The sequence below is a fragment of the Argiope bruennichi genome, chromosome 10 (assembly GCF_947563725.1).
Source record: "Argiope bruennichi chromosome 10, qqArgBrue1.1, whole genome shotgun sequence".
Lineage (NCBI taxonomy): Eukaryota > Metazoa > Arthropoda > Arachnida > Araneae > Araneidae > Argiope > Argiope bruennichi.
The window spans coordinates 17,527,927-17,600,015 of NC_079160.1; the positions used below are offsets into that span (position 1 = coordinate 17,527,927).

At 28.4% G+C, this 72,089-nt stretch overlaps 1 protein-coding gene and 1 long non-coding RNA gene across 2 annotated transcripts in view; one reads left to right on the forward strand and one right to left on the reverse strand.

Moving 5' to 3' along the window:
- The first annotated feature begins 3,425 nt into the window (after positions 1-3,425).
- Positions 3,426-46,654, forward strand: LOC129989111 (speckle-type POZ protein B-like). Its single transcript, XM_056097436.1, has 2 exons — positions 3,426-5,067; positions 46,524-46,654. Exon 1 carries the CDS (start codon positions 3,530-3,532, stop codon positions 5,057-5,059), a length of 1,530 nt encoding a protein of 509 aa, XP_055953411.1. The 5' UTR covers positions 3,426-3,529; the 3' UTR covers positions 5,060-5,067; positions 46,524-46,654.
- Positions 46,655-62,789: 16,135 nt separating this feature from the next.
- Positions 62,790-72,089, reverse strand: part of LOC129989113 (uncharacterized) — a 24,142-nt gene continuing 14,842 nt past the window's right edge. The window contains exons 3-4 of the long non-coding RNA XR_008785730.1: positions 65,511-65,623; positions 62,790-63,119 (exon numbers count right to left, since the gene is read on the reverse strand). This is a non-coding gene — a long non-coding RNA (uncharacterized LOC129989113). The remainder of the gene's footprint in view (positions 63,120-65,510; positions 65,624-72,089) is intronic.

Genomic DNA, 72,089 nt, shown 5'->3' on the forward strand with positions numbered 1-72,089 from the left:
AGACGTACCTCGCTCTGGACATCCAGTTAAGTCCTAAAAAGTACGATTAAATCAACTTTTTCCACGAAAATTCAAGTCGAACAACAAGGCAATTGGCAAAGAAAAAGGAATGCTCCCATGCTACTACAGAGATGCCTCTTCACTCAATGGGAGGAGGTTTAGAAGTATGGAGCATGAGTTCCGCATGCTTTAAATTACAACAATAAAAATGAACTAGTCACATTGTTAGTTGAACTTTGAACAGACAACCAGGGAGAATACATTATTGATTAATTAGCTGTTATTAACCAGTTAACTGTTTTTGACGAGTATACTCGTCATGGGAACCCCCCGGGAGCACCTCGAAATGAGAATGAGATGCTTCCGGCATGGTGGTTGGATCTCGCCACCCTGGAGGGCACAATAATAGGTGGCGGATCTGACTCCTCCCATCGATGACGGGACGTTCTTCCTTCGGGGAGGGTTGTACCGTAGCCGGTGACGGCCCTTAGGACTCAACCACAGTTTCCGCTAATGTTGCTGTTGCGGCGGTCCGGTCATTCAGTTTTTATGGTTTAAATCCGTGTGGCTTTGTGGCGGGTCGGAGAGTTAGATGGCTGACTTACTTGTCATGGGAAAGGTACAACATTTTGCTTTATGACGAGTTTATTCGTCATGAGTAATATAATAGCTAAATATAGTTAACAGTAAATATAGCTAAATTTTTTCGACACAATTTATATACGCATTTTCTGAAGATGTCGAAACAGTTAACACGTTAAAAAATAAACTTTAAAAACATTTTAAAAAAACGACGGGAACTTTGTTACCAACTGAATAGTTTATCACAGCTAGAAGACAGTGAATAAATACAATTATTGCAATATTAGTGCATATAAAGCGACTGATATTTGACTAATTTTTGTAAAATCTGGCGGCAAAAAATGTATTGAAATTCGAATTCGAATTTGACCTTTCAACTAATATCAATGAATAAAATGACTAAGCATATATTGATTCTCTTAGAAAGTCTAAGGGTTGTGCAAGGATTGGCTGCGAATTTTGAATGAAAGAAATGTTTAAACAAATAAAGATCAAATGTCCGAGAAAATATCGGATTTAAATTTTTATTCAAAAAAGTCTATATCAGTTTTTAAAAAAAATGACTTCCGACAGAAGTATGATCTAGAAATATAGATATGCAAGTCCAATCCTAAAAAAAGAAATGTTCTTTAAAGCAATTTTTCGAAAGTCAGAGCAACTGAAAGCTGATGTTAAAAATATTATTTTTTCGACGTTGTTTGAATGATGTCAGAGACTATGGGCTTAATATATTTTATTTTGGATTATTGGATTTGGATTATTTATTTTGGATTATTCGATATATTTATATACTCATATTCATCAATTATGATTAAATGAAAGAGATATATCTTTTATATCAATATATGTTTGAAATTTTAGATTAATGTTGCTTGTTTTATTTAAATTTAAATTTATATTTAATTAATTAAATATAATATATTATTGAAATATTTATATATTAATTTAAATATTTTTATATTAATATATTAATTTTAAATTTAATATATTATTGAAAATTTTGATCTAGTTCTGTGACTCAAATCTAATGTAGTTTCCCAAGTACTGACATGCAGAAAAGTTGTAATAAATATTGAATGCATAAGTCACAAACTATTTATAAGAATCTGCGCCTAAAATTGATATAAAAAGTTGGAAATGCGTAGAAATTGAGAACTAACGTATGAAATATAGGTTTCTGGCAACGGCTTTATTTTGAATTACGACGAACCTGTAAGTATCAAATGTTCCAGGTATATCAATACTCTAGAGTAAACTAACATTTCATCGGTCTTGTACGAAGCTATAAAACTCTTTAAGTTCCCAAGAAAGAAAGTAAATGTCACAAGATTAAGCGTTTCTGGTGTTATAAAGGCAATGACGACAAGCATTCTTGCGTGGGACTTTCTGAAACCTATGGACTTTGGGATTTTTGTGTTATTTGTAATTTTAGGAAAGATATAAAAGAGATTGTAACTTTGAGTGGTAAAATTTCTACAAGATGTGTTTTATATAATTTCCTAAAAACGATTTTTTAGTTGTTTTGTTAATTGAAAAAATTTACTTTGAAATAGCAAGCCTTTTAACGTTTTAACTTTAGATACTTATTCATCATATAATATAATTTTTTTTTTTTTAAAAAATGTGAAAATTTTTTTGTATAGTAGAGATTGAATTATTAATTAAGTATTAGAGGGTCGTCGCATTGTTCAATCCATTCATCTACTAAAAGATAAGCATTGTAGATTGTAACAAAGTTATTATAAAAACACTGAAAATTTTTGACTCAAACAAATGCCTGATCAATAGAAATGTTCGGAGGTTGAGATCTATTGAGTATAAGCACTCCGTGTACCATACCGAAAAACTCGCACTTAAATTATAGGAAAGACCACTTTCACTGATTTCTATTTTTTCTTTTTGATCAGGTTCTATTTTTTCTTTTTGATCAGGGATATTTATACAGCAAAAAATTCATCAAAATCCGCAACTAGAATTTTTTGATGAGCACAATACTTTCCCACTTTTACTTTTGAGTATATGGAGTTATACAGAACTTATAATTAGTAAAAATTTATATTTACTGCTTGTCATATTTAAATGAACTTTAAGGGGGGATAATTTTATTCTGCTAATTTCTACTAATAATATATCAATAAGTGTTTTTTTTTTAGTATTATGACTGTAAAAAATTATCTTCAAAAAATCAGACTTTGTATAAAAATGTTATGTAGAAACTATTCTTCACATCCCTTACCGGATGTGATTTGACTTATAGAATTACTTTTCCTTATATAAAAATTTTTCATGTATAAAAATTCCAACCAAATTCATAAAATGGTGTTATATAAAAATCATAATTATGTACTAAACCGTTTCATATGGGAACCATGCTATTTGTATTCCTTATTTTTGAAAGGCTAATTTTGATATAATAATTAAATGTAACTTTCTTATTTATCTAGATTGTATTATTTTTTATATTTATCATATTAATAAAAAAACAGAGAATAACAAAAATGTTTTTTTTAATTGGAAAGATACAAAACTTGGATATGAAGCAAAATCAAGGGCTAAATATTTTGATAATATATTATCTGTGTATACTTCACACAAGAAAAGAAAAACAATGTTAAGTCGGTGCAGTGATTAGCGTGTTTATGCGTTACTACGAGACTATTTTTTTTATATATCAGTTATGTAGATAAGTGATTTTTATCTATTTTACGAGGATAAATTAATGGTAAACAAACTCTAATCGAGAAATCATATCATTGGCTACTTTCCAAACCTTCATCTGATAACCTTAACTGTTTCCAGCATTGAAAGTGAGAAGTTTTGTCATTCATTTCTGTAGATATCAAGAAAGCAAGCCTATTTTTCATTTTCCTGAATTATTACTTAGACCGTTTAATCGTAGAAATTTTAGTTACTTTTTTCTCATAATTTCATCTATAGGCCAACTAAAATGGCGTGTGGAGATGAAAATAGCAAAAAGTGTTTCACTTTCATTTGGAAATTAGAAAATGCCAGTTACTGCTGGCAGAAAACGGGCGAAAGAATAGAAAGTCCCTCATTTGTCTTGGATTCGATAGAGGAAACGAAATGGAAGTTAAGGTTGTATCCTAGAGGTCAAGAAAGGTCAAATGAAATTGGATTTTATTTAGTGAGGGAAGCAGACAGCAAAGGCGCGGACAATATAGAAATACAATACGATCTCAGCTTCTTGGCGCAGGATGGCACAGTTCTGGAGACGCGAATTCCAATGACGAGAACCTTTTTCAAGAAATATGGTTTTGGATTTTATTCGTTTGCTATGCGAGAAGACGTGTTTGTTGCAAGAAGATCTGCATTTTTGCCACAGGACACACTCACGGCTCGCTGCAGAATTTGGAAAAGTGTTGGCGAAATTTCGAAGGATGTGCAATGTTTCGCACGCACGCGCATAGGAATAGAAAAAACTTCTTTTTTATGGAGCATTAAGAATTTCAGTTCTATTCAGTCAGTGGACAAATATGTTTATCGAGTCAAATCGTTGAAGAACAACGCCCAGTTAATGGGCTTGGCGCTGAATTTACCAGGTGGATTAAATGCCGAAGAGATAATCTCGTTTGATATTACTCCCAGGGATCTAAATATAAAATATTCCACATTCCAACTGTCTGTTCTTGATGCACACAGAAATGCAACGGAGTGTTTCAGAGATGAATTTTGGTTTGATGAAAGTGTTGGAACCAAGCGATTTGCTCTGCTTCGTACAAAGAGAATGTTGATGGAAGCGAAAAATGTGTATTTACCTGATGATGTCCTTACCTTACAATGTGAATGCACGATTTCATTTGATATTTCTTTACAAGAAATAGAAAGAATCAGTTATGATAACAGTCCTGCTCAAGACAGTGAAACAGATAGTTATAGCTTGGATAAGGCAAATCTTTTATTTGTGTCTAAAAGTATATTAAATAACAATTTAAAGTCAATGCTAGATGACTGTTCACTTTTCGACATAAATCTGAGGACAAGTAGTAGGACATATCCTGCTCATAAATGCATCCTCAGTGCTCGATCCCCAGTTTTCAAGGCTATGTTTTCCAACAATATGAAAGAAAAAATGAGCGAATGGGTCGATATCGAAGAATTTGATGACGATACTATATCGCTAATGCTTCAGTATATTTATACTGCCGAAGTTGGAGAACTTCAGTGGGAGAGTGCTCTTCGGTTGTACCAAGCTTCAGATATGTACGAAATCCTCAGTTTGAGGAATATATGTTCATTCTACCTCAAAACCAGCTTGTGTCCAAGTAATGCCTGTGAAACTTTGGTTCTTGCTGACCTGCATGAAGACGATGATCTGAAAAGCTATGTACAGGACTTCATTTTGAAAGACGCTGAACACATCATAAACTCTGATGAATGGGGACATTTGATGAAATTTAATCCAAAATTAGCTGACGATACATTACATTTCAACTTTACAGAAGAAGTGAGACTTTAGAAATAAAAGTATGTAAAATATTTTTATTGGTGCAAGTTTTATTAATTTTTCATATCCTCCCCAACATTTTAATGTATCACGAGCAGAATATTGTAATGAATTGATAAACAGTAAGGTTAATTCAACGAATGTCTTAACAAAACTCATTAAATTTTCGGAATGATTTTAAATAGGTGTATTCATTTGAGACATGCTATCTTTCCGTAAAATATGCAGATTCCTTTTTAATGTTATACAAAATCCGTTTGGATCAAGTCTGTCTGTTAGTTAATCCATGTTCATTTGACCATGATAACTCAGAAATTCAATGAATGAATGAAGTGTAAGGAATTTTAGATAAGGATAGAATTTTTACCTAATTCTTCAAAGGGTCGATCTTCATTCACCCTTGATATTTGCATATTTGTGAATGACATAACTCAAAAACGTAATTAAATAAATAAATTTTATATGTTGTTGTCAGCAACATCAGCAATATTGGCTTTCAGTGCCAATTGGTAACAAACACCTGAAAATTGATTCAGTTTTATTTACTATATTGTGAAACACTACAAAGCACACCATATTATGTTAGCATACGAAAAAATCGAAGATAAGAGTACTCTCGTTTACTTTCTACGAGCTTCTTTGGTGACTAGTCGGTTCTCCGGAATTATTAGTTGTGTTGAATAACAATTTAATCTACTTACGCATAACTTGATTCTTAAAAATAGTAACTTTAAGCATTATATTATCTATAGTGTTACATTGATATGCTTATTATACCCATAATACCATTCTAATGGAATCGAGTTCCATAGTATAACATTACTGATAAAAACGTATCTGTTTTAGCAAAATATACTCAAATTGAATATTGTCTTTTGTGGTACTGTAATTTAATTTTTTAATTCCTAGTGTAAATTACACTAAAATTGGGAGAAAATTATGTAATTAAATAGCTGATGAAACAATGAAAATCCCTTGAAAATCATAGTACTTATGGAAAATATTGTAGAATTATGCAAAACAAGTATTGTTAAAAATATTGCCAAAATTCAAAAAAGAAAATGCACGGAAATTAAACAAATATCGCCAAAGGCAATTCGAACGTAAAATTAATTTTTGTGTGATATTATTTTCAAAAGTTATCGCAGAAAAAATCCGAATCTAAGCCTTTTTCCTTTTATTTCTTCAAATTCATTTTTTTTTTGTTATTCTTTTACGCTGCACGCGCCTACGCTTCAAACGATAAGGTTTCTCCGATAAGGTTTCATGACAACATTCAATCCATTTTTCATTATCGTCATGCAGCTTTCTAAAACCGTGAAACTTTAAAAGCGATATCAAAAATCATGTGATTCGCGATACTGTATAAAATATCAAGCTAATGAATCGTAAAACTACGTACGTTAAAAAACTAATTTAGAATCTGTTGCTTTTATATAACGTATAAGTTTCAAAAATAGAATTTATCACTAATCATTCGTTGAACAAATACAAATATTTTTAATAAAAACGCCTGTTTTGGATGACCCCAGCAGAGCCCACCTCTTGGCGTCTTTTTGAATTCTCGTCAAACGAGTGGCGATAACGTCGCCAATGTAGCAACCTAGACGTGTTTTTTTTTATTTATTTTTAATTTATTTATTTTATATTATATTAATTTTATTTTATTTATTTTTTTTATTCTTATTTATATTTTTTATTCTTATTTATTTATTTATTTTTAATTTATTTATTTTATATTATATTAATTTTATTTTATTTATTTTTTTTATTCTTATTTTTATTTTTTATTCTTATTTATTTATTTATTTTATTATTTATTTATTATATTTATTTTTTATTATATTTATTAGTATTTCTAGCCTTCAAGTATCGTTTTTTAATTGAAAAATAATATTTATAACAAATATTCAATTAGTAATCAACTTGGCGAGATTTCAAATAAGTCGCCAAGAGGTGGGCCCATCTAGGATTTTACCCCTGTTTTTAATAATATCTCAGTAAGAAGGCACATTAATTACAAATTTCCACCATTAAAGAACCAATCTTTATTTTTACATTCCCTAATTCCCTACAATTGCAATAAATTGAGTTTCCTTTCTTTCTAAAATTTCAAGAAACTTCAGGTTTTAGAAATGCCATGTATTTGTATAAAGTTATATGAATTCGTAACAAGGTAATTTTGTTTCTTTGTTAAAAAAAAAAAAAAAAAAAAAAAAAAAAAAAACTTTTTTAATAGATAAAATGGTTATGGCAAAATTATTACAGCAGTCATTTCCACTAAATCGCTAATAATATTATGAAACCAAATTTCATTTGGTGCAAAGGTCTTGTAATATAGCCACCTATTATAATAATTCTGTCACAACCCCAAATGAATATCTTCAGTAATTAGTTTATTCCACATTAAAGGAGTCCAAACGGGCACATAATCCGAGAAATCATGGATGCGCGCAACGATATGCAGCAGAATGACCACATAAGATTATTGCTAATTCAAACTGCATGCTGCTGTTTCATTTGACAGTAAATGTAATGTATAATCATAGCGCATAAGCATCAAGGTAGACTCCGTGTAATATACTTTCTCATATCATATTCACTCACACAGTTAATCTTTATTATAACCGTTTAATCAATTACGAAATAAGTCTTAACCTTTTTACTTCCTCTTAATATAAAATTTAATCCAAATCGTCATTTGTGTGCTGTCGACATACATACATGTCATATAAAGTATTACTATTCGATATTAAAATTCAAAATTTCAGTAAGATGTTACAATTTTCATTTAGTAATATGTTTCCCTTATAATAGTAGTAAGCCTGCTATAAATTAAAAAAAGCAATTAGGTTAAATTTTTTGTTAAAGAACCTATTCTCCGTACTATGCATTGCTTTTTACAAGAGTTTCACTTTATTTTATCCAATACATCGAGTATTCCCTGTATTTTACTTGCATATAGGGATTTCCGTATACTTTATTTGGGTATCGAATATTTCCCGGTAAGATTGCAATAAGATAAATAAAAGAAACTAAAAAGGCCCTTAGTAATTTCTGACGTCCCCCTGCTGGTATGGTGTGGAAGTTTGGAGAGAGGGTGCCAGATCAGGTCCTCGTCATCTGACCACGGTTCAAAATGACGAGGTCTGTCCCAAAATAGCCCTAGTGTTGCTTTAAAAACGGGAAGTTAATTTAACTAAACAAATTAATAATATCTGGTTCGTGAGAACAATGTGATGCTTATAAACTGAAAAACTTTTCCTCTTGGGTTTTTTAACTATTGTCGACGTTGGTAGACCGAGTGCAGTTGCAAAACCTACACGTATCTTCGAAAAATATTTCAACCGCTTTATATCACCTATATTATAAATATTAAAATTTGTATCTTTGGCCATTTTTTGGCATTATTTTTCAGGCAATTTCTAAATTTACAGTTGCACTTTTTCAACAGTGTATCATTAATTTTTTATGTAATAAAGATGAAATTCTGTTCGCTTTGTTAAGATTTTTTTTCGCAATATTTATTATGCAACCATTTGTATTGTGTTCGACGTGTATACATGTCGTTGTTTGTTTTTGATAACGCACCGCGTGAGGGGCTTTTAAAAATAATTTTGGCGGTTGATTATTTAAAGCTTATTGATGACTACTATACATAGATCATTTTATAATCTTTGGGAGCATTTTATGGCTTAACCCCCCTTATCGTGGCAAGATTGCTTATTTGAAGAAAAGCAAAAAAACAAAAAAAAATGTATATAGGTATGTATATATTAAAATGTGTAAGAACAAACATTTAGGCATGTGTATTTTATAATAAACATACATATTTACGGGTACAAACATAAAAATAAAATAAAACTTACCTTAGATAAACCTGAAATGCGCATCTTGACGGTTATTTTTCACAACTGATTTAAAATTATGACAGATAAACAACTATTTTTATTTTTGAAGTATAAATAAACGCCTAGAAATGTCATGTGTTTAATAAAACTAAGTTAAAAATTATTTTATAGTGGTAGTATATTTTTATAAAGTTGTATGTATGGTATACTATAAAAAATGAACATAAGGGTTAATATTACTTCAAAAGATTGTTCATTTATAGTAAAAATATAGAATAAAAATGAAAACTAGAATAGAATAGAAAATAATAAAAAAACAGAAAAAGTAATCGGAACCCAATTTAGAAAGCATACTTTATTTTAACATACATCTTCGGTATTAAAGTCAATGATTTTTTCTTTGTATTTTCTGCAAAATTGAGATGCAGGTATTCTAAATTAAACCTAAAACATTTAAAATTTCTAATATTTTGAGCATTTTTTACGCAATATTTTAATGACTCTATAAAATTGTATATCCGATTTAAATATTATCTCTATTATATCAAAAAGCAAATATTGGAAACTATTGATTGAGAATTGGAACCACTAGAGGCAACAGGCATTTTTTACAACATACAACATTCACATACCATATACAACCGTTTGATCATAAAAGATGTAATATGTAATGTCATAATAATGTCTAATGTAAGTTCTTTGCTTTAAGGAATAATACGTGATGTAATGGTTTTTTTTAATTTCATCACTTATTACAATGTTTAATTTTAATTATAAAAGGTAATTTATGTTTGGATTAATTAAATGTAAACTATATTTTACATGCATAATATAGTTACAAAGGTAAGCGTTTATATTTCTCAACTGCAATTTTTTTTGATAATATAAAGTGGGGTCTGTTTTGGCAATAAGTTTTTGCATATCAGCGCTTTATGTTATAAATTTTTCGTGAATTTATCAATGATTAAAATCGCAAAGGAATTCTGATTAAAATTTTGACCAGACAGTTTCTGTTTCATTTTCTCACAGTGGTTTTTTTTTCTTTTTAATTTCTTCTTGCATTTTCATCTCAGTCTATTTTTTTACACTCTCATTTGAAAAAAGAAGTGGAATTAATCCTGGGAAAAAAAAAAAAGGTTTTTTTTTTTTTTTTTACTGTATCTGTGCTTCTTTTTATATGGTGATAAAAACTTCGCTCTAAGTTGCTGTTTCCCTGTCAAAGTTGTTGCATTTTTTTTTTTTTTTGAAAAGGGGAAAAAATATTAATCGGATATTAACATTGCTAAATATAGAATACGATGGCATTCATTAAATGCTTCATGAACTAATTTTAATACAGGTTTTTGATAAATGATGTACTGGGAAATTCAGAGTTAAATAGTTAACCTTAGTTATTAAACAGATTAATACATTTTGAACTATGATATGTCATTTTTGTTTAATTTGAAATTAAATTCTCAGATTATCCGCTTTTAACAGTCCTAATTGCAGATTTGTTGCATTTTGTAAACCGAGTAAAATCTACTATAACAATTTGGAGCATTATTTATAAAAATGAACTGTCATGATTTTAATTTATTTGGATTAAGCGGAAAAAGTATCAAGAAATAGCCAAAATATCGATTTTTATTTTATTTGTACATTTCTTCGCTTTTGCCTATCTACTCATTGTATCAAAATTTTGGATTTAATATTTCAAAATTATTTAAATTTTATTCACTCTGACAAATGAAATATATTGGTAAATGATTAGTATAGATGGACTTTTCTGCAATTAAATATTTTTTCACTTCAACCCTTTCCTATTTTTAACTCTTTGCAGTCAGATGCTCCCGTCAAGTATCATTCAAAACGGTGCGTCGTTTTGACGCTTTATTTATTTATTTTATTAATTTCTATTGTTAAAAATACCTACTGAGTGTTAAGAAGATGCCGATTAATTTTTCAGGGAAATTCAACTTAAAATATAATACTTATTATTAATATACTTAATTTTCAGAGCAATATACATTTTTTTGTATTAGGTGAATAATTATGCATCGAATTACTTTTCCGAGTATAAAAGATTAAAATTCCTGACATTACTTTCCTATTTCAGATTGAACTTTCGAATCTTTTGCTCATTTTTATTATTTTGTATATAATAAAATCAAGTATCCAATAATCATTCATTAAATTTTTTTTTGTTAAGGCATAAAACAAGGTACTGCTAAATTTCCTCGCTTTCCACTTTCCTCATTTTTTACAAAATATACATTATTTTAATATACAATAAAAATTGTATATTAAATTCAAAATTTTGTATGTTTTAGCATTCATATGCAATTTTTTTTCTGACATTTCTGTGAATCTATGAATAAAATGTTAAACAATTTCAAATTTGAAAAAATGATATGACATTTTAAATAAAATCTTTTTATTAAATTCAAAGAAGGAGGTAGTTCTAAAAAATTATTGTTTTTTGTAAAGAATTTTTTTTAAAAAATTGATTTTAGTTGAAACATGCTAAAAAGAAGCCAGGTGAAATCTTCCATGTGATTTACAATATGTTTCAATTGCAATACAATGCTTCAGTAGCAAGAGAAGAATACAGTGAGAAGTTATTTATTGATGAAAGCAAAAAGGAATTCTTGAAATTGATGTTATTATCAAAAAATAATTATAATTCATCAATTAATTAATCGCCATACGTAGAGTATAACAAATATGTTGTTATACATATTATCTATGAATGACATAGTGGGTTTTGCTACACGTTTTCAATCTATCGAAGGAAGTCTAAGAAATTAAGTAATATTCTTTTCAATCGCAGAGGTTTGTTATCCAGATCATCTATCATTAATGTTTGAAATCAAATTCATAGATATATTCATAGATAAATTCATAGATATATCGTATATTTTATACCCTAGAAATATATTCAGGGTAAACTGTATTCTATGATACTTTCCTACACATGTCTTGATGTCAACGATTATAATCAAGTCTTAAACGTCATAGAACAACAGTTCCGATAACAACAGTTACTATTATTCAAAGCTTCAAATGAGTCCTAATAATATGTGTGCTGCAGAATACTCATTCCAAAACATAAGCTTCTCGTTAAAAATTTATACTTAGTATTTCCATCTTAATTTGATATCAAAGGCTAAAGAAAAATAGACTTTTAAAATTATTTTTTCTTTAGTTTCTTGCTGTTCTCGGGTAATTTTTCTTCCGACGAACCCAAGATCTATAGCTCTGGAGACTGAAAGAATGGTGATATTTATTAAGTGACAAAAATAACTGCAGCATATGTTGCAGCTTGCTCCACTGTACAAGGATGTCACTTTTTTTCCAACACCATTTTCTATTCTCTTTTCATAAAAGTTTTAGAATAGAGATATCAGGCTTCTGCCTCTTACTTAAAGGTTCTTTCATTTAGATTTATGGAACGCGGAATAATTCTATAGGGAGGAGATGACGTGCAACAAGAATTAAGGAAGAAAAAACTTGAAAGAAGAAAGAAAGTTGCTCGAGAATATATTCACATCAGTTTTGTTTAACGTTACTATAAAAAAAGGAAAAAACTCCTTTTAAAAAAAAGGAAGGGCAACATAGTTTTTCTATTGTTTAAATCATATGAATGATAATGAAATGCAGTTTTATAAAGTGTATTATTTCAAGGAATTTCTTTTTATTCGAATGACGAGTAGGCTTTGTATATAAGTGGGAGTGTTGCGTTGATGAAAATACTTGTAACTGTTCTTAATAATTGTGTTGAAAAAGATGACAAGATAAATGGATCTCCATGAGAAATATTTAACTTAATTTCTATTTCGAAGAAAAAGTAAATTCATTTCCATTTCTTTGGAATATGTCTTGACGAGTTATACGAAAACATGTCCAAAGAATAAAGTTCGTAACATTCTTTGTTAAACGGAAACAAAGTCTAAAATTTAGTTTATTATGATGCAGGGATTCTTAAACTAGTGCAAAGGAAAATAATAATTTTCGTAGGGTCTGCTTTTACCAGTATGATCAATAATTATAAAAAAATGTTTAAAAAATCTTTTTTGAAATGAAAATTTGAATACTGTTTATTTAATAACTATTCGAAAATGAATTTTTAAGTGAGAATATGATGTTCTTTTGGCAATGGGGTTGGTGATGCTTGAACAAAATCGTCCATATATAAATATAATGAAGATGTATCATCGAAAATGATCAACAATGAGAATTGTTTATCAATCGGGCTCTTAAAATGTGTAAAATTAAAAAAAATATTTCAAATTCAAAACGTTTGAATTGCCGCATTCAACATATATTTCAAATCACATTATTGAAAATACTTCTGCAGAAAGATTACAGTAGAAAGCTCAATCTGCGTTTTTCAAAATATATAGTATAGTTCAATTCATCCTCTCTTTCGTGTGATCAACTATGGTTTGAAAATCCAACTCTTATTAATAAAAATTTATATTGTAAAATAAAATGCTGTCAAATGATAACTTGAAATTTGTGATAGCAGATTTATTTTTTTATTCGCTTCATTACTTTATTTACTTTAGATCATCTTTCTTGGCTTGTTCTAAAAAATCATTTCTTTAAAGAGAGAATTTGGATTATTTTAATTTATGAAATAGTTCTTCGATGGATATTCGAAAAATATTATAAATTTATTTATATGACTCATCTTAGAATTATCTAAGCATTGAGTTGTAACCTCTTAAAGTAAACACTTTTTAGAAATTTATTTTGATAAGAGTAGAATATGAACTAATTGTTTTTAATGAAAGTTTAATATTAATTAATTTAAAAGCTAAAAAAAAATCACAATTTCTACAGAAATTTTCAATTCCGCACTTGTTAATGTATTTATAACATTTAGATTGCTTCGCGAGGTGGAAAAAAAGTTGAGAATAAATAAGTATTGAAATTTCAAATAAAAACTGAACCAGGATATTCAAAAATTCTGTCTCAAGTAAACATTTGAAATTATTCTAATATAAGCATTTAAAACGGTATTTCGATAATTGTTATACCAAGTAGCAAATATGTAATAATAGCATATTTTATATAAGTACTAGTATATATTTCTCTTTAAAAGAGATGAAAATAAATATCATAAATTTGAAAAAATATATGAATAAATAAGTCTAAAATCTTCCTTATTAATGATTTGATTTTTATTTAATCAATATAATTTTCAGTATAAGACAAGAGCGTTTCGAGTGATTTCAGCAGATGTATGTAATTTTCTTAATTCTTATTGTAAGTCATCTTCTGTAATAAGCTTAGTAATTCTGTTTTAAAACTTTCATAAAAAGAGAATACAAAATGAAGCTAGAAAAAAAAAAGGATTTTACACCCTCATTTGAAAGAAGAGATCCAATACCTGATGTAATAAATTATTGAGACAAAAATAGCGGTAGCTCTTCCACATAGAGAGTTCCGAATAGCAGTAGGTGTAAGAATTATTCCCGGGATTGCAAATTCATGCGAAAACTGACGCAAATTTTAAGTCATAACTTTTTGTAAAGAGTATCAACTAAAAAGAAAATATGACAACTGCTAGGAACCATACATTTTGAATGAAATGATATCTTGATAAATATTATTAGAGTCATTTTAAACATATAAATAATAGAAAGCCTTATTTATCAAATATATCAAATATATTATCAAATAATTGGTTTTGACGAAAATTTCAATGATTTGTGTCAATAATTTTTATTATTTCCAGATTTTTTTCCTAATAATTTTTTATTGTAACCTTCTATATGGATGAAATCATTTCTTACATTGATTTAATATTTTGCTGAATTTCAATTGGCGTTAAAAGGCAAAAAATACATAATATTAGCATCTAAAAGAAAAAACGAATTTATAATCTTCCCAAAATTGCATTACTAATAGTATGCCATTACAGAGGATTTTCAGAAGTTTGGTATTTCAATCTTTTTTGAGCAAGAACCAAATATTAAGATTTTAAAATATGTATTTATACTTACATGATATAAAATATATATTTTAAAAAATTTTAAAAACATTTGCTAAAGTTTTACAATGTTAGGGAGAATGACTGCAAATAAAATTTAATTTCCTATAATTAATTCCTAGTTTTCTCGCAGCGGTTTAATTTATGATTTCATCAGCTAAATTTATTATTTTAATTCGTTAATTAGCAATTTTGGTGCACATACGATTACTTTAATATTTGATTAAATTTAATGAATTCTACTAAAAGTTAGTAAAAATATATTTACTTATAATTTTATTGTTGATAATTCAATAAAAAACACAACTCTTGAATGAATTCTTAACCATAAAATATTTGGTGGAAGTCATTAAAAATATTTTATTAATAATTAGTTTTAAAAAATATCAGTATTATAGCTCTTTTAGCAAACGTTCATAGTAAATATGTATTTTCATTGGATAGAATTTTATAATTCAAAAGTGTATTATTATATAAAGTTGATATTCATTCATCATTAATTCAAATAGCACGTCTCAATTTTACGAATCTCAGATGTTATTAGATTTTAGATTAATTGTCCAAGACATACCAATATAAATATCAAAATATACAAAATTTAAAATTTTCTTGATTAGGGGTGACAACAAAATCTTATTAAAGACATAAAGGGTAAAACATAAGGGCATTCCTCATAACATCATATGAGAAAATACACAATAGAGCAATGAAACAATTACCTTAAAGTCATATAGTATGATAATATGAAAAAAAATTATTCTTATAAAACAAAATAATAAAACAACACGAAAAATTAATGAAAAGTAAAATTAAATGTGGTCGATGACAAAAGCAAAGAAATAAATGTACATAGGTAGGCAATTCACTGTGATTGTTCCTATTTTCTATCCACTAACTCGTCGCATGTTTTCGCCCATAATTTTTTTACTCTTTCTCAATATTCCATCATCTTCACAAGTTAAGAAGTTATTCATGTAAATCAATAATTATGGATCAGTATATGGAGTTTCTGTCTCTATAAGAGTCCCATATGTCTCTGTCTTGCCTGTCAGTAGACTTTATTAATAACATTCACGAAATCGTTAGATTTTCCCAAATTGGTGATGACAGGTTGCTCTTCTTTACTTTGATGAAATTTTATGATGGCATCAAACAACAGTGAATGCATCCAAACAATCAAGACCCATTTTGGTCGACATTTATTCCTGCATAAATTATCACAGTGCCATAGAATAAAAGATAAAGAGATAAAAATGATGAATAGATAAATATATATCTATATTAAAAGAACAGAATTTACTTCCGATTCTAACACTACGCTATACCATTATCTTCCATTTAATTTTAACTTGTTTTAAAAATTGAAGTATATTAAAAAATAATACCCAAAAACTATTATTATAATAGATATAAATAATAATAATACAGGCAGGATGATTGGTAAAATCCTTTAAATTCAAAACGTTATCTCGTACAGCCAGGGAAGTAACATGTACCTATAGTAAAATGATTATGCTAAATTTATTAAGACAGGTTACAGCGTCCCTAGCGGCGAAATAAAGAAATTACAAAAGTCCACTTAGAAAAATGTACGCTATACCATAATAATTTTTTTAATTAAAATTAAATTAATACTAATTAAAAATTATATGGAGTTATTCAACAGACCATGGAGTTATTCGATTTTCTGATTAAAACTATGAATTTTCTGTGTTTAGTATGATTATACTGGTGTTTACTGATTAAAATCGCTAAGTTGCATATTATACATTGATATCCGTAGAGTGATCGAGGTTTCGCATCTACAGAGAAAACAGTTTTAATATTAAAATTTTTTCTATTTACTTCAATTTAAAAAATTCATAGATGGAATTAATTTCATTACAAAAGTTGAAAAAAAGAGTAAAGAGTCTCAGTTCGCAAAAAACTGGTAAAAAATCTTGGAATACTAATTTTGATTTTAAATAAGTGGTTTCATTTTTCTATCATTGGTTTTTACATTTACCACCTTTCATTTCATATTAATAAAGTTTTTAAAAATAAATTAAGAAGAAAAATAGAACGATAATAATACTAATTTAATTCAAGAATGAATAAAATTTTTGTTCTTAGGGTTTTGTCTTGACAAAACTACAAAATTATAAGTTCATTACAGGAATCTAGTAAATTGTTTGTGTCTGGGATTTTAATACATTTTTTTAAGACGCTTGTAAGAAGGAATGATCTATTTATAAAATGTAAAATTTTTTAAAATCGGTTAAATATTGGAGATGATTTGATATTTAAAAGCTAATAGCTTACAAAAGATTTTAACCAGACATTGTAAAGTTTGGGATTAAAATATTGTTCTTTATATTGATGAAAGCGAAAATCTTCTATGGATCATGTACTTTTTTGGAAACCTTACTGTTAGATTCAAAATATCGATTTTTATAATACAAAACAAAGTCATAAAAAAAATCATCTATGATCTTTTTTTCCTATTTTAAAAAAATTAGCTTGTGCAAATTTGAAATTCATCATTTTTGCATCTTTTATATGTTTTTTGAAGCATCAAAATCATAAGGATTTTATTCAACATGAAAGTGAGTAAATTTTATGAATTGAGCAAAAGGCATAAAATATAATACTCATAAATGCTAAATAAAGAAGTACTCTTAAGAAATTTAAAAATACAATTAAAAGAACTTGTCTATGTCAATCAAAGCTTGTATAATTTTTTTTCATACTTATAAAAATTTATCAAGATTCAGCACATTTTATGCAATTAAAGCTGTAGAAGATCTTCTTACAACATGAATAATTGGTTACTTCCTTTTATCAAAAGCTGTATATTATTCTTAAAAGATCAAAAGAGCGAGTGTATCTGCTTGTCTTAGAAGATTGGAACCGCCAAAGACTGACAAAGAGTGGCCCCAAGTAGACCAATAGTTTGAGAAGTCTTCAAATCTGAATATCATATTATGCAAGCCCTGTGGAAGTTCACAAAGGATCACAAAGTTCATAAAATGAAGAACAGAAATTATATTTTGAGCTCTTTTTCTCTTTGCTTATTTCTTAATCTTATTATTTATTTATTTTTTGTTACGAAATCTAAGGACAAAGGCAAACGATAAAACTTTTTAACATATGAAAAAAAAATTATTGAAACTGAGAATTCATCCACTTTAGTTATTTAACAACGAATGAATGATGACTTTGTGCGCAGAACTCCAAGGAAACGATTACAGCTGCAGTTAAGACATAATCTATTTGATCTTAATTTTAATTACTTATGCCGATGTGAATTCTAAAGCTGGAGCAACTGCAGCTTGGTTTCCGAATATTAGCTTCAAGGATGGGTAGATGATAGGTTCAAGATTCGATACCAGTGAAAATATGCATGTACGAGCTACTATATTTTACGCGTATTATTGTGTGTGAAAATTTAGAGTTAAATATTTGATGAAATAAATTTGTCATCCCATTAAAAAAAATCTTTCCATTGTTTTGAAGATGAAACTAGATTAGTTCTAAAATATGTGATTGTGTACGTATATGTGTGTACGCGCGCACGCGTGTGCGTGTGTATGTGTATAATGCTATCTCTTAAAAATTTTCCTATTTTTTATTTAAAATTAGTCCATGTTACTTTATTCTAACATTTTCTCTTATTTCCTAATCTAAACATCATTTTTTATTTAGTTATTTGTATCACACGCTTTAAAATATTGATGACAATTGCAATTTCTCAGACCCTGAGGGAAGGAATAAAAATCCTTAACACCTACGCATTCTTTTCAAAAATACCTAAGATTCCCTATCCTAAATTTAGGCGTGTCAAAGAAATCCCTATGAGATCTGTTAGTAAAATTATTAAATAAAATTATTATAGGGAACAGACTATCCCTATGAGATCTGTTAAATTAATTGTTAAAGAAAAAGAAAATTTCGATCCGTTTGCTCTTATCTGATAGTGCGAAGGTAAGCGTTCCAACATCATCCCCATTCACACCCTTTACCTAATTCTAAAAGTAAAAAATTATTCCAGTAAAAAGTTTATTCAAAAAATGTCATTTTCCAGCCCCGCCTCTACCAAAATTAAGCTATATTTAAATTTTTATCCATAATAATAAAATTAATATTTAAGATAGTTGCATTTAAAGACTGGAAATGATTTAACTCTTTGTTTCTGAATTTTAATAATTATGCTATGGGAAATAGTGATAAAGTATAAATAGTGACAACTAGGGATTTTTAATTTAGATAAAATAAAATTGAAATTCCAGTCAAATCCCACTAAATTTAACTTTTTGCAATTCTATTTAAAACTCTATTCTACTTTATTTGAAACTGACCGGTTTACAACGGTTCTTTCTGACGTCATCTTAAGTCAATCTACACAATTCATTTATCGAATAAAATAATTTTATTGAACATCTAGATCGGAACAAACAATTATTACATGGTGAAATTTTATAAAGAATTGTGACAGCTTCGAACTTCTGTTGAAAATAAGATGATTATTGAAGATTGATTTAGTTTTTTTTAGATTAAAAATAGTAAATTTATTAAAAAACTATTCGAATTCCGCACTCACAGAGCTTTATTTGTGACGTAAATAATATCAGACAAATCAAAATCAAATTAACATAAAGTAATATAAAGTTTTGAAAGCCAAGTAAAAAGACATCAATGTTTCTGCATATCCATTTTTAATAATCACTATAATATCGCCCAATTAATAGAAGATAATAAATATTGCAGCAAACAGTTGAAAGTGAAATGATGATCGCTGAAAACGATATTATTAAAATTCACACTGGATGCAAACGATTTTCATGATTTCTGGAATATTAATTCTCATTTGATTTCTTGACAAGTCAATATTGCAAAGATATGTGACATATTAAACCAATAAGAATGGAGCGAAAAAAGGAAAAATTTTTACCCGTTTTGCACAGCGGATCTCTGAAGAAAATCGATGTACCCATCAGGAAAACGATTTATTGAAATTAAACAGTGGCATTTATATCATTTCTGATTTCAGTCAAGGTGATATTTTTTCACTTCAAAAACAATTTGTAAAAGATAAAGAAATTGGAATGTCTGTACAGAAATTTCAGTTTTAACTCCAACAATTTTGGGAAAACTGATTATTTAAAAAATATTCTAAAAATTAAGTAAATTATATTAAAAGTTAAAAATAAATGCCATGAATATTCGTTCTAACCGAAGTCAATTGAGTTACTTTTACGATTACCTATATGAAATATACCATGATCTAGAATGCGTTTAGTTTAGTTATATTAACATCCCGTTTCAAAGCAACATTAGGTCTATTTTGCGATGTATTTCGTATTTCTGAATCGTGGCCGGATGACGAGGGCGATACATGAGCTGCCACTCCCTTCTCCAAAGTTCTGCACTGCACCAGCGGGATGATATTTAGTTTTGATAAATTTAACATTCACCAGAACCGCTCACATGGCAAATTTTCGATGGAATCGTGTCTCGAACTTCGAACCCTTCGGCTCCTAAGTCGAGAAGTTACCACCGAGTCACCTTGGCCTTCACTTTAAGTGTGGTATATTCATCTTACATTATAGATGCGGAAACACATATTCGCACAATTTTTTTTCACAAGAATAGATCTGATATAGGTGAAATAAATTATAATGTCTCTGAAAGATGAAATTAAATAAAGAATTATAAGGAATTCGATCAAAAAGATGAACCTTATTGAAGACAGATTTATTACATCAAATATATGATATAAACGTGTTCTTAACAGTTTTACTGGAAGCTATATCATTCTATTTTAATAAGATACGAGACTCTCTTGACAACTTGTGAACGATGCAATGCATATGTAAAAAGCCAATATGTAAAATAATTTAAAGGAGCAAATAGATGTGTGTGATGTAAATCCATTATGTTTTTGCATAAACTGATTATAAACAGATGCGAATTTTGATCTTAGATCGAGTAAAAAAAGTCAAAAGAAGAATTATTATTTTAATTCTTGGCATGATTTCACTTCGAGAAGTGTTAAAATTACTATTTCAGACAAGGATGATTTTTTTTCCTTTGCACTAGAGAGAATAAAATTTCTCACAATTACGAATATAGGACACCTATGCAAAAACATTTTAATGAAAAGTAAAAGAAGTTGCCACTTTAGTTAGAGAAAAGTGTTTAATGAAAGTCTTCCGGAGCATGATAAGATAATTGCAATTTGAATACGATGGAATATTCAGAAAAAAGTCGAAGGAAAAATATGGATGCAAGCGAAAAAAAAGAAACGATACCACTTGATATTTCAGTTTTTTTTCTGCTCTTTGAATAAATGGCATATTTTGCTTTGGGAATGTCTTATCTGTGTTGATTTATCTACGGGACGGTTAAAAGTTTAGTTTGTTTGGTTTAGTAACATTATCGTCCAGGTTTAAAGCAACACAAGGGCTATTTTAGGACGGACTTCGTAATTCTGAGCCACTATCAGATGACGAGGGCGATACCTGAACTGGCATCCCCTCTCCAAACTCTCAAACCACAGCAGCAGGAGGACGTTTGGCCCAGACGCATTTAACGTGCACCAGACCCCTTACATGACGATTATTCGGTGAAATCGGGTATCGAACCTGAGACCCTCCAGTTCCAAAGCCAAGATCTTACCACGAATAAATGACTGATTCAGGCATCATGGAGCCCCAGGGTGCGAGACTTCTCTTTTAATAATTGGTCAATTTAGCTTCATATTCCACCCCATTTTTGACTTAATCAAATATATTGATAATTTAGTTTTGTTTATTTTTTATTTTAGACAGTATGCGAAATTCTATATGAACTGAAGTTCAAACCGTCTTCATTATCTTTAAATAATATGAACTGAAGTTCAAACCGTCTTCATTGTCTCTCTAAATAATGTGAACTAAAGTTAAAACCGTTTTCATTTTCCTCTAAATATTTGATCAGTGATTTACTTCCATTGTTGTAAATTAGGAAAGTAAGATACTGCTTAATATTTGTGTAATTTACATGAGGGATATGAAAGTGAAATTATAATACTACGAAAGTTTGAAGATAGACTGTTTCGAAAATTAAGCCGTTAATAGCACTATGATGGCATGGGACAACGCTCGGATCAGATAAGAGAGAGAGAGAAATGATCATGTCTACGAACAAAACAGATATTAGACTATTAAAAGAATACGATGGTGATGCCCGTAAGAATCTGATACTTAAAATATTTTCTTGGGAAAAACATGGACATAAAGTTATGTACGAAATTTTATTGGAAATAACACAAGCAATATTCCAGATGAACCAGAAAGTTTCCAAAAGCGGATGATCAAAAATTAATACAACAAATATTATCAAGTTCCTTTAAATCACTTGATTTTTAAGTTAAAGTCCTTAATATTATTAATAGAAACTTCTTTCCTCGGAGCGAAACGATAGCAGAGAGTACTCAACTTATTAAGTCTTCTTAAGGATTGAGAGTGAAAAAAAAGTTGCTAATAGCTGCTTTAGATGTTCACTAACTTAAAGATATTCATAGCTGCTACAGAATTTTTGTGTTCAATTACAGTGCTTATCATTGGTTTTATTCTTATGTTTCAACATTTTCATTCACGAGCGATATCCGAGAAAATAAAGTTTATAAGCAGAGTTAGTGTAACTGAAATGAAAAAGAAGTAAATAATATAAATATCGTTTTCAGGTAAGAGAATATATAATTTCAAAAGGAAAAATACTATTTAAAAGTAAAAACCAAACAGATATTAATTAAAATAGAGACTAATGGAAATAATTAGTAACATGCTTCATCTTCTAAAAAAAAGGTGCTTAAAATCAAAAGAAGACAGCTGTTTATCTATTTCAAGGCAGCCAAATGAGTTCAAATTTACAGGAAGACACGTTAAATATTTAACAACGTTTCAAGTTGATTCGTTTCTTTCTTGCTAAACAATCACTCTTAAAAATTAATGTGACTATGTTTGTAGAAGTAAAAGCTTAAAATGTGTTATTCCTTAATAATAAAATAGAAAAAAAACTGAAATAGAACACTGATTTTTTTTTATTTTGATTAAATATATATTTTTAAAAATTTTTAGAACGGCATTTACAATTTATTATGTCATCCAAGATAAATAAAATACTTTTATTTTCTTCTACTTTAAGAATGAATACTTCAATTAAATTTAAACTTTCTCATTACTTTTTAAAACCAAAAAAATTTCGTAAATATATCTTTAATTGTCTTAATATATGTTAGCCCATATGCAAATTAACTATCGATCAAGAGTTTGATAATTTATCTAACAAATTCTAATTATTAACGTTTTTAAAGAAAATTATCTTTTTAACTCTAAAATACGAGTTTAAGAAATAGCTTAAGTTCTGAATTGTGCAAATTTCCTGCGTCTCTCGGAATAAATGTAATATTACTCATATCGCTTCCCATTTGCTTTGAAATTCTTAACGGCGATACCTCGTCGCTTTTTTCTCCGTCGGTTATGGATCGAACTCGTTGAAAATAATATCAAAAATATTGAAATTCGTATTATTTCATCGTATAAAAGCGCTAAAATTTCACTTAATTTTTATTTAATTCAATTTGAAAAAATCTCACTTAGGTCACATTCTTATCGTTTTTGGACTAAAGTTGGAGGCTCCAGATTAAACTAGAGCTCTAACACACACACACACACACACACACACACACACACACACACACACACACACACACAGTAGTAGAGATATGTTTAATTTCAGACAACTCACCTAAACATGAAAGGTGTACAGAAAGACCTATCAACATAGATTTCATTTAAAATGTGATAGTAATATGAAAATTTAGGAAAGCCGGCGTCCTGGCATAGGGATAGCGCGTCTTCCCCGTGATCTGGGAGTCCCGGATTCGAATCCCTGTTCGGGTATGGTTGTTGTATTCTGCGTTCTATCTGTGAGGTGTGTGAATGTGCCCCCCTGTAAAAAGGGGTTGTGCAAGCGAATGTGACGCATGAAGTAGCTAAGTCGTACTCTTGACCCTAGTTGGCGCTACTGAGAAAGCAAGAGACGCCCACTCGACTTAAATCGCTATCAGCGGGCTTATAAAAGTGCCATAAGTAATAAGAACAACATATTTAGGAATAGGTCGCATACCTTATTTCATATCTGTATCTTGTTACATTTTTGAGTTATCGAATTAACACACTAGTAAACAAACAAAAATGAAAATGTGTTTCTCGGACTGCTGGACAAATGCCAACAGCTTGAATCAAAATCTCGAGATCAAAATGTTTTTTACGACGCAGTACTTTTCAATATTTCGTGCGCATTGTAAAATAATATTAAAATAAATATTAACTATTCGTGGAGATGGTATTTATGACATTGAAAAGTAGCATAGAGACGCCTTTTTTACAACTGTGCACCAAAATATCACAAAGAATGTATTCGTTATTTTATCGAAAAGGAACTGTAGTATGCTTGTAATGTTGAGATCATTTCTTTACAAAGTAATGCTTTTTAAACGATATGGATAAAAGTAAAATGTTATAAGTTTAAAAGAAGAATTGACGGCAGTTAAATGACGAAGTATTTTTTGCATTTGTAAATAAATATTATACATAATCTTTCATAAATATGTTCCGCATCTGTTTTAGTTTCCATTAAATTTCACATTTTTTTAGTTTTATTAAACAAAAAAGATGACATTTTTTGGTAAGTGCATTCCATATTAATACTCTAATAGTCAGATTATCCTGGCTCCTTGAGAACAAGCTGGGATCCAAGAGAAACTGGTTAAAAATATTAAAATTTTGACATTTTAAACTTTTCTTAGTGATCAAAATGATCTCATTCCTAAACTATTTCCCAAAAATAAATTATGAGCTAAATTTGCTAGTTCTATATTCAACGTCTTGAACGAGTTACAAATCAAGCATGTCGTATGATGCAATTTACACATAATATGTCAGCTTGTGAGTAGTAACACGCTAAAAAAAGAATAAATTAGTTCGCGCATGTAACATTTTTCTTAAATTTTGGTGTCTACAAAAATCACATAATGAAATACAATGTCGCAGATTAATAGTGTAAATTAAAGTAAATTAGCATCATTTTTTAAAAAATTTACAATGCTTTAAAATAAATTTTCATATACTCGTATAAAACACGATATGCACAATTATCTTTCTAAGTATCAATGCTAAAACTTTTTTCAACGTAAAGTGATTATGGAAATTAAATATGTTCATTTTTTTCTTGGATTTAAAACTATCTAGATTAACTACTGATAAATATGTTGAGTCTCCTAACTAAGCAAATAATTAAAAATATTTTTTTAACCTTTTCTATATTTTTTATAAGTTATTACAAAGTAATAACTACTTTATCAGTAAATTTAATTAACATTTGATTGCAAACAAGTATAATACACCTTATCATAAACGATATGCGATTCAAAATGCACGTTTTCTGTTTATTTAACGATTACTCCAACTTATGTTATGACTTCTTTTTGCGCATTGGTCATATAAACAGTTTATGGCTCTTTATCATAAAAAGTGCTCATGCTCGACGTGTTTGCTGTGAATTTACCGGACTGCTGCATAAACATTTATATATTTAGAATTTTAGGGCATTCTTATCGCTGCTTGGAATGTCAAAAGAAGTTGCGTCTACATTTGATTATTTAATTGATAAGGCTTAAAAAGAGTTTCTTTTCTGTAGTTTCCATATTGAAAATATAAACATGTACACAAATACACTAATAAATTGCATTCCGTTATATTTGTATAAATATACCATATTATTTTTATTCTTTCTTTTAATCATACTATGGTTTTGACATATGCATTAAAAGTGGAACGCAATTTTAAATTAAACGTAATTGTAAAGCAGCTATGATTTTAAATAAATGAAAACAGGAACAGATAATTTTTTATGTTCTGAAAGCAAGAAAAGAGTAATTGATTCAGAATGCAAGAAAAAAAAATGGAAAATATATAAATATTGTTACGTACCTGTGATGCTGCTTCCCAGCATAGTTGGTTCCATGGGAGGTTCCAGAGCTTGGCGACCATTTGGCGACTTGGCAGCGAATTTGGCGAATTTAGCGCCAAAATAGATTATACCCGAAACATTGAGAATTTTCCCGAACCGTCCAGTAGGAACCGAGATACGCCTCGAACGTTCCTGATTGCTTGAGAGGCTTCTAGCCCCGTCTCCTGAGAAGGAGGCTGGGCTAGAAGTCCACAACTACTCGGCAGTCCTGCCGCTGCCGAGTAGTCGTGGACCGATGGAGTCGAAGAGTAGTAAGGATCGACGGTAAAGAACTGGCCTTCCAAAGGTAAGCGGAGCAGCGTCGGAGTGAAGCTAGTGCTGAACTAAGCCGCGCGTTACTGTCTGCAGTAGAGAGTCTTGTAGCTGCACGTCTCGGCTGAAGATAATCGTCTTCCGTGCTGTATATAGTTGTCGTCCTTGTGCTGTCCTGTGTGTCTTCGTGTAAATAAACGTCGTTGTTTTAGTTTCTATAGCTGATTGAGCGTTCTCCACACCATATAACTCCCACTATCCAAATGAACCCCGGGAGATTTCGTAACAATATTAAAAATGTTTGGTTAAATGTTCTCGCCGAAGTTCATTTCCTTTTACAATTCACCGCTATATGCTGTCTGAAATTTGTTAAGATTTAACTTTACAAATAAACAATGATGATTTTTTTAAAATGCATCTAATTCTAACATCTGTATCTTTAATTTAACATGTTTGGATGAACAAAAACATTATTCTTTTTAGCACTTGCAATTTGTTTTCTTATTTTAGTGTACTGAATTTTTGTTGAACTCGGGTCTCAAATAAAACATCATTGCTGAACGATTCTGGCTTCTGTCATAATTTAAATGAAAATGTTTAATTTTAGGAATAAAGTTTTTGTATTATTTGAAATTTAATAATTTTCTTCGTGCAAATTAAAATTCCTGTCTTAGCTGAAATGGCAGAAAATTAGGAAGTTGCATTACATTATGAATTGAAAGGTGTAAGGCTTATAAAATAGCGTACCATACATCTATCGAATTTTAAATTTAAAAGTATTTTTCTGAGGATGTCATAAAGAAAAAGCTAAATAGAACATTTAATTGAAAATTTTAACAGTCATTATCCTTAGTGAACCAGTAAATCACTTAAAGGGGCTAGTTTAAATCAAAAATACTTTTAGCAGTTATACCTTCTTTTTATACATATTGCCTATTGCAACAAAGGTCAAGAGAGAATGTGAAAAATACGAATCTTGGCCCTCCTGAGTTTAATCCTTGCGATTCTTGAGTGAAGGATCATTTAAAATTGTTTACTTGCTTTCTAAATTAGCATTATCTAGTCAGTTAAACAATCATACAACGCTGCATATCTGACACATCTTTAGAGTCATGGGATATTCTGCAATCAATTTTGTTATTTTTAGAATAAATAGGATGTAAATGTTCATGTTATTATCTCCAAAATGATTCATTTAGAAACTGTTAAAGTAACATCTTATATAACGGCTGGGGATTCCACCATTTGATATTAGAGTACTGCAGTGGAAATGATAATAAAAAGTCTCGAAAGATTGGTCCGACAAAAAGGAAAGGTTTAAATTTAAACACAATTTATTAAGAGGAAATAAAATTAAATACATGATGAACTATTTACAGATATGATAGAAAAATAAATGCATAGACTGCCATTGCAGGACCCGAGACCAGCACCGAACCACATTACAAACATAATGACACGTATTTATATCATGTCTTAATTCTTATATTTGCATATTAACTATAGTTATCGGGTTAAATAAATGTCAGATACGATACCGATTAAATAGTTATATGCTTAATGTCAAGTGAAGTGATTTACTCAAACTAAGGACGCACAATAGCAGGTTCAAAATGCATTGCATCATTTTTCAATAAAGTACGGGAGACAAAAGAATTTGGAATTGAGAACCTAATGCCGAAATTTCCTAACAGAAATACATTCACAAATTTTAAAATGCCAACAGCTTTTTATTTGGCATAAAAATGCTACTAATAATTTATAACTTGTTGTAATGTAATTGTTGTAATATTTGAAAATTGTTGAAATATAAGCATATATATAAAAAATTTCGGCTGAGACAATAAAAGATATGAAATAAAAAATGGTTTTCATTACAGTAATATTTTATTAATATCCTATTTCAGTAATATTAATTACTTCTAAATCTCAGTTTTTGGGGAAAGCTAGAATTTTTACTCGTTGGATCATAGAATGTCACTTACAGAATATAGGAAATGACTGAAAAATTGAATTTTATTTTGTAATAAATACTTTGTTGAATTGTAACTATTCAATTTTACAAACATTCTGTCCAAACTATTTCTATCTATAATTAATGCTTAACGAACTCCATATTTTTTGTAAACTGGGAAGAACCATTTCTATTTATTTAAATTTATTGGTATTTGTTTCATATACCCAATATTTCTTTAAAAAATTTCAAATTTTATAAAATTAATCTGTTAGAACTGTAGTTATTATAGCATTGTATATGATTATAAACTGAATAAAATGCGCATTTCCAACTTTCAAAAAATACACGTAGCTCTTTGGCAGCTCTAAGTCAAAATCAATGCCAAAGTCGTCAACACACTCTTCCACACACAATCATCTTTATTATCAGTAAAAATCGGCATGCAATGTGAAAGACTACCACAAACAATAATTTTCAAAATTCACAAGCAGAAAAAAAGAAGGTAATTGAAGAAATTTCTAATTAACCCTTAAATGGGGACGTTCGGTCTGTGAGACCGCTAGCGATGGATTTTCTATCACCCCTATTCTGTTTTTAGCTCAATTGAATGGATTTACCTGTAGCTTCCTGTTTTGTGACCTTCATGTGCACTTTTTCAAACGATTTCAGCAGATGCTTTTTAAAATAATTCAGTTATTTCTTCGATCGCGGTCTCTAAGACCGCATCTCCCTGTTAGTGTCCCAGTGATAAACAAGTCTTAGCAGATGGCGCTAAAACTTGGGGCCCGAAATATCATCCTGTTTACTGATTCTATTATGAAGCAGTGCTCCAGACACTTTTAACTGAAGCAGAAAGTGATTATAGTGATAGGGATACTTCTACAGAAGAGTTTTTCGATAAAAGTTCGCATTGAACTGGTTTTGATATGTACGTTCAAACATAATCAATATTTCTAGTGATAATGTATTTTGAAAAATTTATAAAATATATTAATATACCAAGAGATATATATACAGAATTTATAGGTTGATTTTTATACTAGTTCTTAACCCGTATGTTTAAAATGCCCTAGAAAACCGTGATATGAAAGTCACACAAGCCGATAAAAAAAGGGCCAATTTTACCCATTGTCAATTTTTTTTATTTTTCATATAATTGATGAATTTTACATTATATTATCTTCTATATACCTTCATATACTGCAAAAATAAATATGATTTAAAAAGTAAAAAGTAATAAACTTTTTCAAGAATATTATTTATTGTAACGTGTCATTTGAGAGGAAAATGTATGTTCCAACGCATTTACTTTTTTCAATGACAATATATTTTGAAAAATTTCTAAGACTTATCAATATATCAAGAAAAATATATTGGCAGTTTTTCATACTAGTACATTCATTAGAAGATTTAATTCGAGTGTAAATGAAATGCCGTCTCGTAGACGGCACATCCCCAGTTAAGTCCTAAAATTTCACCTCCCCAGTTAAGGGTTAAGTTTCTTTACATAAAAATTTCATGAAATTAATGTTTAAATGAAAATTATTTCAACTGAATATTAGTTTTATAGTAGATAGATTTTAGAGATCCAATGAAAAGCGTAGGTTTTTACCTTAAATTAAGTATTTACGAGAAATAAGCAAAAACTTTTGAAATCTACGGTTGTTAATAATAACTAATTAACAAACAAATAGTACAAAGACTTTTCATAATTCAGATTTTGCAGATTTCTATATTTTGCAGTTTTCGTCTAAAATTATTGTATTTTTTTCATCCTTCATTTCTAAGTAAAGTAAAAAACATCATAAATGCCGCTGCGATTTGAACTTTCAAAGTTTGGCCATCAATCATCGTTACTAATACCGGAAAAGACACATTCGCTCGTTATTTCAGAGAATCTTGGAAATTCTTCTTATTCGACGCTTATCGATCTCTCTCAGGTGAGAAACCCATGAATGTAATTCAAAGTATCGCAACTCAGTCTCGGAAAATAAACTCAAAGACATAAAAACAGAATTTCGCATAGAGAAAATAAAACTATATGAAATTCGCAATTTAAATTTATTTTTGCTTCATTTGTAAATCTTCACATCAGTAAAAAAATATTTATGGAAATTTATAATGTATTTTGCACAGAAGATGAATTTTGAAATTCGCTGACATGGATACTTTATCAATTGCATATTTCCTATATATTTCCTATTGCATACTTTGTTTCTTAAAGGAATTGATCATTTTTTTATATAAAGAAAGACAATTATGTGGAAAATCAAACACAAAGATGAAAACATTCGTCTAAATATTATAAGGGAAATTTTGCTTGGTCTTGTAACTCAAAAACAATCGTATGTGCACTTGTGCATGTGTCTGTCTGTGTGTATTTCAAAGTTTTATGAGACATTTCTCATTTTCTATTGTTTTAAAATTTTAATTTCTAATAAAATATTTTACTAATTTAATAATACAATAATGTGTTACTAAACATGAATGGCATTAAAAATCAAGAGAGTTGATATTTCCGTAGTTCGAATTGGGACAAAACTGCACCGAAATATGTGCTGATGTTAGTCTAGGAGGATATGAAAAAAAATTTCTCTATTTAGATATACTTATTTATTGTTTAAATAAGTATTCATTAATATATTTATTTATTAGCCTGTCCATTGAAGCTGAGTATGCTGTAGCTAAAATTTCGCCTCGTCTAATTAATTTTGTTTAATTTTATTTTTAATGAATAAAAAGTAGAAATAAATTTTTTGATTTGATTCGGTAGATAATAAGTAACTAATAATGACTAAATAACTTCGGTATAAATAAGTAACTAATTTCTAATTAATTTTAATTATAGACTTAGCTTTAAAATAATTGTTTTTAATTATTTTTCTTATAGTCCGTACATTTATCTATAATATAATTGCCCTGCGAATCTAAAACTCTAGGTGGAGCTAAAAATATCACAGCCCCCTTTCATCTGCGTCATTATCGCATGAGCAAAGCCCAATTTCAATTTTGGCGTCAAGTAACTGAAATAGTCTTTTTTTAATGCTTAAATGGATTCTGCGAATAAACCTAAGTAAGAATAAAAATTAGTTTTGGGATAAAAAAACTTCACATTTTATTTACATTCTTTAATACTGGAATGTAGCAAAGGTCAAAGAGTAGAAGCCTGCAATTTGTATCACTTTACATTTGTACTGATTCTTTGAAAGTTACTGTAAATATTTCTTTTTGACATTCTTTTTTTAAATTTTGTATTTTGCATTGCTTTTTTTCTGTTAGTCAGTCACTATTTATTTCAGCCCGACGTTAATGACGTTAAGATTCGAGTATTCATGAACATGAGGAATGAAGAAGGTCCCATTGCAAGGAAACGAAACTTCTAATGTTGTTACTTATTTACGTTTAAAGTGTACGGCAAATAATATTTTTTTTTTATTCCTTAAGCACTCTACCTTTATGTATGAGATTTTCTACTACAACTTTCGTTAGCTAATCTGTGACAATCATATCTGAGATTTTATTAACAGAATAACAGCCCGTCTAGACATTCATAACCTTCAACTATAAAGAATATTATAAAAGTTATATCATTTTTATTATTATCATGATGTGCCATTTATGTAATAAAAAAAGAACCACTCTTTAATCTAATTGTAAGTTTAAATGAGGAAATAAAGACAAACATCTTAACTAACTTGATCCGACATTGAACATTTTTTTCAGTCATGGTATGAAATTCATAAGATAAACCGAGCAATGAAAAGCTCTCTAGTTAATTAATTCTAGCCGTAAATATAAGAAAAGCTGTTGCATTCAATATGGAATTTTTCCTCCTTGGGAAATGAGTAAAAAACTTAATTGAGATTATTTCCCATGGTGCATCAACTGCGAGGAAAGCAAATAAAAGGTGCACGAAACGCTGTTCGCTGCAGGCCGAATCCTGCAACGCCTACATGTCAAAACAGAATGCAATCTTAGATGAAGTAAGGAAGGGCATGTCAAGATAGAATGGGAGTACGTGTTCATCAAACAAACCATATCATTCTTCTATTACAAGTACAAAGAACGGATGCCAAAAAAAATGTATAGATGTAATGAAAATAGGCAATAATTAATTTATTTTCTTGACGTTCGTAGAGCGTAGTATCAGCTATCTATTTGGTAGTTTAATATCTTAAAATCCTTCAGTGGTATTGAAAATTACTGAGTATGAGGTCATAGATTCTAATCTGTAATAAAAAATATCTTAGTAATAATATTATCAATTTTAAAAAAAGCATTATTTATTTTATCGCCTGCGTTTTTGTAATACTTTCCGTCCTTATTTCAGAATAAAGGTTAACAATTCATAAAATTTATCAAATAATATAAAATGTGAGATATTTTCATTACATAAGAAGCGAAAAAAATCTCCAAAAATTCTGGAACATTCATTCATTTTGATACACAATTTTGCTAGTTTTTTTATTTTTCATCAAAGATAATGCTGTGAAAGACAGCTTCATAGTTAAATGTCGGTAGTACATTTCAAGAGAAATGAAATGAAAAATGTCTGTTGTTTCAGCCGTTATGTAATAAATTTTAAAAATGTAACAAAATTAAAGAAAACCACGTATCGCTAAAACGATTTTTTTTTCAATTTTTAGCAGTCCAAAAATGATTTTTGTATTGTAATATACAATGAAATTACAGAGATAAGAAAAAGCATTCACATTTTAATTTATTTTTCACTAATAAAGAATCTAACAGAAAAATTTTGAAAAGCACTTTTTAGTAAATGCGTACTAACAAAAAAATAACTACATGCTGAATCTGGTAATTCTAGAACCAACTGCAGTATTTTAAAGATTTTTGAATCATGTAAATCATGTAATTTACAGGTGTCAAGGCAGTCTGAAAATATTGTCAAACTTGTTAAACAAACACAAGCATACATTTATTTGTTATTTGCTAATTACTGATGATCTTTTATATCAAGTATTTGTTACTTTATCACATCTAATACATTTTGATCAAAATTATTGAATATATCAAAACCGAAATAACCGTGTGTTGAAGATCAAAAGAATATGGGCATTTTGACTTTATAATCATCAGCCTATTTCATTAAATTCGATGTGTATGCGCGGCTCAGAAAGATTAAAATAATTATGGTACATGGACATCAGTCAAAGTACGCGCTCATCATCAATGATGCTCATTCACAAAAGGATGTATAAATCTCGTTTCACAAAAATCGAATATAAAATACCTCTGGTAAAGAATACGCTTCTATCTTGGCGCAACAAATCAGCTTAAAATCGAAAGTGAAATAACTGATGAATCTTCATGGTAATCGGTTTCACTCGTACAAGTTTCGTTTTTTTTTTTTCACATTTTCGGGAAAAAAAAATGAGGGACTGTACTTGGACTCCCAAGAGCACAGCATATATTTATAGTTTAGAATAAGTCCAGAAATTTGGCTAGCCAATAAGTACAGTAATATCGCCACTTTATCCTGAGTGGTCTCCCCAAAACATTCTCGGATTTCCTCTGATACAAGTTTGTCCTAGAGAACGCTTTGCATGACATTGGCGTACATTACAAAATATTAATTTTTGGCGTGAATTGAGCAGTTTATCTGAATCTATCGTGTCATCCTTGGCGAGTTATTTGGTTATTAATGTCTGGTTTGAGATTAATAGTATCCAAAAGCCGAAAGTTTTGGATACTATTTGGTTTTTAAACAAGTTTAGCCCAACAAATTGAAACAAAAATCTGACACAGAACTACACTTGTAGTTAAAAAATAGCATTCAAAATTTAATATAATTAAGTAATTGAGTTTTTGAGTTATAAATTTATGTATTTCGGTAAATACAGAACGACAGAATTGAATTTGGCGCATGGGTTGATGAATTTGGCTCAAAATTTGATAGGTGTTCACAGTATAGTAGTTAAATCTGTATCCGAATTTTACTCATCTAGTTCACTTCGTTTTTTTATTATTGTGCTAAGTTATATTCAAACAGCCGTGAAGAGAGACTTCCTCTGAATGGAGTTAGCTCAAAAAATGGATAGAAATCTACGAATTTGATGTAATGACCGTATGCGAAATTTCATCTAGATTCCTCAAAGCAAATTTGATTTACATGCGTCACTGACAGACTTAATACCAAATATATATTTTTCGAACTCAAAGAGATCTAAAAAGTGTCGATTCACGAAAAGCTAGAGTTCGAATTTTTTGATAATCACAGTGGTTTTTTTTTTTATACTTCGTATATGGGAAGGAAAAAAAATGGAGAGATGTCGTCTTCTTGTCTATAAAAATGAAACGAAAGGAAATTGTTCAACAGAACACCTTAAAACAAAACTGAATCTTAGCTGTTAAAGAGCCTATAAACGAATGAGTGTATTTTCCAGTGGTGTAGACAGCGCTTGTCTTGATCTAGAACACAAATACACAGTGCTTTTTCTATAGACAACTGACGATTTTTTTTTTGTTGAAAAATAGAATTTAACAGAGTAGCAATATATTTTATCTGGAGGACTCTTGTGGTCTCATAATTTTACTCCAACAAAAGAGAAAAAAAATTGCTACAGCAGTTGATATGTTATGATCTAATTGGAAATCGTATTGGATGGTGTTATTCCTTTCCATTTATTCATTGACCAAGTACTTCTATTTGTTCTAATTGCGAGCTCACTGTTTCATCTAAGAATATTCCAGAAATATATCTAAAATATTGAAGTTACAGAGCCAAATTGTATTTGCTGTTCTCAGTATTTTGACTTCAAAAATTCTACCGATTTTCTTTACATCTTTCCAATTTTTACCAATTTTGTAAAACCTAGCATATCCCACAGGTAGTGAAAATCATTAAAAATATGGTAAAATTAGTTTGGTATCATTTATTTAAAATATGCAGTGTAAAAATTCGTAATGTACTCTTTGTAGTTTTCCTATTTGGCTGACCACTATGAGGAACTACAAAATATTGTTAGCTTCTAAAATACTTTACACTTATTTGTGATGCTGATTGGTAATAACAAATTAAACAATTCATAATTATTTCATTATTGCGATGTTTCTGCATTTTAGTCTCGACTGAAAGTTCTTAGTTTACTCCAGTATCTATGTTTTAACTTGCTTTTGAAATAAATTTGCATATTGTTTATTGAACATATATAAATAGAAAAAGCAATTCGTTAAACTTCATGTGCTGTTTTAAAATAAACTTGTTTTATTATTTTATTTTGCATTATTAGATATTTTTCATCTTGAAACTCCAGCTCAAAATAAATAAATAAAATTAAAAAAAAAACTAAAGAAAAGAAGCTTAACATTTTTTATGGCTTTTATGTAACATATTTGTAGTTTGCTTTCTTTATTTTTCTCTTTTATATAGAATTTGCACTAATCCTTTAGCAAATAAAAATATACATATTTGCATACTAAAGAAACTAGTTGAAAGTTTTACTTGAATCAATTTCCAAAGTTTTTTATTATTATTATTATTATTATTTCTCACTATCTTTAAAAAGAGAAAACCATTCCTTGAGATTTTTGATTCCATGATTAAAAGTTCTATCATCAGTCGTCCTTCAAAAACTTCTAAAAATATTTTTTTTAATTTATTTGAAACCAAACAAAACATGCTGTTGAGAAAATAGGCAAGACAAAATCTTAGCCACTAAATACACACGACTAAACTAAAAGTTGCGTGCGCCAATATGATTTCTTTCGTTTAAATTGTCCCCGAATCCCATATCGGATCACGATGCGACTCGCGAAATAATACCAATCATTCAAGTGAAACACGGAAATCCAGCTCTCTGTGCGGAAAAGAGAAAGGTAATGGACCTTTTAAGAAAAGCGAATCGTTGTTTTCTCAGAAAGAATCATAATGCTATCGACTTCATTTTGATAGACGTTAGCGCTGTGTCTCGTGTCTGTTTAAACGAATACGCTTGTAAACAAAAGTATACACCACCCGTAATGTTTTTGTTTCATTTATTACCTATAGATACATTTAAAAAGGATTTATGACGATAGCTATCGAATATCGCTTTACAGAGATTTTTTCTGAAATCTACAAATTTAAAATTTTTCAAATACCAAATGCCTCCCATCTAGCTCAAATCGTTTACAAGTTATCCTTTTCACAGACAGACATAATTTCAAAAAATGTGCTTTTCATGGAGTTCTGAAATTTGGAGATTCGTCAAATCTTGAGTACGAATTTTTTGCCGATTACAATACGTTCTCTTTGCGTGCTTTTATAACCTTAAAGCTAAAACAGGCAATTCTGACCCGCCGGAAAGCACACGGGAAAATCAGAATGATCAGACTGCCGCAAACTGGCAGAAACTGTGGTTCAGTCGTAAGGGCCGTCACAGATCACGGCTCAACCCTTCCCTTGGGAAGTAAGTACCGTCATCAATGAGAGGAGACAGACCCCCATCTTTTTGTGTATCCACCAGGGTTGAATCCCAGAAGCTTCTCATCTTCAATTATGAGGTGCTCCCCTCACCCCCTGTGAACGCATATTTTTTTAAAAAGAAAAAAAAAAAGTGAAAACAAAAATGCAGCTTATACGTTTCTGCCGATAGAAAGCTTTGTTTCTGTTATAACGTCATCAATGGCCAAAAACATATTACTGAGAGATTTGATGAAATAATGATAATTGTTTCAATCTCATACGACAAGCAATATAATTGTATTTAAAATTAATACTAATTTTTTTTTAAATGACGCAAACACTTGCACAGAAATAAAATTGTCAACACAAACTAGTACGGGTGGTCTCCCCAAAAGTTTCTCGCATACTCTCTAACGAAGGTATTATCTCTGAGAAAACGATAATATTAAGCGTGAATTTAAAATTTTTACTAAATCTATAGTGTGATCCTTGAGAAGTTTTTTGGGAATTAATGTCTGACCTCCGGTTAATAGCATTCGAAAATCGAATCTCTGCCTTAGACATGTTTATCCCAAGAAATTGAAACCAGAATTTGACACTAAACTGCACTTGTAGCCACAAAATCGCCCAACAAATTAATATATTTCAATAACTGCATTTTTGAGTTATTTTGTCTATAAGATTCTGAAAGTACAGACTGACAGACAATAAACCGATAGTTCGATTCTGATTAAAATCTGATAAGTTTCTCCATATACATACTAAATCTGTGTACGCAATTTCATCTATCTAGCTCTCTTCGTTTTGTATTCAGCATATCAACTTACATTCGAATAGCCGGGCAGACAGACTTCCTCTGAAAGGAATTTGCTCAAAATTTGATAGATATCTGCAAATGTGGTGTTAATACCAAATTTCATTCATCTAGCTCAAAGTGAATGAGGTCTGAAGAATGGAGATTTTTAAACATCTCGAGTTCGAATTTTCTGACGATTACAGTATTTTTTTGTTTCACTTCGTATACAAAAAAATAAAAAGAGCTATGCATCTTATTTTCCCGCTCTAAGTCCACTAATTTTACTTATAATTATAAACATTTTTCTCGAGCATGAAGAAATTTGCAGCAATCTTAAAAATATTACTACAATAAAACTTAAGCAGAAACACAAAGACTGAAAAATAGAAACTGAAAAATTTGTCAAGGCAATTTTTTTGTTTATAAAGATGGATTAACTAAATGCAGGTAGTAAAATATTTTTTTATTACTTTAAAATGTTTGAAGAAAATCATTGAATAAATGGACATGACCAAAGATATTAATATAATCATATGTATACTATATTCATATGCTATGTATAGAGGAACGAAAATCTTAATCTAGATTTATAAAATCTCTTCATCTTAAAGAACAAATACAATTTATATAACTGAAGAAAATTGGCAGATTGCCTTTTTAATTAGAAGATCAATTTTTACTTTTTGATGTTTCACGTGACGTCTCATATTGCAGGAAAAAAAAGTCTTCAAGAATTATTACTGGCGTGAAATATTTAATAAAACAATGGACATTTTATGGCTTCAGGCATTTTCAAGGAATTAACAAAAATTATTCTTTTTCCTTTTCTGAATCTTTGCAAATGATTAGCTTCGCTAAAATGACAGTTACCCAATATATGATTAATGAATAAATTATCAAGCTAGATTGGTGTTTAAGACAAAAAATTATTTTATAACTCATTTAATAATAAAATCATGTGTAAATAAGTACTATTTTCATCAAATGAATCGTTTTTCGCTTCAATGTAAATAAAAATATACTCATCGGAATAATGAATTTATCATCGACAATGCACGACCTCGTTTAATTTTATATTTCAACAAATATGATATAAATCTTTTAGTAGAAAAGGGTTTATATTAACTCATCTCGAAAATATTGATCTCCAGTATTTTGAATATATACAATTACAAACAGACTTTAATTAATATTATATGACGTACTACATTTCATATAATAAGATTTAACCAGTGGAACGCATGAAAAGATATGAAATTAGGAACACAAATGGCCGTAACTTTTAATCATATTCCAATACATAAACTTTAAAAAAAAAATAGAAAGACCTAAAACTTTGCCAAATATATATGAAAATTTTAAAATTCAGAGCGAAAATAATAAAAATTATTAAATTAACCTAATAGATCGTCTCGTGGGACAATAATCATGAAATAAAATATCTTGTGATATAAATAATTCTGAGAATAAGATCTAGATTATTGCATCAAGGCAAAGCTTTTTTAAATTTTATTTAGCTTTTCACATTTTATTTAGTTTTTTTGTTATTTTAGTTTTACTTAATTTTAGTTTTATTTAGATTAAATTAGTCTGAGTTTATCTTTTATTTCACTCGACTTGTTTTATGTTTGTAGTAAAGTTACTTTATTTCTACAATTTAAAACTTTATAGTCATATCTTTTTGAAGTCTTATCTTTCCAGAAATATTCATACTGTTTAGTTTATGTAACTAAAAGGGGAAATTCAAAAATAGGTTTTTAACTATTGAGCTCAAATGAACGGATATTCTTCAAATCTTACTCATAGTTAATGTGAAACATAACGAAGATTACAGTAAATTTAAAAATGAAATCTTTTCTGTATGATTTAATTCAATTAATGATTTAATTTATTTGTTTATTCTTGATTGAGTTATTCTGAAAAAATTCTGAGTTCTGAAAAAGAACTGTATATATATATACAGTTATATATATACAGTATATATATATACAGTTTGTATATATATATACAAAAGTATTAGAATCAAGTTAATAGGAAAAACAAAAATCGAATAAAAATTAAACCAAAAAAATTATTAAAAAAATTCTTTTTTAATATTTTTTTAATAATTTTTTTGGTTTAATTTTTATTCGATTTTTGTTTTTCCTATTAACTTGATTCTAATACTTTTGTATCAATTCATCTGTGTTTTAGAAGTAGCTGCAATTGCGCTCTCTAAATACTATGAAGTTCCTTTTTGGTTTTAGTTTAAATAGGTAATAAATTTTAGTTGCGATTTCGAAACTGTTTTGTTTCGTTTTCAAACTTTTTCTTACTTTAGATTGGTTATATATATATATATATATATATATATATATATATATATATATAACTTTTGTTATTTAACTCTTCGAATTTATCTCATAAATACTGAAGCAAGAGGAAGATTTAGCGAAGATTCATGCTAGAACAATAAAATAACTTATTTATTATTAATAAATGATTAATAAAAAGTTCAAAAATTTCCTTTCCAAGTAGCATCAAATATATCACTTGGCTATAAATGAAGACTTTTCAGTAAAAGCAGGTAACAAATTATTAACCATTTTAAAACAAGCGGTCTTTTATATTAAACTAATAATAATTCAAATTATGTGAAGTTTTACACATCACGTAACACAAATTTATGAAACTTTTGGGCCTCAGAATTATTCTAACTCTTCTTAAGATTATGACGTAGTTCAAGCGTATTCATACGAATACGTTTGAACTTTTCGTAGATTCGCGGAACCGGAAAGAGCTAGGAGACAATGATTTCTTCCCCTCAGAAAGAGATGTTGTTTCCATATATCGATTCGGTTGTTTCATAAGTGCAGTTTGTGTGGACATACTTCTCGAGAGAGATTAAATAAGTTTTAGTGCTCCAAATCTGTTGCTCGGATTGCCTTTGCAAATCTAATGTTTAGATACGCAAAGGCATTAGATATGCAAAGGTTCAGATATGTTTTTGCATATTTATTGCTAAAAGTTTGTAAATTCAAGCTCGGTTCTAATGCAAATGATATTTTATAGATTTCTGACCTATGATAAATCATCAAATTTACATTATTTAGTTTAAAAAGAGATTGAATATTATTAGGTTGAATTTCAGTTTTAAAAAAAGCATTTATTTCTACAAATGATTTCATTTCGTTTGAACACCTATACAATGAGTAATCTTAAGTTCTTAAAACATCTATTTTACGCTTTGTATTTTTTCAAAAATTAAACAAACATAAAATTTTTATTTGATTTTTATCATGTTTATGATACTTTAACAGTTTTGATATTTTAACAGTTTCATAATAATATGTAGCTCGGATTGCCTTTGCATATCTAATATTTAGATAGGGTTAATTAAGGATAATTTATCGATTTTTAACAGATGCTGAATTATTAAATTTACATTATTTTATTTAAAGAGGGATTTTATTATTATTATTAGGTTAAAGTACAAATGAAAATAAAAGGGGAATTTCGCTTTACAAATTATTTCATTCAATTTGTTTGAAACCCTATACAATGAGTATTCTTATGTTATTGAAAAATTATTTTACACCTTCTTTTCTTTCAAAAATTAAACAAACATAAAAATTTTATTTGCTTTTTATTATATTTTGAATATTTTAACTGTTTTCATAATTATTTTTAACAGTTTCATAATAATCTGTTGCTCGAATTGCCTTTTTGTAAATAATATTTAGATGGAATTTCTTAATTTCAAGCTTGGCTATAAATATATGATAATTTATCCGTTTCTAATCGATGCTAAATTAATAAATTTATATTATTTAATTTAACGAGAAATTGAATATTATTAGATTGAATTCCAATTTAAAATAACAAGGAAATTACTTCGTATTACAAAAGATTTTTTTCAAATCTTTAAAACTCTAAAAAAGAATTTTATACTTTGTATTTTTACAAAAATTAAACAAATATAAAATTTCTATTTGTTTTTTGTCACATTTTGGATATTTTAATGGTTTCAAAAAATTTAATTCTACCAATTTGTTTTAGCTCTGGTTCTTTTTAATATATGTCACAAATTTTCCGAAAAGCAAAGATCTTAAAATCTAGATTAATTGTTAATTTGCTTAAGATTACTGTTACAAGCTTTTTAAAATTTCAAATTAAGAGTATAAAGAAGAAGGAAAAACATATTAAAGAAAATATAATCTCTTAATAATTATATGATAATAATTTAGGAAATAATATTATAGATAAATAATCTCTTAATAATTATATGACAATAATTCAATAATTATGTAACAAGCATCAACACTGTATTTTATATTTATTTTTAAATGGTAAATTTAGAAATTGTCTCAATTAGTATCCTATTTCTATTGTTAAAAATATTTGTAACAAGTTTTCTACCTATATTCAATAGCAATTTGATGCAAAAAAATAGTTGAAATTTAATAGCAATTGTCAAGTGTTAATCAGTTGTTTCCCAGTATTTTGCTAATTACATTTTATACTCACAAGCCAAATATTTTAAAACGTCTTACAAGATGCCATTCCATTGCATATATTTCGACAAATCAATACGCATTTTATCGAAGGTAATCAAAGAAATTCTGTGGTATTTTTGAATGAAAATCAGAAAGACAATTAACACTCAACATAATTTTAATGACTGCTCATACAATATTTCATAACGCCAAATATTTGTTCATATATATAATTATTATTTATGAATAGTGTGGTTCCCGATGTTTTCGTTATTTGGTTGTTTTTTTAAATTTTGGAAAATATTTGTAACAATTCAATTTTGTGGTTCTAAATGATACAGAATTTTATATTCATATTTAAAAACATTGCTTTACAAAATGTTTTATTCCAGTGTACATTGTAAGCATTCAAATCTTGTTTTCCTATGTCGTCCAGAATGCTGCAATAATTAATTACGTGTATATGTTACAGTCAAAACCAGAATTAACTAGATAAAACGAGTTTTAACTAACAGTTCTAGGGAAAACCCGAATTAACTAAAGAAACCGCTTTCTGACTGACAGGACTGGAGATAATCCATTTTCTCTAGTTATTTCCGGTTTTTCCCAGTTAAAACCGTATGAATCTAGATTCGTTGCTTATGAAATTTGCAAAGCAAATACAATAGTCTAGTTTTATTCTTGTTGGAATGTGCTTGTGCTGGTAGATCGATTTACGATAAGTAAAGAAAATGGTATGCTTTCTGCTCAAAAAAATTGAAAAAGAAATAGAATTTTTAAACAATTGCAGTTGTTACATAAAAAACAGAATTACTTTAATGTTATAACACGTGATGAATACAACACTCTCTTATCTGAGATTGAAGAAGCAAAATCTGCCGTTAGCAAGACTTCAATTCAGTACCACAGATTAAAAAGGTTTAACATTCTTGAAATCAGTGGCGTAAAAAAGTTTGTTTCTTCAAATGAACCCATAAAATATTATTTACCATTTGAAGAAATCATTTATGCTATCGAAAGTGCACATGTGTCATATGACATGGTGGTAGAGATAGACTCTAAATTGGAACTTCAAGAAAATATGCCTTCATAACTACTGAGAAGATACATTTTTTTTATCTATGTGTGAAATATGCTAACAACAACAAAAAATCTATAAATAAAAATAAAAAGGGTTGATTTCTAAACCAATTATTGCCTCAGAAATGAATAGTTGGTTATTCTAATAACTAGCGAAAACGGGTTCTCCCTAGTGCTGTCAGTTTGAACGCATTTTCCCTAGTTAATTCGGGTTTTGACTGATTTCGGGTTTCCACTGCAACATATATAAAGATTGCAGACTTCTTACTATCCGTAATCTGCATAGAAAAATATCTTGCAGTAAGGATATTTTTATATTAAGTAAAAATCATTTCAAGAATTAACTTCGCTAAGCATGAATAATAATTACTTTTGTTTCATTAAAATAACTAAATATAAAAAGTGAACATGCATAAGTAATAAACAATGTAGGTTTACATTTAGTTGATGTAAACAAATATCGATTGTAATTTTTTTTCAGTACAGTAAACATAATTTTCAAAAAATAATCAATGGTAAAAGAAAATATGACCTTCTCCGAGTATAATGAAATAAAAAAAAATATCTTTTGTTAGTGGTTCCCATATTATCGGAATTTCAGGAAGATATAAAAATAAAGATAACAAATGACATATTAAGTGTAGTTTATCAAACTGATAATTCCCCATTCATTTGCTGAAATGATATGAAATGATGAAATGAAATCAATATAATAAAAAAAAGGTTGATTCTTCTTTTACATTTTTTTTAAATATGCGATTAAAAAATTTCAGGTTCAAGGTTAGTCTTATTCTGGATAAAGGATGTTCAGTATGTTTACCTGAACTGACATACATTCTTGTAATTTAGCATGTTAAATTCGTAACACTTGAATTGTCTGTTGTTAATTTTTGCAATTTCGAAAATTTACAAAAAATTTTGCAAAAATTCTAGGAGAGATAATAAAAAAATCCAGTTAAATACTTTTCTCTTTCACTTTTTAACCCTTTCTAAGGCCGTGGGAAGTATGATTTCCACCAAATTTGTCAATCGTTGTATGAAATTATGCAGGTTGGTATCAGTTCTGACAATTTTTTTTAGAAAGACAGGAACTTAGATGCTTTAGTTCTTTATCTCACACAAAATGATGTGTCTTGGTTTGTCACTTAATTATTAATTAACCAAATTAATTAATGAATCAAATTAAATTTATCTAATAAGCTAAATGAATCCCTTTTCTTATTCTAATTTCAAGCCTAAAAATATTTTAACATAATATGACTAGAAAAAAATGGCCCTTTGAAGGGTTAACTAAAAGTATGTAAATGAATTCGTACAAAAATTGAATGCAATAACGCTTCGAAACATCGATGTAAAGCAACAAAGAATTATGATTATACGTAAATGTTAGAATTAATGAGATTTTTATATCTTTTTATAAACAAAATTACACATTTTTAAATTAAAAAAATGTATTTTTTATTTTTGCGAATTACCATGTTGAAAATTTTGAAAAAAATTTATCAAAATTGTATTTAAAAAAAACACTCCTGCTGTATTGCTTTTTAAGTAAAGTTTAAAAGGCGATTAAAATAGAAAGAAAAAATTTATTTGTAACTAAACTCTTCTGTACACTTACTTTGAAACTAAATAACACCCAAATTTAAGGTTTCTCATTCTATCTTTGATTCTCTTTTTGTATTTTTATTAATTTTCTTCGCTAAGATATATAAAAGTTGAAAACAACAACAGCAACAACGTATAAAATATTTCCCCCTTTATTCAGAAAAAAGGCTAAACTTTGGTATCAAAACAAGCTGTATCATTGCTAACTTTGGTATAAAAAAAAAGTCTAACAGAAAGCCAGATAAGATTTTAATTTCTATTGTTACTTATGTTATAAAACAACCATTCTTCTTTATTTGATTAAAAAGATCGATTGATTAGATGTCACGCATTATTACTTAATAATGATTTTATCGATGATAAAGATCAAATGTTTTTTCTATATCTAATAATAATAAAAAATGCGAATATAGGTGTGCTGGCTCCCTAAGGAACGTAACATTTGATCTAAAGATTCCAAATTTGATACAGACATATTTTGAAGAATAAAAATGTACATCAAAACGCAGTTTTAAAAAAATTTTAACGAATTAAAAATTAAGGGAGATTTTGATGTTTTTCTGTAGTAATCCCTCAAAATATTATGGTAAAAAACTAAATTTTACACCGTCTTAAAATTCAAAAAATATAAGATATTTTTAATGATATAAATGTAATTGTGTGGAAATTTTTTTCTAAATTTTAGCAATTTAAAAAAAAATACTTTTTGCATCATTTTTAACGATAAAATACGTTATCGTAATGGAATTTAAATTGTTGTCAGAGCTTCAATAATGATATATACGCGTGTTTTTTCCATTGTTCTGAACAGTTTCAATAAGGAATTAAATGGTAAAATTACAGTACAGTTAACGATTGCAAGTTATTTGCCATCAACGACATTCTGTTTCCAATTATTAATTTCAATTTATTTTTCTTTTCATTTTTCTAGGAATCTCCGACATTTTTGTATCATGTCTCTCAATACAGCCTAAAGTAAACTTTTATGCACATTATCGAAGTTTTACACTAAGTTATGTTTTATTTGCTATGTTTAAACATAAAGCTCTCTTCTAAGAGTATACTAAAATAAAGATACGGAAAACAAATTAAATCATTGTTTTTAGAAAGAATCTATAACGAAATAATTTTTTCTTATATTCTTGCTCTCTAAATAGATTTAAAAACATCAAATGAATAATACGAAATTAATTAGAAATGAACAGTTTCTATTTTCCCGATATAAGATTATTTAATATTTCTGTTATTATAAATAAATTATATTTAATAATATAATTAAAATTAGTTTTAAGTTCAACTACTTGACTAAAAGATTTTAATTGAATGCCATCGTTAATTCATTTCTATGCTCGCAACAAGTTCTCAAATCTTTATTTTCGGAATCCCAAAAAGGTGAGGTTTGTATTTCACAGTTTTAAAAAGAAAACTGAATATGCATTTTGAACGCCTTTTTTCTATCAATTGAAACTAAAATCTGACATAGAACTATAATTTTAATATCATGATAACATACCAAATTTCAGTGCCCCAGACTGTTACATTTTAGATTTGTGAAGTTTGCACGTATGCATAAACAGACTCGACAGATGCTCAATTTTTTAAGAGTTTGGTTCAAAATTTGACCCGAATATACACTTTAGAAATGAATCAATATACCAAATTTCATCCATTTCATTACAATTTTGTTTATTGATTTAGTTTATTACTTTAAGATTAATTCATAGATTTAATTCATCACTTTAAAATTACTTTATTAATTTAAATTTTATAATTTTAAGTTTTCTAGTTACTTTATTCACCTTTTGAATTAAGTCTGTCTAGTTGTCCGGGTACTAGTGACGAGAAAGTAAAAATGTTAAAATTTTGTCGATGCTATTTATTTGTTTGCAATAACCCTTTTAAGAAAATATTTTATGATCTTATAAGGGTTACAAATTATTTATTTTGGTCGATTTTTTTTTTTACTGTTTTAGATTATTTATTAAGGTTTGGCAATCAAGATTTTTCTTTTTCTTTTTCAGATTACTCATTTATCGAACCAATGAAATACCTACTGCTGAGTTTCGTTGCCACAGTGATCGTGTTTCATTTGAGTTCAGCACAACTCTCGAAGCGTTGTCAGTCCGTATGCAGCAGGTCAGACGGACAGGAGTTCTGCCAGAGATGCCGGATGCGAGTCCCAATGCGATTCGGAAAAAGAGTCGATCCAACGCCAACTGATTCGGGAGATGATGCAAATGATTCGAGTCAACCGATTCCTTTGCAGAGAGACCGGGACGACGGCCGATACGATGACTCGAGTCGTTTGATTGGAAACAAAAATCTGCGAGTCGAGTCAAGCCTGCTTCTGAATTCCATGCGCAATTTCGCTCGGGATCTAGAAGACTGGGACCGAGAGGTTTATGATCAGTGAAATCTGGGACTTTCTTTTCTTTCGAAATCCATTTGCTATTTAAGTTCAGTCTGTTTTTGAAGAGTTATGTGGCATGTAAGGTAAACGAAATAAATGATTGTAATTCGAGATTTATGGCTTTTAAAAAAAAGGAATGTATCTTGTTTATCATCTCCATGCTGTTTTATCCCCGGACATTTTTTCAACAACTTCATTATTTCATACTTTACGTTTTATGTACATATTATATTAATAAATTAAATTTTATTTTACTTTAATAAATTTTTTCCTTTTGAGTAGATGAAAAATTTTCTCGTTTTCTTTTAAATTACATGAATTGCAGAACAGATTTACTAAAATAAGAAATAAAATTCGACGGCTATAGAATCAATATGGAGAAAAAAATCTAGAAAATCTATAAATAGAAAAATCTCGTAATTAAATTATTAATTAATGCATTGTTCATAGATGACTTATTACTCTGAAGTATATTCAACGAAGTAAATAACATTTGGACACAAGAAAAATCTATGAAATTTGAATTAATACTTAATTCATAATTAATAATTGAATTCCTATTTTCACACATATTTACAAACGTAAGGATATGCCGTAAATACCCATTTCATGGAAATAATAAGCTCATAATTCAGAGATGAATTATTGTTTTCTAATGGGTTCATTAATTGGGTCAAAACAGGATATAGAGAAATGTCTATTGCAATTAAATAATTAATTTATTTAAAATTCATATTTGAATTATTGTTCTCAAGCCGATTCATAAAGCAAGGAACAAGATATAGATATAGAAAAAAGCTTAAGTTATTTAATTAATTAATTAGTCACAATCGTTTTCTTACTCTTGAATAGACTCATGCATTTAAAGAACAAAAATAATCATAGAGAAAAGTCTATTGCTTTTAAACAATTAACTCGTACATAATTCATATTTGAATTATCGTTCTTAAGCCTATTCATAGGCTAAAAAACTGGTTATGAGTACAGGAAAAAAACACGCGACATTTATCTAATTAAATAATTAATGAGTCACAGTCGATTTCTTGATCTTGAATAGAATCACAGAGAAAAGACTAACAAAGCTTTTAAACAATTCTTTATAATTCATATTTGAATTATTGTTCTCAAGCAGATTCATAGACTTAAAAAACAAGATGTGATTACCGAAAAAAGCATGAGACATTTAGATAATTAATTAATTAATGAGTCAATTTCTTGATCTTGAATAGACTCATGCATTTAAGGAACAAAACTAATCATACAGAAAAGTCTATTGCTTTTAAACAATTAATTCGTTCATAATTCATATTTGAATTATTGTTCTCACGCATGGTTATAGGAAACAACAAGCGACATTTCATTAATTAATTAATGAATGAATCGCAGTTGATTTCTTGATCTTGAATAGACTCATATAATTAAAGAATTATACCAATCACAAAGAAAAGTCTATTGCTTTTAAATAATGAGTTAATTCGTTTTCGAATTTAATCGAACTCACCGAAATAAAGAATAATAGACAGATATACAAAAAATATCAATTATCTTGGAATAACAAATTCGTATTAATAGTTAAATTCATGTTTTTAAAATAAATTCACAAAAATTTATGTTATAATAATTTATATAAAATTATATTTATATTATTCATAGTTGAAATCTCGCCTCCAAGGCGATTCACAAAAACAAGATAAAAATTTCTATCTAGAAAATGTCCTATTGTATTTAAATAATTTATTAATTAGTATTTGCAGTATTGCTTTCGCTAGTAAATAAAGTCTAAATCTAATTTTAACTACCTTACAGTGATGATTTTGATCTTTGTTAAGCTTTTTCACGCCGAGAAAGTGTTACAGATAATTGTTAAGAAAAAAAAATTATTCTAAACTCCTACTGATATTAATGATGTAAGTTACTGTCACTAAAAGTCATGCTTTTTGAAAAACACCTCCATAGATTTCCCTTTTTGTTTTAAGAGTTATTAAATTCGAGAAATATTTTTTTCTCTCTTAACACATGTCAGAAACTTATATTTGAAAGAAAATTACTAGAATGCATGAAAGTTATTTGACAGGAACAACGAAAACTTCTTTATTTCTGTTCTTCTTATTAACCCAAGAAAACGGTCAAGATAATAACAGATATTTACTATAAAGACTGCAAAAGTATTTTGCACATATGGAATTTCGAAATAGTCTAACACAACAACTTTTTATGGATGAAATCTAAATTTTTTGAAGTGCGATTAAAAAATAAAGTACTTAAATGTAATGTAAATATAAAAATAAACCTCTTATTTTTTTTAATTTTAAAAACAATGATTACTATGACTGTAGGATTTTTTAGGATACGATCTACGATAAAAATCTAAGCTAATAAACAAGTAAAATAGCATGGTTTTAAGCGTTTTGAAAATTCCTATAAGTAAAGAATAATGGCAGATTATTTACAATCTACTGATTTTCTCAAAGATTTTATCCATTACAAGTAAGATAGAATAAACAGTATAAGCCTTTTAAACACAATATGCATTAATCAATTTATTTATTGATTGATCATCGATTCACCCAAAAAGATTTACAAGACCTCAATTGCTTCCTTCTGGAGACACAATAAATAAATAAAATAGTCCATATTTATTTATGTTTAATAACAATATTATATTTCTCTTATTTTGTTTGTATGGTGAGGATATTTATAAAGATTTACAAACTTTTAGATTATTTAAAATAGAAATATTATTGAATCCAAGGACAAGAGAACAACGAATATTACATATATTATATATATGTATTAATAAATTTATCATTTCTAATTTTTTAGTTTTATATCTCATTTCAAATGCTTGCTACACGTTTTCGTTTGTGAAACATAAGTTGGAATGTCAAACAGTTGCGTATCTTGCAAGATTTTTAGCATTCGAATTTAGTCTGCCCATTTCTCTTTCAGCAAACACCATTTATTTGGTGCATTGTGGTCAGATGACATAAAACGAAACAATTATTTCTTATTTTATAGTATTAGAAGATATCAAGAAGATGTGTATTAAAAATTGTTACAAATAGTGACGTTTAAATTCAGCGGAGCTATTATAATAGCTAAATTGGGATGCCAAAGAGTTGTCATAGTTTATTCTGCCCAGTTCTCTTTCAGCAAACACCATTTGTTTGTTGCATTATGGCTGGATGTGGCTTATTCGTCATAAAACGAAACAAACATTCCTTTTCTGTAGCATAAGAGGATATCAATAGGATGTGGTTTCAAAACTAAAACAAACAGCCGATCCTTAAATTAAACGAATGGTATTATTTGAAAGTCTGATGCCCAGATTGAATTGCTTATTGGAGGTCACTGTCCACTGTCGTTTAGACTTGCAGCAGATGTGCGATAATCATGTTTGGATTTATGATTAGTGAGAAAATGCTGTCTCGTCAAATAAAATTTTATTTCGCGCATAGTGATGTCAGATCATGATTGATTAATTGATCAATCATATTACCAATACAAGGTGATACATTTTAAGCTCAAATTTATGTAATTCATATTCATTCATGTTATGTAATTCACAATCATCATTTAAGCAAGTGCAAAAAGCAATCTTAGAACATATGACTGTTAAAGACAGCATTGGGTTGAAACTATTTAAGGACCAACATTATCCAAGCTGGGCGAAATGGTTGTTAAAAGGTGAATATTAATTTATTTAATTTATGTGAAGGGAAAAGGATCGTGCAAAATGCGATGAGAAGTTAAATTATTATATGTAGTGAATGCAGAAAAACTCGTCGGAATGTTAGGATTTTCCGATTCTATTTCCCAAATTAGAATATGCATTTCTTAAGTATTTAATTTTGAGAAAGCAGCATTAAAGCCATTAACTTACTAAAGGTTAACTGAGAAAGTCGATGTGCGATCTGAATTAATTAAATATCTGTGAGTAAAATATGACCTAAACAGAGTCTTTTAACATGACATTCAGTTTAGTTTAGTTATATTAACGTCTCTTTGTAAAAAAAAAAAAAAAAACGAAACGTAACGTTGTAACGAAAACAAAACGAATATGGATAGTTGGGGCTTTTTCTTTTGAGATGGTCCAGAATTTGATAAAGATTTTCTATGCTGCCGACAAAAAAAGTTTTGTTTTAGTTTAGTTATATGAACGTCCCTTTTTAAAGCAACACTAGGGCTATTTTGGGAAGGACCTCGTCCTTTTGAACCGCTGTCAGATAACAAGGACGACACCTGAGCTGGCAATCCCCTCTCCACTAACATGACATTAATCGACGGTAAAAAGAATCAGTTTTTAAAACCAGAAAGAGACGATTGGATGAAATGCAGTTAGTTGTTAACTCATTGCCATTTTTTTTTTAAATTTTTGGTCCGATATACATACACACAAAAATTTGTATAATAGTATACTTATATTCAAATTATGTTTTGTTTAAAAAATATGTGATATTTTTGAAAATAGATAGCCTTAGTATGAAAGATTATTACAAGAATGATTTTAATAAGTCTGAGTCTGAGTAAGTCTGAGTCTGAGTAAGTCTGAGTCTGAGTAAAAGTCTGAGTAAGTAACAAATCGTTATTATAACCTCTAAATGACGTATTTCATTATTATATAATATAATTATAATATAAAAAGCAAACCGAAAATATAATGCTTCAAATATGACAATTCTGCTCCGTTCAACTTACCGACGAATCACAAATTTGTTCGCTTGTTGTAAAAAAACGAAACACAAAATGCAAATTTTCTCTTACACACAATATTGATTAATACAACTGATAGTATTAAACTAAACTGTCAGGAGTACCAAATATATTTTCCGTGTCGAGAGATGTACGTAAGATTCCAGATTCTCCAAATGGAGATCGTGGTTGCTAATGCGTTAAATTGTGAGTCTCAGGTATGTGGCAGCATAAGTAGCAAGCATTGCTTTCAGATTCGATTTTTGTCCTGAAATGTTTCTTTCTATCTGCTGTTAGAATCATTAAGGATGTGAATTAGCTGAAAATTACCTCAGATTACCAGATTTATTCATATAATCTGTTTTCACACACAAAAATTTCACATTTAATTTACTGTCCTATAATTGTATTTTTTTTCCTACTCAATTCGGCCGAACACTTGCCAAAAATTCATGGTGATCACAATATCATACATTGAAGTTGTTAAGATAAAAATTAAATCAAAAAGAGTTTCAGATAGGCGATCTTAAATTCCCTTTTCGTTTGAAGTGAATAATAGGATATTATGGAAAATTTCAAACTAAATCTACAATTCAACTTTGAATAAGTTGGAGGAATTTCAGATATTTTATTATTGAAAACTAAACGGAATTTATTAAAATTTTTAATTCAAGGACTTAGTTGTATGACACATATTAACAATTTGAGATTATTATCTAACTGGAACTCTGGAATAGTAATGCATTATTAACATTCATAAAACCATCTAGGGATAAAAATTGAATAAATCTGTGTAGTTTTCATAAGAAAAGTGCTGTTTATAAAAATTCACTAGCCGAATTCCGTGAAATCATAAATCTGTTCCATAAACATTTTTCAACATCTCCCTTGCATGATAACGATTCAATTTAATAATAATGTTGCAAAAGTACTTCCTATAACAGTTTTTTTTTGGGGGGGGGGATCTAGAAACTGACTTGTTTACATGTATGTATCAAAATGTCAAATATGTTAAGTAGCGTTAAAAATCTATAACATTCTTATATTCAATCTAAAATTTCAATAAATGCATATCTCCAGCATAATTCAAAACAGATAACTTAAATGTAAAATATCTGGCTTTTTTCTTGTAAAATCGTGTCATTTGGAGAGAAAATATTTATATACGAATCACATACTGATGATTTATGAATTTCTTTCAATCTGACCTAATATGAACTGATCATTTAAATTTCAAAAAATCACGAATGCACTTAGTTTAATATATCATTCGAAGAAATAAGCTATATTACAGTATTCATTTTACAGTTTAACACATTTCAAAAAAGAATTCTCAAGATATTCAATTTCCTATTTTCACCTCTAAAAAAAAATCTTGAATCAACACAGGATATTCTCTGTCTCTCTCTCTCAATATATATATTTGAAAATTCTTACAACGTTGGAAAATTCATAATTCTGTCTGATCGAAGACATTTTAATGCAATTCAAACGATTCAGACAGTGATTAAAAATTAAGAATACAAATTAAATTTTTAACATAGTTATTCAATTTTAGTAAAATTATTTATTTTCATAGTTATTCAACACATAGTTATTCAACACATTATATGCTTATAATGAATTATTTTAAAGAAATCATTATGATTATTTAAGGAGCGTAGAACCATCTTAAAATGTTTGCTTAGCTAAAAGAACTATCCTATTGAAATACTATATATTTAATTTCAATGTCAGACTGAATGAAAAGAGCTTTAATTAACTTATAATAGATAGCAGCACTCGTCAAAGGTATCGCTCTCAGTGGCTCTAAAGTATAATGTGGGTTGATTTATTTCCATTATATGAGTAAAACTCTCAAATGTAGTTAAATATAACATGCAAACTCTTGCGACACGTAAAGTATTTATGATGCTATATACATTATATGAATATACAATTATCATATTTTTTATAACATGTTTATACTAAATTTTTTTATATACAAGTCATGCAGAATTTTCAAAAAAAAAAAAAAGTCTGTGCTTTTAAAATTTATTGGAAATACACAGATGCTGTACCTTAGGTTTGGCATATACGATAAATATTATAAAAATTACGTTTTTTTAAGTGCTTATCAAAAAGATTGATGAGATCGCTTGAAACTGCTAACGCAAAATGAATTACATTTGTATGGCAACCACACTGGTTATTCCACCCCGCATAATCAAAGGCATTTTCAGATTAAATTTGAATGAACGGAACGCCGTTACAGCATTGGGGGGAACTAAGGTTGGTCGGCTAAGGGCTATCGCCGGTCACGGTGCTACCCTCCCCGTGAGAAGCACGTTCCGTCTTCGGTAACAGATAACCGATCCGCTCTATTTCTGTACTCACCTGGGTAGTAAGAACCAACCACCAAAGAGGAAGCTTCTCATCCTCATTCCCGAGGTGCCACCCCCCCAGGTGAGAGATAGTTATAGAGAAAAGAAAATGAAAACACAACATCAGTTGTTTTTAGAAAAGTATCGACAGGCAGCTCTATGTATATGATTTTAAATTAGCCAGTGTGTACAATCGACTTCCCTCTACAAGCGACATCAGGGTAAAAACAGTTTCCTACATACAACAATCAAAAGTTTCCTCCACTGCAAGGAAAACGTTTTGATAAATAAAAAGTCTTTGATTTGATTTGAAATGATTTTTATAAGTTTTATTGCTAAACCAGCTGCAGTATTCTCCTCAAATTTTCTAACACACTCTCTAATAAAATAGTGAAATTGTGTTTTATGCGCATTTTCCTCAAAACAATTGAAACCAAAATTTGATACGTGCGATCACACTTACCAAATTTAACATATTTAAGTCAGCGCATTTTTAACTTAACGTATTTGCATGTTTCTGAAAAAAAAAAAAAATCGACAGACGTACAACGCATTTTTAGATTTTTAGATTAGACTCTATGACCTCATACTCAGTAATTTTCAATACCACTGCAAGATTTTAAGATATTAAACTACCAAATAGATAGCTGATACTACGCTCTACGAACGTCAAGAAAATAAATTAATTATTGCCTATTTTCATTACATCTATACATTTTTTTTTTTTTGGCATCCGTTCTTTGTACTTGTAATAGAAGAATGATATGGTTTGTTTGATGAACACGTACTCCCATTCTATCTTGACATGCCCTTCCTTACTTCATCTAAGATTGCATTCTGTTTTGACATGTAGGCGTTGCAGGATTCGGCCTGCAGCGAACAGCGTTTCGTGCACCTTTTATTTGCTTTCCTCGCAGTTGATGCACCATGGGAAATAATCTCAATTAAGTTTTTTACTCATTTCCCAAGGAGGAAAAATTCCATATTGAATGCAACAGCTTTTCTTATATTTCCGGCTAGAATTAATTAACTAGAGAGCTTTTCATTGCTCGGTTTATCTTATGAATTTCATACCATGACTGAAAAAAATGTTCAATGTTGGATCAAGATAGTTAAGATGTTTGTCTTTATTTTCTCATTTAAACTTACTATTAAATTAACGAGTGGTTCTTTTTTTATTACATAAATGACACATAATGATAATAATAAAAATAAAAACGATAAACTTTTATAATATTCTTTATAGTTGAAGGTTATGAATGTCTAGACGGGCTGTTATTCTGTTAATAAAATCTCAGATATGATTGTCACAGATTAGCTAACGAAAGTTGTAGTAGAAAATCTCATACTTAAAGGCAGAGTGCTTAAGGAATAAAAAAAATATTATTTGCCGTACACTTTAAACGTAAATAAGTAACAACATTAGAAGTTTCGTTTCCTTGCAATGGGACCTTCTTCATTCCTCATGTTCATGAATACTCGAATCTAGTGAGTCATTAAAGTCGGGCTGAAATAAATAGTGATTGACTAACAGAAAAAAAGCAATGCAAAATACAAAATTTTAAAAAAGAAATATTAATAGTAACTTTCAAAGAATCAGTACAAATGTAAAGTGATACAAATTGCAGGCCTCTACTCATTGTCCTTTGCTACATTCCAGAACCATCAAATTTAGCTCATAATTTATTTTTGGGAAGTAGTTTGGGAATGAGATCATTTTGATCCCTAAAAGAAATTTATAATATCAAAATTTTAATATTTTAACCAGTTTCTCTTGGAGCACAGCTTGTTCTCAAGGAGCCAGGATAATCTGACTATTAGAGTATTAATACTGGATGCACTTACCTAAAAATATCATCTTTTTTGTTTAATAAAACTAAAAAAAATGTGAAATTTAATGGAAACTAAAACAGATGAGGAACATATTTATGAAAGATTATGTATAATATTATTATACAAATGCAAAAAATACTTTGTCATTTAACTGCCGTGAATTCTTTTAAACTTAAATCATTTCACTTTTATCCATATCGTTTAAAAAGCATTAAGTGGGCATTTAATTTTATATCAGATTAAAATAAAGTGGCCTACAATTTTACTTTTTAAAGAAATGATAAAAGAAATTTCAAACAAAAATTATAGGATAGAAATCTCTTCAAATAGTTACTGCAAAGCAAATATGCGGTTTCTTACAAATTGACAAAATAACTTTTTTGTTGTTGTTGTTGATCGCAAAAAGAAAAGGAATTATTTGCATAAGAATGCCATTATATATTATTTGTTCCGAAACTTCGGTGGGTCTTAACAGAAAAAAATCAAGATTTTCTATAAACTATCGTTTTAATGGAAATATAAATGAAAGTTTAAAAAATAAACTATAAGCATCTGTTACTGTATTTGTTGGGTCAATAAACTTGTATCTTGGCATCCTTTGTGTATACAAGGAGCATCGAACCTATTGAAAGAATCAGATCAAATCTCATCATTATAAGCATACTACAGTTCCTTTTCGCTAAAATAACGAATACATTCTTTGTGATATTTTGGTGCACAGTTGTAAAAAAGACGTCTCTATGCTACTTTTCAATGTCATAACTACTATATCAACGAACAGTTAATATTTATTTTAATATTATTTTACAATGCGCACGAAATATAGAAAAGTACTGCATCGTAAAAAACATTTTGATCTCGAAATTTTGATGTATTTACAAGTTGTTGGCATTTGTCCAGCAGTCCGAGAAACACATTTTCATTTCCGTTTGTTTACTGGTCTGTAAATAGAGCTAAAAAATGTAACAAGATACAGATATGAAATAAGGTATTGACGTTTTCCTAAATTTGTTGTTCTTGTTATTTAAGGCACTTTTATAAGCCCACTGACAGATTTGTAAGCGATTTATGCCGAGTAAGCGTCTTTTGTTTTCTCAGTAGCGCCAACTTGGCTCAAGAGTACGACTTAGATACTTCATGCATCACATTCGCTTGCGCAACCCCTTTTTACAGGGGAACACATTTACACACCTCACAGATAGAACACAGAAGAAGAACAACCATGCCCGAACAGGGATTCGAATCCGGGACTCCCAGATCACGGGGAAGACGCGCTATCCCTATGCAAGGACGCCGGCTTTCCTAAATTTTCATATTACTATCACATTTTAAATGAAATCTATGTTGATAGGTCTTTCTGTACACCTTTCATGTTTAGGTGAGTTGTCTGAAATGAAGCATATCTCTACTACTGTGTGTGTGTGTGTGTACTAGTTTAATTTAGAGCAACTAACTTTAGTCCAAAAGCGATAAGAATGTGACCTAAGTGAGATTTTTTCAAACTCAATTAAATAAAAATTAAGTGAAATTTTAGCGCTTTTCTATTATGATTTTATTCAATATTTTTATTTGATTCTATTATGATTTTTTTCAATATTTTTTTTTATTATTTTCAACGAGTTCAATCAATAACCATCGGAGAAAAAAGCGACGAGGTATCGCCGTTAAGAATTTCAAAGTAAATGGTCGACGAAAGGGGATATGCGTAATATTGCATTTATTTCGAGAGACGCAGGAAATTTGCAAAATTCAGAAGTTAAGCTGTTTCTTAAACTCGTATTTTAGAGTTAAAAAGATAATTTTCTTTAAAAACGTTAATAATTAGAATTTGTTAGATAAATTATCAAATTCTTGACCGATAGTTAATTTGTATATATGCTAACATATATTAAGACAATTAAAGATATATTTACGAAATTTAAAGTTTTTTTTGGTTCTTAAAAGTAATGAGAAAGTTTAAATTTGATTGAAGTATTCATTCTTAAAGTAGAAGAAAATAAAAGTATTTTATTTATCTTTTGTAACATAATAAATTGTAAATGCCGTTCTAAAAAAATTTTTAATATACTTTTAATTAAAATTTAAAAAAATCAGTGTTCTACTTCAGATTTTTTTTTTCTATTTCATGACCAAGGAATAACACGTTTAAAGCTTTTACTTCTACAAACATAGTCACATTAATTTTTAACAGTGATTGTTTAGCAAGAAAGAAACGAATCAACTTGAAACGTTGTTAAATATTTAACGTGTCTTCCTGTAAATTTGAACTCATTTGGCTACCTTGAAATAGATAAACAGCTGTCTTCTTTTGATTTTAAGCATCTTTTTTTTTACAAGATGAAGCATGTTACTAATTATTTCCATTAGTCTCTATTTTAATTAATATCTGTTTGGTTTTTACTTTTAAATTGTATTTTTCCTTTTGAAATTATATATTCTCTTACCTGAAAACGATATTTATATTATTTTATTCTTTTTCATTTCAGTTACACTAACTCTGCTTATAAACTTTATTTTCTCGGATATCGCTTGGGAATTAAAATGTTGAAACATAAGAATAAAACCAATGATAAGCACTGTAATTGAACACAAAAATACTGTAGCAGCTATGAATATCTTTAAGTTAGTGAACATCTAAAGCAGCCATTAGCAACTTTTTTTTTCACTCTCAATCCTTAAGAAGACTTAATAAGTTGAGTACTCTCTGCTATCGTATCGCTCCGAGGAAAGAAGTTTCTATTAATAATATTAAGAGCTTCAACTTAAAAATCAAACGATTTAAAGGAACTTGATAATATTTGTTGTATTCATTTTTGATCATCCGCTTTTGGCAACCCTCTGGTTCATATGGAATATTGCTTGTGTTATTTCCAATAAAATTTCGTACATAACTTTATGTCCATGATTTTCCCAAGAAAATATTTTAAGTATCAGATTCTTACGGGCATCACAATCGTATTATTTAATAGTCTAATATCTGTTTCGTTCATAGACATGATAGTTTCTCTCTCTCTTATCTGATCCGAGTGTTGTCCCATGCCATCATAGTTCTATTAACAGCTTAATTTTCGAAACAGTCTATCTTCAAACTTTCGTAGTATTATAACTTCACGTTCATATTCCTCATGTAAATTACACAAATATTAAACAGTATCTTGCTTTCCTAACTTACAACAATGGAAGTAAATCATGTGATCAAATATTTAGAGAGACAATGAAGACGGTATGAACTTCAGCACACATACAATTTCACATAATTACTAAAATAAAAAATAAACAAAATATAAATTATCAATATGTTTGATTAAGTTAAAAATGGGGTGGGATATGAAGCTAAATTGACCAATTATTAAAAGAGAGGCCTCGCAATGCACACCCTGGGGCTCATGATGACTGAATCAGTCATTTTTTCGTGGTAAGATCTCGGCTTTGGAACTGGAGGGCCTCAGGTTCGAGACCCGATTCCACCGAATAATCACAATGTAAGCGGGTCTGGTCCAAGTTAAATCCGTCTGGGCCAAACGTCCTCCCGCTGCTGTGGTTTGAATGTTTGAGAGGGAGTGCCAGTTCAAGTGTCGCCCTCGTCATCTGACAGTGGCTCAAAATTACGAAGTCCGTACCAAAATAGCTCTTGTTTTGTTTTAAACCGGGACGTTAATGTTACTAAACCAAACTAAACTTTTAACCGTCCCGTAGATAAATCAACACAGATAAGACATTCCCAAAGCAAAATATACCATTTATTCAAAGAGCAGAACAAAATGGAAATGCCAAGTGTTATCGTTTCTTTTTTTCGCTTGCATACATATTTTTCCTCCGACATTTTTCTGAATATTCCATCGCATTCAAATTGCAATTATCTTATCATGCTCCGAAAGACTTTCATTAAATACTTTTCTCCAACTAAAGTGGCAACTTCTTTAACTTTTCATTAAAATGTGTTTGCATAGGTGTCCTATATTCGCAATTGTGAGAAATTCTATTCTCTCTAGTGCAAAAATATTATTGATAAAAAATTATCCTCTTTGTCTGAAGTAGTAATTTTAACTCTTCTCGAAGTGAAATTATGCCAAGAATTAAAATAATGATTCTTCTTTTGACTTTTTTTACTCTAAGATAAAAATTCGCATCTGTTTATAATCAATTTATGCAAAAACTTTATGGATTTACGTCACAAACATCTATTTTCTCCGTTAAATTATTTTACGTATTGGCTTTTTACATATGCATTGCATCATTCACTGCAAGTTCTCAAGAGAGTCTCGTATCTTATTAAAATAGAATGAAATAGCTTCCAGTAAAACTGTTAAGAACACATTTATATCATATATTTGATGTAATAAATCTGTCTTCAATAAGGTTCATCTTTCTGATCGAAATCCTCGTAATTCTTTATTTAATTTCAACTTTCAGAGACATTATAGTTTATTTCATTTATATCAGATCTATTCTTGTGAAAAAGAATTATGTGAATATGTGCCTCCACATCTATAGTGTCAGATGAATATACCACACTTAAGGTGAAGGCCATGGTGGCCTGTTGGAAACTTCTCGTCTTCGGAGCCGAAGGGTTCCAAGTTCGAGACTCGATTCAATCGAAAATTTGCCATGTAAGCGGGTCTGCTAAATGTTAAATTTATCGGAACTAAATGTCATCCAGCTGGTGCAGGGCAGAACTTTGGAGAAGGGCAGCTGAGAGTCAAGTCAGTGGCAGCTCATGTATCGTCATCGTCATCCGACCACGATTCAGAAATACGAAATCCGCCGCAAAATAGACCTAGTGTTGCTTTAAAAAGGAATGTTAATATAACTAAAGTAAAAGCATTCTAGATCATGGTATGTTTCATATAGGTAATCGTAAATGTAACTCAATTGACTTCGATTAGAATGAATAATTGTGGCATTTATTTTTAACTTCTAATATAATTTACTAAATTTTAAAGCTTTTTCTAAATAATCAGTTTTTCCAAAATTGTTAGAGTTAAAACTGAAATTTCTGTACAGACATTTCAATTTCTTTTTTTACAAATTTTTTTGAAGTGAAAAAATTTGACCTTGACTGAAACCAAGAATGATATAAATACCTCTGTTTAATTTCAATTAATCGTTTTCTTGATGGGTACATCGATATCCTCAGGGATCCGCTGTGCAAAACGGGTTAAAAATATTCCTTTTTCGCTCCATTCTTATTGGTTTAATATGTCACATATCTTTGCAATATTGACTTGTCAAGAAATCAAATGAGAATTAATATTCCAGAAATCATGAAAATCGTTTGCATCCAGTGTGAATTTTAATAATATCGTTTTCAGCGATCATCATTTCACTTTCAACTGTTTGCTGCAATATTTATTATCTTCTATTAATTGGGCGATATTATAGTGATTATTAAAAATGGATATGCAGAAACATTGGTGTTTTTTTACTTCGCTTTCAAAACTTTATATCACTTTATGTTAATTTGATTTTGATTTGTCTGATATTATTTACGTCACAAATAAAGCTCTGTGAGTGCGGAATTCGAATAGTTTTTTAATGAATTTACTATTTTTAATATTAAAAAACTAAATCAATCTTCAATAATTATCTTATTTTCTGCATAAGTTCGAAGCTGTCACAATTCTTTATAACATTTCACCATGTAATAATTGTTTGTTTCGATCTAGATATTCAATAAAATTATTTTATACCATAAATGAATTGTGTAGATTGACTTAAGATGACGTCAGAAAGAACCGTTGTATACCGGTCAGTTTCAAATGAAGTAGAATAGAGTTTTAAATAGAATTGTCAAAAGTTAAATTTAGTGGGATTTGACTGGAATTTCAATTTTATTTTATCTAAATTAAAAATCCCTAGTTTTCACTATTTATACTTTATCACTATTTCCCATAGCATAATTATTAAAATTCAGAAACAAAGAGTTAAATCATTTCTAGTCATTAAATACGGCTATCTTAAATATTAATTTTATTATTATGGATAAAACTTTATATATCGCATAATTTTGGTAGAGGCGGGGCTGGAAAATGACATTTTTTTAATAAACTTTTTACTGGAATAAACTTTTACTTTTAGATTTAGGACAAGGGTGTGAATGGGGATGATGTTGGAACGCTTACCTTCGCACTATCAGATAAGAGCAAACTGGTTGAAATTTTCTTTTTCTTTAATAATTAATTTAACAGATCTCATAGGGGTAATCTGTTCCTTATAATAATTTTCTTTAATAATTTTACTAACAGATCTCATAGGGATTTCTTTGACACGCATAGATTTAGAAAAGGGAATCTTAGGTATTTTTGAAAAGAATGCCTAGGTGTTAGGGATTTTTATACTTTTGCTCGGGGCCTCAGAAATTGCAATAGGCATCAATATTTTAGAGCGTGTGCTACAAATAATTAAATAAAAAAAGTATTTAGATTAGGAAATAAAAGACAATTTTAGAATAAAGTAATAACATGGACTAATTTTAAATAAAAAATAGGAAATTATTTAAGAGATATCATTACAGACATACACACGCACACGCGTGCGAGCGTACACACATATACGTACACACAGTCACATATTTTAGAACCAATCTAGTTTCATCTTCAAAACAATGACAAGATTCTTTTTTTAATGGGATGGCGAATTTATTTCATTGAATATTTCATTCTAAATTTTCACATCTTAACAAAGAGAAAATGTTTCACCCACAATAATACGTTTAAAGTACAGTAAATAACATGCATATTTTCGCTGATATCCAATCTTGAACCTATCATCTACCCATCTTTGAAGTTAATATTCGAAAACTACGATGCAATTTCTCCAGCTTTGGAATTCTCATCTATATAAGTTATTAAAATTTAGATCAAGTAGATCATTAGATTAAGATCTTAGATCAAGTAGATTATGGCTTAACTGCAATTGTAATCGTCTTCTTGGAGTTCTGCGCATAAAGTCATCATTATTTTGTTAAATAACTAACATGGATGAATTATCAATTTCAATAATTTATTAAAAATTAATACAGTAATGTTTAAAGAACTGTTTAAATATTAAAACAGTTCTTTAAACATTTTATCGTTTGCCTTTGTCGTCTAAATAAATAATAAGATTAAGAAATAAGCAAAGGAAAAAAAAAGTCAAAATATAATTTCTGTTCTTCATTTTATGAACTTTGTGATCCTTTGTGAGCTTCCACAGGACTTGCATAATATGACATTCAGATTTGAAGACTTTTCGAACTGTTGGTCTACTTGGTTCCACTCTTTGTCAGTCTTTGGCGGTTCCAATCTTCTAACCAGTGCAGTGACACTCGCTCGTTGCACCTTTAAGAATAATATACAGCTTTTGATAAAAGGAAGCAATCAATCATTCATTTTCTAGGAAGATCTTCTACAGCTTTAATTGCATAAAATGTGCTGAATCTTGATAAATTTTTATAAGTATGAAAAAATAAAATAAAATTATACCTTCTTTGATTCACATACTAAAACTCCTTTATATTGTATTTTTAAATTTCTTAAGAGTACTTCTTTATTTAGCATTCATGAGTATTATATTTTATGCTTTTTGCTCAGTTCATAAAATTTACTCACTTCCATGTTGAATAAAATCCTTATGATTTTGATGTTTGAAAAACATTTAAACGATGCAAAAATGACGAATTTCAAGTTTGAACAAGTTAATTTTTTAAAATAGAAAAAAGAGCATAGAGGATTTTTTTTATGACTTTATGTTTTGTATTATAAAAATCGATATTTATAATCTAACAGTAAGGTTTACAAAAAAGTGCATGATCCATAGAAGATTTTCGCTTTCATCAATAGAAAGAACAATATTTTAATCCCAAACTTTACAATGTCTGATTAAAATCTTTTGTAAGCTATTAGGTTTTAAATATCAAATCATCTCAATATTAAAAAAAAATTACATTTTATAAATAGATCATTCCTTCTTATAAGCGTCATAAAAAATGTATTAAAATCCCAGACACAAACTATTTACTAGATTCCTGTAATGAATTTACTTTTGTAGTTTGGTCTAGACAAAACCCTAAGAATAAAATTTTATTCATTCTTGAATTAAATTCAGTATTATTATCGTTCTGTTTTTCTTCTTAATTTCTTTTTAAAAATTTTATATATAAGAAATGAGAACTGGTTAATGTAAAAACCAATGATAGAAAAATGAAACCACTTATTTAAAATAAAAATTAGTATTCCAAGTTTTTTAACGTCCAATGCATTTATACTGTTTCCATCAGGTTTCTAATTCATTTAGGAATTTTTGTGCACCCATTCTTTGAAATTTTTTTTCTTCTTTTCAATTTATTGATGGAATCGTGTTTTTAAAATTTATATTATTATTATTTAGATTAATTATCTTTTATTTTACCAATAATTTATTGTTTTTATTTGATGGTTGATTGAATCTTCAAAAATTTATTGACAATAATTTAAAATCAGTAATACTTCAAAACGAGCTACTTATTGGAATGCCTGACGTGCAGATATCAGGAGCAAGAAAAGATTTCCTAATATAAATTAATTGTTTTCTTATAGGATTAGGATCTCAAAATAGTCAATGCAAAATTTTCTCAATCATTAAAATAATTAAATGCATTTCGTTGAAAATAAATTTCTTCACTTAATGTAATACATGGTATACATAAAATAAAAAAAATCTGACTGTGTCATATTTATTAATTATAAGGTTATAGGAGAAAAATGAAAACCATTACATATCATTTATCAAAACATCAAAATGATTTATAATTTCAATTTTTATAAATTAAAGAAAATTTTTAATAAAATTTCTGTATAATAATATGATATAATCTTATTTTTCACTTTAAAATTTGCTAAAGAATCCAAAAAGAAATATATTTTTAATCACTAAACTAGATTGAATTCTTATTTGATCCAGATAACTGAGTATCCTATTTTATCCAATTATTACATCCAAACAATGATACAGATGAATAACGGAGCAAACATGGAATTTAAAGTCAAAATCGTTATATTCAACATTTGTGAGAAAATTCCTAATAGTTAATATAAAACCTTAAAATAAATGCATGAGATATTTCAAAACGGATTGAGGGTGACAAAATATGCTAGCTTTTACTAGTGTACAAATTATTTTGAAATGCCATTTTTGGAATTGGAGAAGTTATCTCTTACAGGAAAACAACTTATTAATTATATTTTTAGAATGGTAATTGACGAAAATATTACAGGAAAACAACATATTATTTATATTTTTAGAAGCTAATGATAATTGAAGAAAATATTTATTTATATTAATTTAAAAATTTAACTGAAATATTTCAGCAGAAGGATTTTGCTTGCATCTTAAAATAAAATTATCAAAATTAGTCTCAAACCTTATCTTGGATATTTCTGAAAATAAAACATTAACTTTTGAATCAAAATTTGATTTTATATTTATTTAATATTAAAACTATTGTTAATAATATTCAACTTGTATAGTACTATAATACTTTAACTTTAAAAGAAATATTTTCTAATTTAAACTTCATAGTTTTTGATATTCAAATTAGAAAATATCTTCTAAAAAAGGCATAAAATCTAAATTTCAATAAATTTTGAAGTTAACCAGCGAATTAATAGATTTTATATTACGCTTTATTTTAGACATCAAAAATTAGAATTGAACTTGAAAATTAACTGAATTAAAATTATACTTGCTCTTACTTGAATTTTTGTAGACAATAACCGTTATGGTTAAGGAGACGCTAACAATTAATAATATCGTGGATAAAATGAAGAGTTTCTTTTCTAGACCTGTTCTGGACGTCCACCAGCCCCTATTTAGAAAGAAAAATGCAGAATTGGAACAACAAATATAAACCTGCACGGAACAGAATGGATACAATGCTTATAAATTTTAAGTAAAAAAAAGGCATGTTTTATATTATACAGATGTTACTTGTAAATTTGTAATAACAAATATAGTTTACAAAAAGTTTTGATTTTTAACAATTCTTGACAAGAATAATGATCAAAATTTTAAAAGTCGCATTCATTTAATATAATTCATTTTGTATATTTTAAATATATATGATATTGATTTTCATTGCAGCTCTTTAAAAATGAAAAGCGCAAGAGATGTAGGTATATTTCCAATTGAAAAAATGCTTTCGATAAAGTAACAAACATTTTTTAATATTGCTACTTTCAATAAATGTATTGCTGTAAAAAACATACTCTAAATTTATTTATGCATTTCCAATATTATTAATCAGATTTACAAAAATCTTGACATAATTTAACTTTACGTTTGCAACTAATAAAATATTTTTTAAATGATTATTTATTTTATTGAAAGTATTTTTACATTTGAAACTGAATATCTTTTTCTAAAGGTTGCCACGAATGAGCATTTTGTAGGAACGTGTTTTCCGTTTTACATCAATCAGAAATACTTCATTTGTTTAAAAACTCATCTTTTTCTTAATGAGTACGAATTACACAGAAATGTAATCGGTGTTCATCAATTGTCTTTCTTTTGAATAATTTTCTATGGAAAAACTAATTATGAACTCTTTGTAGAAAATTTACTTCAAGTTTTAATAAGTAAAACTTTACAAGATTTTAAAAAAGACGCCATGATAAAATATAATCGCATGATTTTGATTATTAAAAAAGAATTTTTAAAATAATTTTTCTCTCGGTACATAATAATTTTGATTGATCTTTTCTAAAATAAAATTTATGCCTTGGCAATAATTTATTAATTACTGTCATTTTAACACAATCCAATCATCATATAAATACACTACAAACTCTATGGAACAGCATTCTATTAAAATAGATATCAAATTTTCCTCTTCTATCGTTCTATTTTCTGTACAAAATAAGAAATTTTATTATTTCTGAGATAGGTATTATTGCTGTCCTTTCGCTATCAGGATTTAATTAAAATAAAATGATAATGCCAAATGGCCGAAATTAATTTAATTTCTGGAATTTTTTGATTAAAGAATCTTCGAATGGTAGAAAAAGGTGCTTATAGAATCTTCGAATGGTAGAAAAAGATGCTTATAGAATCTTCGAATGGTAGAAAAAGATGCTTAAAGAATCTTCGAATGGTAGAAAAAGATGCTTAAAGAATCTTCGAATGGTAGAAAAAGATGCTTATAGAATCTTCGAATGGTAGAAAAAGATGCTTAAAGAATCTTCGAATGGTAGAAAAAGATGCTTAAAGAATCTTCGAATGGTAGAAAAAGATGCTTAAAGAATCTTCGAATGGTAGAAAAAGATGCTTATAGAATCTTCGAATGGTAGAAAAAGATGCTTAAAGAATCTTCGAATGGTAGAAAAAGATGCTTAAAGAATCTTCGAATGGTAGAAAAAGATGCTTAAAGAATCTTCGAATGGTAGAAAAAGATGCTTATAGAATCTTCGAATGGTAGAAAAAGATGCTTAAAGAATCTTCGAATGGTAGAAAAAGATGCTTATAGAATCTTCGAATGGTAGAAAAAGATGCTTAAAGAATCTTCGAATGGTAGAAAAAGATGCTTATAGAATCTTCGAATGGTAGAAAAAGATGCTTAAAGAATCTTCGAATGGTAGAAAAAGATGCTTAAAGAATCTTCGAATGGTAGAAAAAGATGCTTATAGAATCTTCGAATGGTAGAAAAAGATGCTTAAAGAATCTTCGAATGGTAGAAAAAGATGCTTAAAGAATCTTCGAATGGTAGAAAAAGATGCTTAAAGAATCTTCGAATGGTAGAAAAAGATGCTTAAAGAATCTTCGAATGGTAGAAAAAGATGCTTAAAGAATCTTCGAATGGTAGAAAAAGATGCTTATAGAATCTTCGAATGGTAGAAAAAGATGCTTAAAGAATCTTCGAATGGTAGAAAAAGATGCTTATAGAATCTTCGAATGGTAGAAAAAGATGCTTAAAGAATCTTCGAATGGTAGAAAAAGATGCTTATAGAATCTTCGAATGGTAGAAAAAGATGCTTAAAGAATCTTCGAATGGTAGAAAAAGATGCTTAAAGAATCTTCGAATGGTAGAAAAAGATGCTTATAGAATCTTCGAATGGTAGAAAAAGATGCTTAAAGAATCTTCGAATGGTAGAAAAAGATGCTTAAAGAATCTTCGAATGGTAGAAAAAGATGCTTAAAGAATCTTCGAATGGTAGAAAAAGATGCTTAAAGAATCTTCGAATGGTAGAAAAAGATGCTTAAAGAATCTTCGAATGGTAGAAAAAGATGCTTAAAGAATCTTCGAATGGTAGAAAAAGATGCTTAAAGAATCTTCGAATGGTAGAAAAAGATGCTTATAGAATCTTCGAATGGTAGAAAAAGATGCTTAAAGAATCTTCGAATGGTAGAAAAAGGTGCTTATAGAATCTTCGAATGGCAGAAAAAGGTGCTTATAGAATCTTCGAATGGTAGAAAAAGATGCTTAAAGAATCTTCGAATGGTAGAAAAAGATGCTTAAAGAATCTTCGAATGGTAGAAAAAGATGCTTAAAGAATCTTCGAATGGTAGAAAAAGATGCTTAAAGAATCTTCGAATGGTAGAAAAAGATGCTTATAGAATCTTCGAATGGTAGAAAAAGATGCTTAAAGAATCTTCGAATGGTAGAAAAAGATGCTTATAGAATCTTCAAATGGTAGAAAAAGATGCTTAAGGAATCTTCGAAGGGTAGAAATAGATCTTTTATTTTTTTTTGTCCTAATATTTACAAAATTTTCGCGAGTTTGAATACATTCTGCATATTAATGTTTATCAAGCAGTTCGGTATGGAGATATAAAATTATAGAGCATTTACCTATCTGTATAATCCACGGAACTGCCTTGGCTTTCCGCGTCAGGGTCCGAGATATGTCGCAGTTTACCAAAAGTTTGGGGTCTTCTAAATAGATTTATTTTTTCTCAGAAGAACTAACTATCCACATAATCACATTAATATTTATTCTTCAAAGCGTATAAGCAATAATTTTTACAAACTGTTTTTTTAATAACATAACCAATAAGTGGATTATATCTCCCTTTTAATGCATATTTTTTAAAAAGAACTTTTTAAACATTTATTTATAAATTTGCTTAGTAACTAAGAATAGTATTTCTCTACAAAATTATCTCAATTCTGATGTATATACAAATACATTAAAAATTATAATCAATTGTACTTGATACAAGCATTTGTCTGCAAAAATATAATCGGTAAAAAAAAGACTATTTTTTTAAAATTTGTTCATGGCCTACAAATCTATCTGAAATGGCTTAACTGTTAATTTACATTTAAAGCACGTTGAAAAAATGTATATTAATGTCATGGGATTTAGGTAAAATATAAAGAGTGCTTCTTCATAAAGCTATTCCCACATTTTGATATCTAAGTATGATGTATTGAAAATTGCATTTTACTCGGCCTTTTCCTTATCACATATAATACGATACTTGCATGTAAATACATGTAGTTATTGACGAATTATTCTTTTGAATAATCTTAAAATCTCTAAAGAATATTAAGAGTTTGAGATTCGCTGAAAAAAAAATTGAAAGCTGCTTGAAAAATATATTTATGATTTATTAAATATCTCGATAATTGAAATAGATATGTGTATCTTTTTGCATGATTGTAAATATTTGTGAATAAGAAGAATTACTTTACACAATAAAAATTTGTCTATCTGTAATTGTTTAAAATATTAATCTGCCTAAAAATTCCAAAAAATGCATAAAATATTAATTCCTATTATTCAGATTTTTAAAAAATATTATAATTGTGAAATTAGTCTTGAGAAATTAGCAAATAATTATTTAAAGTAATTTAAAATATTAAAACAACTCAGAAAGTACATAATATTTTTTCAATTATGATAAAAATTGCTATCTCCAATTCAAAAGCAAATATTCGTTTTCGTTTACACGTTTCTCACCATTTTTTTCATTTATATATCAAAAGCTCAGTAAAAGAATTTAAAATTGAAAAACGTAAAAAATTTATTTTAAGATTTCACCATCAGCTTCTATGATAAATTAACATTTTCTAAACGTTCGAGTATTTTAATAATTTTAAATATTTATTGCATTTAAGCAATTTTATTAATTTTAAAAGGTATAGTTTTAATAAAATTTTAAATTATAGAAGTTCTGCTTTGTTCTGTAAGAAATTTAAAGAATCTAATGCCTTTACGTACATTCTTTTGTAGACTGCTTTTAATGGAAGAAAGTAGTTTGTGTAATGGAAATTTTCTTTATTCTACTTAATTCAAAATTAGGTTAAATGATAGTGTAGAAAAAGTTTAAAAATGTTTGAGGTAAAAATTTATCCAAATAAAAAATCGCACCAAAAATTATGTAATAAAGCAGTTTTCATAAATTCATTACTTTTAGTTACCTATAGAAGAGTTCTTGATAGGTAATCCATTATTTTTGTCAAATAAATGGAAATCTCTTTTAGCAATAACAATGTAAGATGGAAGCTATTTGCACAGCATTTAAAAATTTTTTGTTTTTCTATTTTTTTGATGGAACAAGAAGGAAAAAAACACCAATCATTTACATTTCTTGTCCTTTTTGATCTATAAGGCTATTAAAAATTCTGCTTTCAACAACTTGGAATTTTTTGACTACTACAACAGAAATAAAGGCAACCATTTACACTTTTTGCCTCTTTTTCTATATAATGCTATTAGAAAAATCTTCTTTTAATAACTTGTGATTTCAATTCAAAGTTGTATTCAAAAGCATAGATATTTGTTCTTCTTGAAACAAAATCTATATCTTGTTAAAAATCAAAATATTCATCATAAAGCTAATACAATCATTTCAGTTTAAATTGCGCAAAATTCTTCAATTTGAAAAAATCATAAATGCTTATAACTTCGTTGGAACAAATATTCACAGTTTATGGTACATAGAAAGCATTAAAAATAATTTCGAAAATCTAGAAAATCTGTACTACCTAATGAGATAAAAATATCCAAATTGGTATTTTTATAGACATATGACAAAATTGTCTTATTTTTTTTATGAAAGCAATTTATTTGATCTTTTGAAATATTCCGAAACATGATATTGGAGCCATTTGCCTTGATCCTCTGAGATATACGACGTCACACCTTTAACTACCTCTACAACAATTCTCTGAATTAGAAATTGAATAATTTAAACTCTTTTAAGATTTCTTGTCGAATTAATGCAACAAATTATTCCAAATATGTTTGAAATCTGTGCAAGAAAATCTACTTTTTATCATCAGAACTGAATATTTCAAATTTTAAGTGAAAAAAAGTGCATATTTTACCTGGAATCATTGGGTTCATTAATATACGGCATCACGGTGACTCTTCAAGTCGGAAGCTGTGGCACAGATGAGAGAAATATGACCGCAAAATGTTTACTTAAGTTCTGATAAGATCCTCTCACAGCAAGGCGCGAAAATGAGAGGATTTTAACCATCTACCTGGCTGCTTGCTATCTTTCGTGTTCTCGATAAATTCCTATTTATGACTCGTGACTAAGAAATCATTAGCGAGGAGTGAAAGTGAACCTTTGAATCACCGAATTTTGAAATTTCGGTATGGCTTGTAAGTGATTGCGAATTGCATCAAACTATCGCAACAATATTTACCATTAAGAACTTTTTTCTTGGATATGGAGTATACAAAGGAATAAACAAACGAGATATTTTAACCATAAAAAAAATCTTTATATAATTGTCACCATAGAAAATTTAATGGATATCCACTTCAATGAATTTAATGGATATGGATATTTTACCAATTTTTTTATGGATATATTACCAATGGATTTAATGCATATGGCTGTTTCACCAATTTAATTATGGCTATATTACGAAGGAATTCAATGGATATGGATATTTTAGCAATTTTATTATGGATATATTACCAATGGATTAAATGGATATGGATATTTTACCAATTTTATTATGGATATATTACCAAAGGATTAAATGGATATTTTACCAATTTTTTTAAGGATATATTACCAATGGATTTAATGGATATGGATGTTTCATCAATTTTATTATGGCTATATAACGAAGGAATTTAACCCTTTCTAGGGCCGTGGGAAGTATGCTTCCCACCAAATTTATCAATCTTCGTATGAATTTATGTAGGTTGGCATAAGTACTGACAAATTTTTTTAGAAAGACAGAAACTTAGATGCTTTAGTTCTTTATTTTACACAAAATGATGTGTCTTGATTTGATACTTAATTATTAATTAACCAAATTAATTAATGAATCAAATTAAATTTATCTAATAAGCTAAATGAATCTGTTT

Bases quoted from the DNA above. Each gene is read 5' to 3' on its own strand.
- LOC129989111 (XM_056097436.1), top strand. From the start codon at position 3,530: ATGGCGTGTGGAGATGAAAATAGCAAAAAGTGTTTCACTTTCATTTGG.